The sequence below is a fragment of the Rhinoderma darwinii genome, chromosome 3 (assembly GCF_050947455.1).
Source record: "Rhinoderma darwinii isolate aRhiDar2 chromosome 3, aRhiDar2.hap1, whole genome shotgun sequence".
NCBI lineage: Eukaryota > Metazoa > Chordata > Amphibia > Anura > Rhinodermatidae > Rhinoderma > Rhinoderma darwinii.
Window position 1 is genome coordinate 15,400,094 of NC_134689.1, and position 72,089 is coordinate 15,472,182.

The 72,089-nt window shown below is 43.9% G+C and overlaps 2 protein-coding genes across 3 annotated transcripts in view; one reads left to right on the forward strand and one right to left on the reverse strand.

Annotated features, from left to right (window-relative positions):
- Positions 1 to 252: 252 nt before the first annotated feature.
- Positions 253 to 29,127, reverse strand: LOC142750853 (troponin I, slow skeletal muscle-like). Its single transcript, XM_075859828.1, has 6 exons — positions 29,082 to 29,127; positions 20,699 to 20,830; positions 19,673 to 19,762; positions 14,741 to 14,914; positions 12,157 to 12,272; positions 253 to 737 (listed from the first exon to the last, which is right to left on the reverse strand). Exons 2-5 carry the CDS (start codon positions 20,822 to 20,824, stop codon positions 12,177 to 12,179), a joined length of 486 nt encoding a protein of 161 aa, XP_075715943.1. The 5' UTR covers positions 20,825 to 20,830; positions 29,082 to 29,127; the 3' UTR covers positions 253 to 737; positions 12,157 to 12,176.
- Positions 29,128 to 52,410: 23,283 nt separating this feature from the next.
- Positions 52,411 to 72,089, forward strand: part of CWF19L1 (CWF19 like cell cycle control factor 1) — a 21,036-nt gene continuing 1,357 nt past the window's right edge. The window contains exons 1-14 of one of the 2 annotated variants that reach the window (XM_075856017.1): positions 52,411 to 52,566; positions 53,889 to 53,973; positions 55,415 to 55,499; positions 55,903 to 56,004; positions 57,350 to 57,564; positions 58,214 to 58,332; positions 58,487 to 58,571; positions 59,980 to 60,123; positions 61,440 to 61,545; positions 62,989 to 63,068; positions 65,658 to 65,867; positions 68,958 to 69,077; positions 69,212 to 69,309; positions 71,269 to 72,089. The exon at positions 71,269 to 72,089 is cut by the window's right edge and continues 1,357 nt beyond it. In XM_075856017.1, the coding sequence (XP_075712132.1) occupies positions 52,544 to 52,566; positions 53,889 to 53,973; positions 55,415 to 55,499; positions 55,903 to 56,004; positions 57,350 to 57,564; positions 58,214 to 58,332; positions 58,487 to 58,571; positions 59,980 to 60,123; positions 61,440 to 61,545; positions 62,989 to 63,068; positions 65,658 to 65,867; positions 68,958 to 69,077; positions 69,212 to 69,309; positions 71,269 to 71,413 (1,617 nt within the window). In that variant the 5' untranslated portion in view covers positions 52,411 to 52,543 and the 3' untranslated portion in view covers positions 71,414 to 72,089. Of the gene's footprint in view, positions 52,567 to 52,868; positions 53,010 to 53,888; positions 53,974 to 55,414; positions 55,500 to 55,902; positions 56,005 to 57,349; positions 57,565 to 58,213; positions 58,333 to 58,486; positions 58,572 to 59,979; positions 60,124 to 61,439; positions 61,546 to 62,988; positions 63,069 to 65,657; positions 65,868 to 68,957; positions 69,078 to 69,211; positions 69,310 to 71,268 lie in introns of those variants that run through there. The other variant, XM_075856016.1, reaches the window with a different exon arrangement.

Below are 72,089 nucleotides of genomic sequence, written 5' to 3' on the forward strand. Positions count from 1 at the left end.
CCTTATGAAGAGCGTATACGGGTCTGTATACCCTCCGTGTGCCACCGTACACAGCTTTGCCTTGTGCTTAGTCTGTGATTGGACAGGAGGCGGATTTCAGACTACCAAAGAGTCCAACAGACAATGCAGCTAAGCTGAAGTCACTGATCATAGACGTGTCCTAATGGAGCCGAGCTAAAAATATGAGATTGAAGACAATAAATATCAGGTAAGAAACACAACTGGACATCGTGTGAACAGAATATTTGATATTTTATTTTTTTGCTTGTTTTACGTTGACGATAACACAATAAAGTTCTATTCACACTGTTCCCGGCGCATACGCCTTACGTATAGGGCCCAGTTCAGCTGACCGATACCAAAGTATACGTTGATATACATTTTCTTCAATGTAATGTAGACTACACTTTTCCATTCAGTGGTATCCAGTAAAAAATTTTGTTTACAGTGCAGCATATATTTATTTAACATGGGAGCCTATGGGCGACGTACGCCATTGTATGGTCATACAGTGACATATGTCGGAGGCTCCGGCGTACACTGCAGTGTGAAGACAAAGACAAACACCATGTAAATCATATACACCGCGATGCAAACAGGAGACGGATGGTACTAGAGGATTGTGAAAATGGAGTCGAGTGTTCAGTTGCTGCATGAAGATCACACATTGCGATGGTATGAAGATCGTCCGACATTAACTTTATTAAGATCTTCAAAGACAGGAAATTTGTTTTTGCCTGCAAAATATAAATTGTGATCAGAAAGTTGTATATACTATTCTATTACTGTCCAATAATCCGGAATATTTTATTATCTGCCACTTAATGTCGGATTAAAGAAATTCTACTGTGTATCGAAAATTATACTTCTGGCAATGCTATTAACTTCCCCCTTATATGGCATCTATATATCTAAAAAATAGATACCTACAGTATATACAAGTGAGTGTAGGGGGAATTTACGGCACACAGGTTTATACATCTCCTATTATATACATCTGTATGCAGTGAGCTCCCCCTAGTGGCAGCTGCAGGTAAACAGAATGTTATCATTTTACTCATGATGGTGTGACGGAAATCCCAATTTATCACTAGGGGAAATAGTTATTGAACTGGCTGGATTTTTACTGTTCTAGTACTAGAGAAAAGTGGCACCAGAGATGTCTGGCAGCCACTTATCTCACACCTGCTGTTGACTGATTCCAAGTGGCAGCAGAAAAAATAGTTGTGCAGTATAAGTGATGACGTCACTCAAAATCTGTACAAGATAAGTAACAACATATGGCTCTATGTGAGCTCTGTTTCGCTCTGTGCAGGTATAGTATGTCACTATGTTGGCACTATATGGATCTATGTGGGGAGAGCATGGCACTGTATGACCTTGTGGGCAAAGTATAGCACTCTGGGACCTGTATGGCTTTATGTAAGCACCCTATGGCTCAATGTGGGCATAGTATAGCACTATGTGGGAACGTCATTACTTTATGTGGGCACGTCAAGCAGCTTTGGATGGGACTGGAGTATAAGAGACGATGTAACTCAAAATCGGTACTAGATAATTAAAGCAAAAAATTTGCGCGGCAGCATTATTTATAGAGCGAAACATAATACAGTCCTTGATAATAGTCCAGGATTATCACGTTGAAAGACTGTCTTGCCCTGTCTACACAGACTTACTAGGTCTCCCAGTGTATGCGGAGCACCTCCAGTAGATCTTTTATCCCCGGGTCTGTCTGTTAAATTTATAATAACTATGGGTGTAACTCACCTTTCAAAACTATACAATTGTTGGCCGAGAGTCAAATATTTTATTTGTAGATTATTCTGTAAATTGCGCGCCAAAAACAAGCACCAGGGTGTGACAAATAGAAGAGAGTTTCAGCTGGTTGGTACTCTCAGCAGTGTGTTTACTCAGTCACTGGTCCCTATTTCTCACATATGGCACCCTGGTCCATGCATGGTTGGCAGGGTGGCACATTAGTCAGTGCGCCAACCTGAGTTCACGTCTGACCAGGGCAAAATCAGAGTTATGTTCCCTCCAGATATTGTAGTTTCTCACCATAGTCATCATAGTCCAGGTATAACTGGGTAGGTTCACACTGCCGTTAGAGTCCGTTCCATGTAGTCCATAGGATCCGATAGTATCCCTTACACAAGGGACTCCGGTTGTAAGAAAAGCCATGATGCCAGTGTGAACAGAGTCTAACTCTGACCTGTCATCACCACATCACACATTATCTGATTCTCCAAGAGTCCAGAGTCCAGCGGTAAAGTACCACGTTTCTTAGATCCTGACCACCAAATTCTATAGTTTCCCGTTTTTGTTTTGTTTTTTACATTTATTCAGGGAAAAAAATTTGAAAAAAAAAAAAAAGGGAAAGCACCTGGAGCAAACCCTCAAGGGGGCACTTGTGGCAGAGATATTTAAGGAGGCGGACGGGGGCATTGGCACTAAGGAGGTACTTGGGAAAGAAACACTGAAGGAAGCATCGGTGGCTGGCACATAAAGAGATTGTCCGCTTTGGATAACCCTTATTTGCTAGAAGGGTCCCCCGATGATTAGATACTATTGGGACAGTAAGCTGTTATCTGTGGGGAATGTCCCTGCAGCACCTCCACAGGACAAATTAAGTATTACACACAATGGGCTGTCTATATAATAGATCCTGGGTGCTCCAGAGTGGAAGACATTCTTTTTGGCTACCTTCCCCTCTGGCTAATAGATGAGGGTCCTGACTGAGTGACCTCCTTCTAGAAACTCATTATAGAATGGGTTTTCCTGAGCCGGATAAGACTTTTAAAGGGGCAGAGACTAATGGGGCACTAGTGGCAGAGACACTAAAGGGAGCACCTGTGGCTAAGGATGGCATCTGTGGCTGGCACACACTGTTATGGACGCTTCTGTCAATCAGTAGTGTAGAAGTTATACCTGGTACTACCTAAGTGGTCACTGGAAGATTTTTTGTTCGGCCATGGAGAGGGGGTTACTAGCCTGTGGTTGTTTTTATAGCATGTAGCTACATATAATGCTGAGTAATTTATCAACTACATTGCTCTCCCTTATCTTCTTCTCGAGTTACACCAGGTGTTATATTCCATTCACATCCAAATTTCCATTCAGAATTTTGCTGCCTGCCACTTGGTATCCATCAGTAGGGGTGCTGGCAAACACCCCCCAAAAAGTCTACCTTATGAGGCTAAGTAGTATTAGCTTCTCACCATTATCAAGATATCAGTAGCTGTGTGAGTAGAACAAGGTCAGGAGAAATTCAGCCTCTGAATGTAAACAATGAATGTTTCCATTCACTGACAGCAATCTTAAATCGCATTTATCATCTAAATCTTGAAAATGGTGAAGAATTGAAACCCAAAGTATATTAGAAAGCTGCATAACTTTTCATTATACAACAAACAAGCTTTAGTTGACATAATACTGGACAACACTCTGTTGTAGTGCATTGTGGGAGATGTAGATCATCTACGTTGCTTTGATGAAAACACGAGGGCAATGACCCAGCATGAAGCTCCAGTAAATCAGACCATGCACTGTGCATATGTCAGCACAATATAATGATCAGGCTGATAATCGTACTGTGTATGCAGGACACATGCAATACCACCAGGGGGGGGGGGGGGTGGGGAGATTATAAATCTGGAAATGCTACCCCTTTCTCCTGGCGGACAGCAGGAAGATCTAAGAATAGGAGACCACAGATTTTAAGGACCCTTCAAAAATGTCAAAGATTACTTTAATCGGACATGAATGGGACCTAATGGGTTCTGGATTATCAGACATTCTGGATTATTGGATTGTAATTTAATTAGAAGTATATAATATTTATTTGTAAGGGAGACAGCTAAAAAAACAACTGATATAGAATATTTGTTAGATTAGGTTCTGTTCACATTGAACCTTCCTTCGCAGGTTTACGTCAGGAGGATTTGCGATATATATCTCCGACGGAAGGCTGCGACCTATGCCACTGTATAGTGAAAAAAACATATATTGCACAGTATACATTTTTTACTGTATAGCTCTGCGGGAAATAGTGTAGTCCAATTCGTTATTAAATTCAAGTTTGCGCCGTGTTATCAGAATTTCTGGATTATTGGATGCCGGATTAATGGGATTTTGCTGTATTTTACACCTGATTATTTGGGTCCTCTTGAATATGTATTTGTTTTGAATAGTTTTTTTGGTTTACTTTTAGTTGTGACAGGACACGTGTCGGGCGTATTTCAGTATGAGCTGGACTGTCAAGGTCAATGTCACAGTTAAGTGGCCCTGTGGACACCTGATAAACATAACTGGGAGAGACACTGGCATAACAGCACGGCACTACATACCACCCGAAATCCTGCCAGTGGCATGCAGCAATAAGACGAGGAGGGGGGCAACAGATCTCCCACAGGGGCATATACAATATGAGAACAGGACGTCCAATACATCGGCTATTAATTCTCCCAGGAGTGTCCTCCCAGCTTTCATAGGATCCTGAATGGCAAATCTGCCAGTGATATGGAAGCAGCGGGTAAATCACTAGATAATTATGCACATTTGCCATTCTGGAGTTTGGCAAAGCTGTGTGACAACCCTGTGGTGGCAGTTATGGTGGTCATAGTGGTTGCCACTCAGCTTTTCCAAACACAGTCACTAGTCCCCTCAGTGAACCGTTTCTTAATTATATCTAAGACAATTGGACTAGTGACTGAGGTAATGGGTTTGGTGAAAGAGGCAATGAGACTAGTGATATAGACAGCAGGACTAGTGACTTAAACAATGGGACTAGTGATCTAGGCAATCGGACTAGTGACAAAAGCTATGGGACTAGTAATATAGGCAGGTGGACTAGTTACATAGGCAGAGGGACTAATGATATACGCAGTGGAACTAGTGATTTAGGCAGTGGGACTAGTGACTGAAACAATGGGACTACTGATATAGGCAGTGGAACTAGGCACCGAAACAAGAAAACTAGTAATTTAGACAAGCAGACTAGTGACAGAAGTAAGGGAATAGTTATATAGGCAGTGGGACTAGGGATTGGAACAATTAAACTAGTCATTTAGGCAATCGGACTAGTGACAGAAGCTATGGGACTAGTGATATAGGCAGTGGGACTAGATTTAGGCAGTGGAACTAATGATACAGACAATGGGACTAGTGACTGAAACTATGGGACTAGTGATATAGTTAGTGGGACTAGTAACTAAAGCAATGGGACTAGTGATATAGGCAGTGGGACTAATGACTGAAGGAAAGAGACTAGTGATATAGGCAGTGACTGAGGCAATGGGTTTGGTGACTGAGGCAATAGGTGTAGTAAAAGAGACATATAAGCTGTGGGACTAGTGATTACAGCAATGGGACTAGTGATTAAGGCAATGGGACTAGTGATATAGGTAGTGGGCCTAGTGATTGAAGTAATGGAATTAATAATTAAGTCAGTGGGACTAGGGACAGAAGTAGTTAAACTAGTGACGCAAGCAATGGGACTAGTGATATAGGCATGGGGACTAGTTACATAGGCAGTGGGACTAATGATATAGGCAGTGGGACTAGTGATACAGGCAGTGGGACTAGTGACTGAAACAATTGGACTAGTGATTTAGGCAATGGGACTACTGACTGAAGCAATGGGACTACTGATTTAGGCAGTGGGACTAGGGACCGAAACAATAAAACTAGTAATTTAGACAAGCAGACTAGTGACAGAAGTAAGGGAATTGTTATATAGGCAGTGGGACTAGGGATTGAAACAATGAAACTGTCATTTAGGCAATCGGACTAGTGACAGAAGCTATGGGACTAGTGATATAGGCAGTGGGACTAGTGATATAGGCAGTGGGATTAGTGATTTAGGCAGTGGACCTAGTGATACAGACAATGGGACTAGTGACTGAAACTATGGGACTAGTGATATAGGCAGTGGGACTAGTTACATAGGCAGTGGGACTAGTGATTTAGGCAGTGGGACTGTAATGGCAGGAAGGAGGTGAAGGGAAAGTGAGCCCTAATCTACCCACCGCCCTGTCCCTGCCTACTTGCAACGACCCGCCCTAGGCGACGAGGTACAACTGGGCGGCGGTCCCTACGCTGGCTAAGTGCACAGGAAGACAAACAGGGAACACGCAAGGGAAGGGGCAGTAGCCACGGAACGCCACGAGGAAACGGGGCGGCGAACGAACAGTCAGGACCAGGACGAAGTGAGTACACCCGAGCGGACACGGAGACAGAAGCAAGCCAGGGCAAGCAAAGCAGGTCAAGCAGAACTGCAGCAAGGCAGAAGCACGGCAGAAGCAGGCTGGAGCAAGCAGCAGTGGGGCCAGGAATCCAAAAGAATTACAAGCACTGAGGGAGAGCACAGGGCAGGTAATAAAGGGCAAGGGGCGGAGCTAACTCCGAGAGACCAGGCCGCGATAGGCTCTCCCACTCCTGAGCCTGCCACCCTGGTTGGTGGGAGAAGGTGTCAGTCGAACAGGTCTGGCCTCAGGTGTGGATTGATTAATCCCAGGAGTGTAGCTAGATGAAGTACCTGGCAGATCCCTAACAGTACTCCCCCTTTTATGAGGGGCCACCGGACCCTTACTAAGGGGACCCGGTTTAGTGGGGAAGAGGAGGTGGAACCTCCTGATCAATACCCCAGCGTGAACATCACGGGCAGGTACCCAAGTCCTCTCCTCCGGCCCGTATCCTCTCCAATGGACCAGGTACTGGAGGGAGCCCTGGACCATCCTACTGTCCATAATCTTGGCCACCTCGAATTCCACCCCCTCAGGGGTGAGAACGGGAGCAGGAGGTATCCTCGAGGGGGACCAGGACGGGGAGCAGCGTTTAAGGAGGGAGGCATGGAAGACGTCATGTATGCGAAAGGATGGGGGGAGCTCCAGACGGAAGGATACAGGGTTGAGGACTTCAATGATCTTATAAGGTCCAATAAATCGGGGAGCAAACTTCCTGGACGGGACCTTAAGGCGCAAGTTCCTGGACGACAACCAGACCAAATCCCCGACGACAAACCGGGGGTTAGCAGAACGTCTACTATCCGCCTGAATCTTTTGTGCGCTCTGGGACGCCTCTAGGTTCTTCTGAACCTGGGCCCAGACAGTGCACAGTTCCCGATGAACCTCCTCTACCTCAGGATTATTGGAACAACCAGGGGAGACGGAGGAGAACCTAGGGTTAAACCCGAAATTACAGAAAAACGGGGAGACCCCTGACGAGTTACTGACCCGGTTATTCAGGGAAAATTCAGCAAGGGGAAGGAATGAGACCCAATCGAATTGACAGTCAGAGATGAAACACCTTAAATATTGTTCCAGGGATTGGTTGGTCCTTTCCGTTTGGCCATTGGTTTCGGGATGGAAGGCGGAGGAGAAGGACAGATCAATCTCCAACTTTTTACAAAAAGCTCTCCAAAATAAGGAAACAAATTGTACCCCTCTGTCAGAAACGATATTGACTGGGGCCCCATGGAGACGCAGGATGTGTTTCACAAACAAAGAAGCTAACGTCTTGGCGTTAGGTAGCTTCTTAAGGGGCACAAAGTGGCACATCTTGCTGAAGCGGTCGACTACCACCCACACCACCGACTTGCCCTGAGATGGAGGCAAATCGGTGATAAAATCCATGGAGATATGGGTCCAAGGTCTCTGGGGAATGGGCAAGGAACGTAGTAGGCCCGCAGGTCGGGACCTAGGGGTTTTGGACCTAGCGCAAACCTCACAAGCGGCGACGTAAGCCCTAACATCTTTAGGCAACCCAGGCCACCAATAGTTTCTGGTAATGAGGTGTTTGGTGCCCAAGATGCCAGGATGACCAGATAGAGCGGAGTCATGGTTTTCCCTGAGTACCCTCAGCCGGTATTGCAGGGGAACAAACAGTTTGTCCCCAGGGACGTTCCCGGGAGCTGCACCCTGATCAGCCGCGATATCAGAAGCTAAATCAGAATCCGTGGCAGAGACGATTATACCAGGGGGTAAAATACAAGCGGGATCCTTCTCGGAAGGAGGATTGGCCATGAAACTACGTGACAGAGCGTCAGCCTTAATATTCTTGGACCCAGCCCTATAGGTAACCAAGAAATTAAATCTGGTAAAGAATAGTGCCCACCGAGCTTGTCTAGGATTAAGCCTCCGGGCCGATTCTAGGAAAACCAGATTCTTGTGATCCGTAAGGACCGTTACCTGGTGTCTGGCCCCCTCCAGGAAGTGCCGCCACTCCTCAAAAGCCCATTTAATGGCTAGAAGTTCGCGGTTGCCAATATCATAGTTACTCTCCGTGGGCGAAAACTTCCTAGAGAAGTAAGCACAGGGGCGGAGATGGGTGAGGGAGCTGGTACCCTGGGACAGGACGGCCCCCACTCCCACCTCGGAAGCGTCAACCTCCACAATAAATGGCTCCTCTTGGTTGGGCTGAATCAGCACAGGGGCCGAGATAAAGCACTTCTTGAGAGTCTCAAAGGCCTGGACGGCCTCAGGGGGCCAATGGAGGACATCGGCACCCTTGCGGGTAAGGTCCGTAAGAGGCTTAGCGACGACCGAGAAGTTGGCAATAAATCTCCTGTAATAGTTGGCGAACCCTAAAAAACACTGTAACGCCTTAAGGGAGGCAGGTTGGACCCATTCCGCCACAGCTTGAACCTTGGCAGGGTCCATGCGGAATTCATGAGGAGTGAGGATTTGCCCTAAAAATGGTATCTCCTGTACCCCAAAGACACATTTTTCAGTCTTAGCAAACAGATTATTCTCCCGAAGGACCTGGAGCACCTTCCTGACATGCTCCACGTGGGAGGACCAGTCCTTGGAAAACACCAGTATGTCATCAAGGTACACAACAAGAAAATTACCCAGGTACTCTCTCAGGATTTCATTAATAAAATTCTGGAAGACAGCAGGGGCATTACACAACCCAAAGGGCATGACCAGGTATTCGAAATGACCCTCGGGTGTGTTGAACGCAGTTTTCCACTCATCCCCCTCTTTGATGCGGATAAGGTTATATGCCCCCCGTAGATCGAACTTAGAAAACCATTGGGCTCCCTGAACCTGATTAAAAAGATCCGGAATCAAAGGAAGTGGGTACTGGTTCCTTACGGTGACCTTATTCAGGTTACGATAATCAATGCACGGCCTAAGACCACCATCCTTCTTCCCCACGAAGAAGAAGCCAGCACCTACAGGAGAAGTCGAGGGGCGAATGAAACCCTTGGCCAGGCATTCTTGGATATACACCCTCATCGCTTCACGTTCAGGACATGAAAGATTAAATATCCTACCCTTAGGAAGCTTGGCACCAGGCACCAAATCGATAGCGCAATCGTAATCTCTATGGGGGGGCAACACCTCGGAGGCCTCCTTAGAAAACACATCGGCGAAGTCCTGAACAAACTCAGGAAGTGTGTTTACCTCCTCCCGGGGAGAAATAGAGTTAACAGAAAGACATGACATCAGACATTCATTACCCCATTTGGTGAGATCCCCAGTATTCCAATCAAATGTGGGATTATGCAACTGCAACCAGGGAAGGCCTAAAACCAGATCAGACGATAATCCCTGCATCACCAGTACAGAGCACTGCTCCAAATGCATGGAGCCAACCAGGAGTTCAAAAACAGGAGTATGCTGAGTAAAATAACCATTAGCAAGGGGTGTTGAGTCGATTCCTACTACAGGGATAGGATAAGGTAAATCAATACAAGGCATCTTTAGAGACATAGCAAATTCCACAGACATGATATTAGCAGATGAGCCAGAATCCACGAAAGCACTGCCCGTGGCAGACCGGCCAGCAAACGAGACCTGAAAGGGAAGCAAAATTTTATTGCGTTTCACATTAACGGGAAATACCTGTGCGCCCAAGTGACCTCCCCGATGATCACTTAGGCGCGGAAGTTTTCCGGCTTCTTATTCTTGCGCCTGGGACAGGTGTTCAGTAGATGCTTGTCGTCCCCACAGTAGAAGCAGAGACCATTCATTCTGCGAAACTCCCTACGTTGTCGAGGGGACATGGAGGCCCCGAGTTGCATAGGTACCTCCGAGTCCTCCGTGGAGGGGCGAGGAGACGGGACCTCGGGGGGAATCGCAGAAAAGTCAGAGGGGAGCACACTGAAGCGTTCTAGCTGACGTTCCCTGAGACGTCGGTCAAGTCGTACTGCTAGGGCCATAACCTGGTCAAGGGAGTCAGGCGAGGGGTAGCTAACCAGCAGATCCTTCAGGGTGTCAGATAATCCTAACCTAAACTGGCACCTTAGGGCCGGATCGTTCCACTGAGAAGCTACGCACCACTTCCTAAAATCAGAACAGTATTCCTCAACCGGTCTTCTACCCTGACGTAAGGTCACCAGCTGACTCTCGGCTAAAGCAGTCCTGTCAGTCTCGTCGTAAATGAGTCCGAGGGCAGAGAAAAAACGATCAACAGAGGAAAGTTCAGGGGCGTCAGGAGCCAAGGAGAAGGCCCACTCTTGGGGCCCTTCCTGGAGTCGGGATATGATGATACCCACCCGCTGGTTCTCGGAACCTGAGGAGTGGGGCTTTAGGCGGAAATACAGTCTGCAACTCCCCCGGAAGGAGAGAAACGTCTTACGGTCCCCTGAAAACCGGTCAGGTAACTTGAGGTCGGGTTCTAGAGGTGAGGTGAGGGGTACTACTAAAGCAGCGTCACCCTGATTGACCCTTTGGGCCAGGGCCTGGACCTGTAGGGAGAGGCCCTGCATCTGCTGGGTCAGGGTCTCAAGGGGGTCCATGAAAGCGTCAGCGTAGGAGAAATGGTAGACTAGGTAAGGGCTTGTAATTATGTAATGGCAGGAAGGAGGTGAAGGGAAAGTGAGCCCTAATCTACCCACCGCCCTGTCCCTGCCTACTTGCAACGACCCGCCCTAGGCGACGAGGTACAACTGGGCGGCGGTCCCTACGCTGGCTAAGTGCACAGGAAGACAAACAGGGAACACGCAAGGGAAGGGGCAGTAGCCACGGAACGCCACGAGGAAACGGGGCGGCGAACGAACAGTCAGGACCAGGACGAAGTGAGTACACCCGAGCGGACACGGAGACAGAAGCAAGCCAGGGCAAGCAAAGCAGGTCAAGCAGAACTGCAGCAAGGCAGAAGCACGGCAGAAGCAGGCTGGAGCAAGCAGCAGTGGGGCCAGGAATCCAAAAGAATTACAAGCACTGAGGGAGAGCACAGGGCAGGTAATAAAGGGCAAGGGGCGGAGCTAACTCCGAGAGACCAGGCCGCGATAGGCTCTCCCACTCCTGAGCCTGCCACCCTGGTTGGTGGGAGAAGGTGTCAGTCGAACAGGTCTGGCCTCAGGTGTGGATTGATTAATCCCAGGAGTGTAGCTAGATGAAGTACCTGGCAGATCCCTAACAGGGACTAGTGACTGAAACAATGGGACTAGTGATTTAGGCAATCGGACTACTGACTGAAGCAATGGGAATAGTGATATAGTTAGTGGGACTAGTAACTAAAGCAATGGGACTAGTGATACAGTCAGTGGGACTAATGACTCAAGGAAAGGGCCTAGTGATATAGTCAGTGGGACTAATGACTGAAGGAAAGAGACTAGTGATATAGGCTGTGACTGAGACAGTGAGGCTAGTGACTGAGGCAATGGGTTTGGTGACAGGCAATAGGTGTAGTAAAGGAGACATATAAGCAGTGGGACTAGTGATTACAGCAATGGGACTAGTGATTAAGGCAATGGGACTAGTGATATAGGTAGTGGGCCTAGTGCTTGAAGTAATGGAATTAATAATTAAGTCAGTGGGACTAGGGACAGAAGTAGTTAAACTAGTGACTAAAGCAATGGGACTAGTGATATGGGCAGTGGGACTAGTAAATAAATCAATGGGATTACCGAGTGAAGAAATGGGACAAATTATTTTTGTAATGGGATTAGTGACTAAGTAAATGGGATCAGTAACAGACAATGGGCCCAGTGATTGTGGTAATAGGACTAGTTGATAAAACTATAGAAATAGTGAATGTGACAATGGGATTAATGACAAAGCCAATGAGACTAGTAACTGAGGAAGTGATTAGTTACCGGGACAATAGGACTAGTGATTTAGGCAGTGGGACTAGTGACTGACATCCTGTTTTGTCCTCGCCACATACTTACACCACATTCAGGCTGAGGACGTGGAGGTGTTTTACCTGCAGAGTTTGTTCCTTTTTTATGCGTTACTGGTATCAAACTTCTTCTTTCTGCCCTCCATGCCGGACATGGCTTCAATGTTTTTACGCCAATCAGTAACTTCAGCAGACTTCTCCTGTAAGAGAGCGAACAACAACCAATGTACCACACACAGATGCCAAGGGAGATGAACTGCCAACTAGCGGCCACTGCGTAAAAGATCCGATCAGACGATGAACGAGCATTTGCCCGATCATTGGCCTGTGTGAAAGGGCCTTTAGCCTCAGGTGCCCATCATCATGTGGCACCAACTACCAATATTCACGGTTCCATCGGAAATAAGAAAAATGATAGGACTATGGTGTTGGGTATGTGGGAAAAACTGAGAGCTGTGTAACCACTGTGCCACCTGGATCATAGGACTATACCACAATGTTATCTTAGTCAGGGCATATACCAAAGGGCACTATAACCCTATATCTTAGGGACAGGAGACCTGCATTAGGGCACTATACCACAATGAGCTGCGAGCTGGAGCACTATATCGAAAGAAACTATAAATCGGTGCCACATGGGCTTGGATTTATACTACTGTGTCACCTGGGTAGGAGTTAAAATAAAAAATAAAAAGAAACACGGCGCCACATGGTGCAAATAAAAGCGATAGAGCCAATGGGAGCAAAATTTAGAAATACGCTCACCTTAGATATTGGACACCATATAGATGTCACAAAAGCGAGAAAGCTGCTGCCAGGTCATACACACACAAAACAAGGTTTGTTGTCAAGGTAAAGCTGATTGTAGTAAAACAAAGGGACCAACGGCGCTGCTAATAAGGATGTCCAGGTAGAAGGGACTTGAATTAAAGGTATTTATTGCAAGAGACAGGGCTACGCGTTTCAACGCCGAACTGGCCTGATGAAGACGCCAGTTCGGCGTTGAAACGCGTAGCCCTGTCTCTTGCAATAAATACCTTTAATTCAAGTACCTTCTACTTGTACATCCTTATTAGCAGCGCCGTTGGTCCCTTTGTTTTACTACAATCAGCTTTACCTGGGTAGGAGCACAACATTGGTGAAGGGCCAGGACACTAATTAATTTCTTCCCCATGGCAAGGGCACTACATGACTATGTAAGCTAGGCTAGAGTAATATACCCGTCGCCGCTATATCATTATGTATTCTGGCGCTATGCTCATGGGCACAGTGCCGATTTGTCATAGTGGGACATTGCACTACACCACTGGGCTCTACATGCCTGGCACTGTACAGCGCTGACATCAGGAACTGTATAGAACTATAGCACTGGGTACCTTAGGATACCAAGTATTTGGGCACCATGCCTGGTTTAGTATGGATGGGGTTGAGAATATTACACTAATGAGGACTAAACTGGGTTAAATGCCAGTAGGCTGGAGTAGACATGTTTTATATCAAGTTACCATTGGGACTGGGCACATCCTTAGGCTGGGTTTAGTAAATACCAGTGGGTAGCACACCATGCACCACTAGGTCACCAGGGACTATGTTATGCCACTGGTTGGTACATAAAAAGTGTAATAATAAGTGTAAATAAGCTACATGCAGGGACCATGCCCATTTGACCACATTTGCCCTGGCAGTGATAACACCAAATACAAAGATCAGTATAGGTAGATTATTACAGCTGGCAAGGGATGTCGCCACAGGTACAGGCCACCTTGGTGAAACCAGAATCCCACCTTGTCACTCACACTGCTGACCCGAGGCAAACATCTCATGTAGGAGATTAAGGTGACATGACCTCTGGGCAGGATATCCCTACTTTTTTCTTTGTCTAAAAAGTAATTTTGGAGGTGGTGAACCACTCTAAGGAGGAACCGTCAGCTCCACTGACATGTCTGCTTCAGTAAATACTTGTGGAACATATTTTCTTAGAACGCTGCGTTTTGCCGTTCCTCTGTTGTTCCCCCTGGCACTGTATGAATATATGGGCAACTGGGTATTACCATTTCTCTTGTCAATAGGGTGTTTCCTTACATGGTCTGACATTGTCAGCACTTACTGGACATTGTCAGAATATGTAAGGACACATCCTATTAACAAGGGGAATAATAAAACCAGGTTGTCAATTGATTCATACATTTCTAGGAAGAATAACAGAGGAACAGTACAATGCAGAGTTCTAAAAACATGATGCTCTAGAGTTATTTTATGGTAAATGCAAGTATTTTCTAAAACAGACACGTCAGGAGAGAGGCAGGTCTTCTTTAAGGCGTACCTATCCTTATAATATTTTTTCCATAAACCACTAGTACGTGTGAATATATGAAACTATGTAATATAACTTATTAGAGGGAATCGGCATTCTCCTCCCCTTCCAGCATCTCATAGTTCCCTTTCCTGTTTACAGGTTCTCTGTAAATGTTCAGTAAAAAAAAAAAATCTATCTAGTGTAAAACAGTAAATGGACAACAGGGAGAGGGGAGAGGAAGGAGATGCAGCTGCAGTTTCTATTTTAATGATTCAGAGGAAGAGAATGTAAGGGGAGCAGCGGGGGAGGAGGATATCTGAGCCCTAATGCTTCAGTGACCCCAATGTAATATCTTGATGGCAGACGACGTACCTTCTCATCCTCCTTTTTCACTGACTTCAGGTTGGCCCTCAGATCTAAAGAGACTTTGTGTGTGGAACCCAGCAAGGCTTTAAGCATGGCGTCTGCAGAAATACGGACTCTGCGCAGGTTGGGGCGCTTGAATTTTCCCTTGAGGTCAAAAAATTTCTGATTTAAGCCGTCAATCTATAGAAAAATAATGTAAGAAGCCAAAAAGGGAAGGTTAATATCCAGGAGCAGTAAGGGTATGTTCACACAGGACAGATACTCTGCGTAGGGCTACATGCACATGTTGGGTATTTTGCTGCGGAAAATACGCACCAAAACCGCCGCAATACGCAGGAAATTTGCAGGTAAAAAACGCACCTAATCGTGCCTTTTTACGATGCATTTTTCGGTGCGGTTTATACGTTTTGATGTGTTTTGCGGCGCGTTTTCGTTCTGTGGACTTTGGTGCGATTTTCCTCAGCACTAGGCACATACGATTCGCAAACGGAAACGCAAGATAAATTGACATGCTGAGGATTCTAAAAAACGGACCGCATTTCAATTTCCGTCCCGAAAAATACGCAAATCTGCACGGCAAAACCGCACGTAATACGTGTGCATTGAGCCTAAAGGTACACAGTGTATCCGCCCTGTCTGTCACAGGAAATTCCGGCATGAAAACCGCACCAAATTGTCCGCTGCAGAAAACAGAAGCGAAAGAAGAAACGCCCACACTTACCCTCTCTGACGTCCTGCGGACCGGCCTCCTGGGATGACGTTTCATCCCATGTGACCACTGCAGCCTGTGATTGGCTGCAGCGGTCACATGGGATGAAACGTCATCCTAGGAGGCCAGGCTGGAAGAATAACAGAATTCTGGGTAAGTATAAGGCCCCATGCACACAAACGTATTTTGCGGGTGAATTGCGGCCCCATTCATTTTAATGGGCCCATGCACACGACCGTGTTCTGCGGTCAAGTCTCATAGAAATTAATGCACGCGGCCATGTGCACGGCCCACAATTTGCGGGCGGGCTGCTGGTGACAATCCGCAGCCATCCGACCCGAAAATCACGGCCGTGTACATGGCTACGGTTGTGTACATGAGGCCTAAGATTTATTTTTTTCTCTGCGTTTTTTTTTCCAGCTGTACCGCCGCAAAAGTCACAATGTCTGCTATTTGTTGCGGGCTTTACCTCCCCATTGAGTTCAATAGGGAAAACCCGCAACGGAAAAGCAGGGGTTACGCAAATACAATTGACATGCTGCGGAATAAAAAAACGCACCGCAAGTCAACTTCTGAGCGGTTTTCTCCACTTATCATTTACGCAGCGTGTGGAGGAGATTTGTTCAAATCTCATCCATTTTTATGCTGCAGATTTTCCGTAACTACGTAAGTTGCGGAAAATCCGCAGTATTTACCGCTTGGAAGATCCGGACGCTATGAGTGGACGAGCCTTTACAGGTATTTGGAATTAGGGTTCAGCACTGCAAGGGAGATATAGGATATAAATATATTTAGGAACAAGATGAGTTCCATAAATGCCACCTGACTATGTTGATGGCACCTGAAGGGCAATGGCATTGACTCTGATATATTCAGGGCTCCTGTAGGGGGAGACACCCTGGTAATAGATGTATATTAGGAAATTGCTTACATTACAAATCCCTACTTTAATATTAAGAGCCTCAGTTACAGGGAAACTGTCTCTTACTGAGGACTGGCCTTAGGCCTGGGTCACACCTGCGTCTGGGTTTCCGTTGTACTACTCCGTTAGAGAAGTAGAACAGTGAAAATACTAGAAGCGCCAGTTCCATTGTACGACGGACACCATCGGCGCCCGACGTAACTCATTGACTTTAATGGGTACCGTCATGTTTCTGTCAGGGTGTCCATAGTTTCACCCGGATCTGTGACAGAGGCCCCTAACAAAGCCTCCAACGCAGATGTGTACAGGCCCTTAGCGGTGTAAAACCTGTGGGGTTGCACAGGGTCCATCATCTTCCCCTGCTGAAAGGGGGCGTCTCATATCGCCTGGCACTTAAGGCTTGTGACCACCACAAATTTTTATATTATTTGTATAGCAGTATTATGTAGACACTGTTTTTAGAATACTTTATGTATGGAGATGGTATTTGGTCAATGTTTGTTGGTATTATATAAGCACTGTATGGTGGTATTGTTTGGTCCCTATATGGTGGTGATATTTATATTTGGTCACTGTATGATGATATTATTTGAGTACTGTATGATGATATTATTTGAGTACTGTATGGTGGTATTGTTTGGGCACTGTATGGTGGTATTATTTGTGCACTGTATGTTGGTATTATTTGAACACTGTATGATGGTATTATTTGAGCTCTGTATGTTGGTATAATTTGAGCACTGTATATTGGTATTATTTGAGCACTGTATGGTGGTATTATTTGAGCACTGTATGGTTGTATTATTTGAGCACTGTATGGTGGTATTATTTGTGCACTGTATGGTGGTATTATTTGAGCTCTGTATGGTGGTATTATTTGTGCACTGTATGGTGGTATTATTTGAGCTCTGTATGGTGGTATTATTTGTGCACTGTATGTTGGTATTATTTGTCCACTGTATGGTGGTATTATTTGTGCACTGTATGGTGGTATTATTTGTGCACTGTATGATTGTATTATTTGAGAACTGTATGTTGGTATTATTTGAGCACTGTATGGTGGTATTATTTGTGCACTGTATGGTGGTATTATTTGAGCTCTGTATGGTGGTATTATTTGTGCACTGTATGGTGGTATTTTTTGAGCACTGTATGGTGGTATTATTTGTGCACTGTATGGTGGTATTATTTGTGCACTGTATGGTGGTATTATTTGAGCTCTGTATGGTGGTATTATTTGTGCACTGTATGGTGGTATTATTTGAGCACTGTATGGTGGTATTATTTGTGCACTGTATGTTGGTATTATTTGAGCACTGTATGGTGGTATTATTTGTGCACTGTATGGTGGTATTATTTGAGCTCTGTATGGTGGTATTATTTGTGCACTGTATGTTGGTATTATTTGAGCTCAGTATGTTGGTATTATTTGAGCATTGTATGTTGGTATTATTTGAGCTCTGTATGGCAGTATTATTTGAGCACTGTATGGTGGTATTATTTGAGCACTGTATGGTGGTATTATTTGAGCTCTGTATGGTGGTATTATTTGAGCACTGTATGGTGGTATTATTTGAGCACTGTATGGTGGTATTATTTGAGCACTGTATGGTGGTATTATTTGAGCTCTGTATAGTGGTACTATTTGAGCTCTGTATGGTGGTATTATTTGAGCACTGTATGGTGGCATTATTTGAGCACTGTATGTTGGTATTATTTGAGCTCTGTATGGTGGTATTATTTGAGAACTGTATGTTGGTATTATTTGAGTACTATATAGTTGTATTATTTGAGCTCTGTATGTTGGTATTATTTGAGTACTGTATGGTGGTGTTATTTGAGCACTGTATGGCGGTATTATTTGAGCACTGTATGGTGGTATTATTTGAGCACTGTATGGTTGTATTATTTGAGTACTGTATGATGGTATTGTTTGAGCTCTGTATGGTGGTATTATTTGAGCTCTGTATGTTGGTATTATTTGAGTACTGTATGTTAGTATTATTTGCGCTCTGTATGGTGGTATTATTTGAGCACTGTATGTTGGTATTATTTGAGCACTGTATGGTGGTATTATTTGAGCACTGTATGGTGGTATTATTTGAGCACTGTATGGTGGTATTATTTGAGCGCTGTATGGTGGTATTATTTGAGTACTGTATATAGGTATTATTTGGTCAGTATATGGTGGTATGATTTAAGCACTATATGGAGTGGTATTATTTGAGCACTCTATGGTGGTATTATTTGAGCGCTGTATGTTGGTATGATTTGAGCACTGTATAGTGGTACTATTTGGTCATTGTATGGTGGTATTATTTAAGCACTGTATGGTGATATTAGTTGTGCACTGTATGGTGGTATTATTTAAGCACTGTATGGTGATATTAGTTGTGCACTGTATGGTGGTATTATTTGAGCATTGTATGGTGATATTATTTGAGCACTGTATAGTGGTACTATTTGGTCATTGTATGGTGGTATTATTTAAGCACTGTATGGTGATATTAGTTGTGCACTGTATGGTGGTATTATTTCAGCACTGTATGGTGGTATTATTTGAGCACTGTATGGTGGTATTATTTGAGCACTGTATGGCGGTATTAGTTGAGCACTGTATGACGGTTTAATACATTATTTTTGCAGTGTATTCGACAGCAGCACTGTACAGCATAGTTTACACTGTTTAACAGTACACCATGTTGGGATGGGACCAATAGAAGGTACCGCATATGGCACCATCCAACATAAAGCTGGCCCTACTCATATCATAATATTTCATTTTAAGAACCTATTTAGATCTTGTAAGACCCAGTAGCTCCCTGATTATCATGTGATAAGTCATATGATAACCAGGGAGAAACAGAACGCAACACTCCTAAGCCTATAGCTATGATCACTGACAAGCTGACACTGTCCCTGCGTGAACAATGGTCCTGTATATATACTCAATGTCCCTGTAGGGTGAACCATGAACCAGCCGTATATAGCAGGATTTTAAAGGGGTTCTCCGCTTTGGACAATCTATACTTGTTAGGAGGTCACTTGATAATAAGATCACAAAGTGTCCCCCTGCTGGGACCCCTAGTGATCAGCTATTATCTGTATGGAGTAAGTGTTCAATTTCCCTGTAACGCCACCACAGGGGAAATTAAGTATTACACAGTGCTCATTCATAAAAATTGACATTCTAGATGCAGGACAGGTCCGCCAGACGCTCTTTGTAACTGTTTTACACTCTGGCCAAACTGGACAATGTTATCACAAGCAGACAATAATAATACAATAGTAAAATGAGAACTCTTACTTCCAGAGAATTCTTTTTGACTTTTTCTTCAATATTATAACGCTCTTCATCAACGACGTCAATCTGTTTGTGAAGTTTTGTGCATAATTTCTCAAAAAACAAAAAAGAAGAAGAATATGATGAATGGGTTATGTACATGTGTTCAGCCTCTTGATTTTCTAAACATTCCCATATCATAGGTCCCTATGGCAAATAAGGCCGCAGGTGACCTGGCAACAAAGTCCCAACCAGAAACAATAATACCGCATTTTTCAAGTGAATAAAAGTCACCCTGTAGCCCTGGCCTTAAAGCCCAATAATTGACCTGGATTATGAAATATTCTGGATTATCGGACTGTCAAAGAAAAGAATATAACACACACTTGTAAGGGTAAAGAGCATCAAAAAGAGTTCCCAAAATAAAATTATGACATAAAATCTCCTACCATCGCAAGGTTGTTTAGCCTAGGGTAACAAGGCGAGTTTTGGTCAAGCGTTTGCAGTAAAATTTGTCAGAATTATAAAACCTTACACAGTTTTCATTGAAATCAATGGGCTTTCCATGTAATACAGGGATGTGCCGGACCCTCCAGAGGGAGAGACAACCCTTGTGGCTGCTCTCCACTCTGACTAATGAATGTGGGATCTCCTTTCATTAACTCATATTGACCTAATAAAGTGTTCGAAAATGGGGTTGGCAGTGGTTGTACTACCAAAACTACTTGTAATTTGTCAATTTTCAATATTACTAAATGTCCACTAGCCACATCCCCCCCTGGATCCACAAATGGCAATCAAGATCCAGAAAAATCAAACTTCACTCCCTCCAGATTCTTTTAGCAAAAGGAGTGACTCTAAGGAGTCAAGTCTGCAGATAAGTATGTCACATGATCCCTGTATTCTCGGCTGATTGGCTGTGGCTACAGAGGAGAGACCCAACCTATTCTCCAGCCCCTCTAATTGGCATGGGCCACTTAGTGGGTGCAATAGCGCCCTCTGGTTTAGCATTACAAGGGCGTCTGTAAAATGAATGATACAGATCATTACCTGTAACTCTTGGATGCTGAGCCCATGACACTGTAAGGGAGGAACATTCTCTGAGAGAGTCCTTGCCTTTTCTTCTTCAGTTTCTTTTATCTCTCTTTCCAGATCCTCACTGGCTTTTGCAAGCATAAGAGTCTATCAAAAGAATAAAATCCAGCGAATCAGAGACAAAAATTTAATGGTAGAAGGTCAGAGGCCAGAATTATACTGGAAGCCAGATTAATATGAACTCATGTATGAAATATTGTATGGCAAAAAAAAGTCAGAAATTACAGAGTAAGAAAAAACATTCCACTATCTATCTATCTATCTATCTATCTATTGATCATCTATCTTCTATCTATCCCATATCTATCTATCTATCTATCTATCTATCTATCTATCTATCTATCTATCTATCTATCTATCTATCTATCTATCTATCTATCTATCTATCTATCTATCTATCTATCTATCTATCTATCCCATATCTATCTATCTATCTATCTATCTATCTATCTATCTATCTATCTATCTATCTATCTATCTATCTATCTATCTATTGATCATCTATCTTCTATCAATCCCATATCTATCTATCTATCTATCTATCTATCTATCTATCTATCTATCTATCTATCTATCTATCTATCTATCTATCTATCTATCTATCTATCTATCTATCTATCTATCTATCTATCTATCTATTGATCATCTATCTTCTATCTATCCCATATCTATCTATCTATCTATCTATCTATCTATCTATCTATCTATCTATCTATCTATCTATCTATCTATCTATCTATCTATCTATCTATCTATCTATCTATCTATCTATCTATCCCATATCTATCTATCTATCTATCTATCTATCTATCTATCTATCTATCTATCTATCTATCTATCTATCTATCTATCTATCTATCTATCTATCTATCTATCTATCTATCCATCCATCCATCCATCTATCAATCTCTCTCATATCTATCTATCTATCTATCTATCTATCTATCTATCTATCTATCTATCTATCTATCTATCTATCTATCTATCTATCTATCTATCTATCTATCTATCTATCTATCTATCTATCTATCTATCTATCTATCTATCTATCACACATGGCCCTTCCATTAGAGACTAATTAATTGAACATGCCAGAAGAAGCCTTAAAGAATGTCACAGCTGCTGTAACCTGATCAGTGATGACACATTGACAAATGTAAAAAGAAATATCCATAAAAGAACTTTAGATAATATTTATGATATCATAATGTACAGTGTGTTATATATCATTATGTCACTGGTTAGTATCAGACAATCTTTAAGAGTGTTTCCACCCAAAATCTTAAAGTATCCATATATTAGTAAATCAAAACTTAAAGGGGTTTTCCAACCACTATAAATTGATGGCCTGTCCTCAGGTTAGGCCATCAATAGTTGATAGGTCGGGGTCTGACTTTCGGGACCCCCTCCAATCAGCTGCTTTGAAGGGGCCCATCGCTCATAGGAGCGCCGCGGCCGCTTAATTTCTCATTTCTTCTTGCGTGTCGACGATTCACAGTGAGCAAGAAGAAATGAAGGGGAAGCAGCGCTGGTACGAATGCTGCGGCCCCTTCAAAACAGCTAATTCACAGTGGTCCCGAAATTCAGACCCCGACCTATCAGCTATTGATGGCCTAACCTGAGGATAGGCCATCAATTTTTAGTGTCTGGAAAACCCCTTTAAAGCAGCAGGGACAGTCTAGTTATTATAATTCATTTACTTACAGAGATATTGGCATTTTTTCCTGTTTTGTTGTGGAGGCCATTATGCAAAAGTGAGAACAGGAAGTGCAGCCATATTGGTTGTCACCTTTGAATTAGCTTCCTGGTAATACTTGGTTATCAGTTTTTGAGAAGCCTATTCAAAAGTGACAACCAATATGGCTGCACTTCCTGCTCCCTAATTGTCCTTTTACACGGCCCGATTTAGGCCGTGACAATGAGCGCCGATCAACAAGGCAGCTCGATGATCGGCGCTTGTTTTCTCCATTCACAACGAGCAATGTTTGGTTATCTATGGGGACAAACAATCATTACTACAATCAATCGTCCCCATACATTCCATTATATCTCCCTGGTTACACAGGACGATGTGCCACCGATTAGTGTTTGCTCAGGGCAATGATCGGGATCGAGCGTTTATATGAACGCTCGTTTGCCCAATCATTAGCCTGTTTAAAAGTTCCTTGAGAGTATTTTGGTACTAATTTTGATCCTCAGGTTAGTAACTCTTGACTGCTTACAGTTTATCTATTCTCTTGTGTTTCTTGATTCTGGTTAAAGGTGTTCTCTGATTTGGACAATCCCTACTTGTTAGAAAGGTTTCTTGACAATATAATGATCACAAAGTGTCCCCCTGCTGGTACCCCTAGCGATCAGCTGTGATCTGTGGGGAAACCTGTCAGTAAGTGATCAATTTCCCTGCAGCGCCACCACAGGGGAAATTAAGCATTACACAGTGCCTATTCATATCAATGTGTTGTCTGTGTAATACAAGACTGGACAGGTCCTCCAGAGCGGGAGATTCTCTTTGTAACCGCTCTCCACGATGAGGATCTTGAACAGAGGACCCACCTCTTTTAACTCAGAATTCACTAATAGGGTATATAAAAATGAGTTTTCTTAAGTAGTTAACCCCTTTCAGATCTTTGCCACGTCTTGCACCTGCCTTACCTCCCTTGGATTTATGCCTTTTTATTTAAATTTTTGATATAAACTTTGGCTCTATCCTCTGACTACGTCTCAGATTGTTCCTGTTTTTTCAGTCCCTCTATTACCACCTTCCTGGAAATTCTACTTACCAGCAGCCCCGTTTTTGAGGAAAAGTACCGCAAACTGGAATCTAACGGGGCGGAGTTTATGCTAATTTATATTAATGCAGACTTCCTGGGTGGATCAGACGGGACTTAAATGTCCAACAATTTGATCTGCAAATGTTGAATAGTATGCTGGTATTGACCCTTGGCCAGATTGACCTACACATCTGCCTAACATCCTCAACAGGGCACCTGCCGCCAATTGGTGACTACTTCGGGGGCCACATCCTGGGGATCTGACTGGGAAATTCAGCGCCAAATAGTTTTTTGGCTAAATAGGTTCGACTATCTTGATGAGTTCTGTAACAATTCTCCTGATTATTTTTTATTTATTATTATATTAGATATATTTTATATTATTTATTTATTTATTTAAATTTTTTTGCTATGTAAAAATCACATCTAAAATTGTTATATGATAAGTTATATAAGATGCCAGCGTAGAAGTGAGCGTCCTGATAACGTGTATGTACTGTGCGTAATGTCCGGGGTGACTGTGCGGCTTATTTCTCTGCTTTGTTTGTTTTCGATTTGCTGATTCATGTCTTGTGGCTTTTCTGGGCAGAGAGATAAGGCAGATCTGGCGGTACAAGATATTCCCATAATGCATAACATAAACCATACACACATATTTACATGTGAGCTTTACTATGTGAGATCAGCCTCTTAAAGGAAACGTTTAAAACTCCATCAAGTTATAGTTCAGCTTTCCTAGGGTCCTGAACGAGAGTCTTGCCTCGTACAATAAGGCATCTACTCCCATAGCACTATTCAACCAGGCAGATTTGGTGCTCAGGACCCTGGGTAACGACATCGCCTGTAAGAGCTGTAATGGCAGCCATATTGGTTGTCCAGCACTCAGTATAAAATATTTTGTCTTTATTCGGTCATTTTAAAACAGAAAGATTAAAATAAAAATCCCGGGACCACGCTTACGCGTTTCAGACCACTCAGGTCCTTGGTCATAGTTGGAATGCCCTCATGAAAAGTGGCAGGCAGAATGCCTTCATAAATAATGCCAGCTAGAGTGCCCCCCAAAATAGTGCCAGCTGTAGTGCTCTTATGAAAGTACCTGCTAGAATTCCTTCATGAATGAGCCGTAGTGCCCCCCATTATTGGTGCCAAGGAATGGTGCCCCCTTTTACTAGAAAAACAAGAGATCAGTACTGACTGACATCCCTGTTGGGTAGACTCCTGGCTTTATAGGTGACATGGCCTGCTCTTGTGGGGGTCTGGGAGGTCACTCCTTTTTCAGGGAACTATCAGGAGGGTTGGCAATCATGGCTTTATTAGGGCACCTGTCAACTGCATTAATTTAAAGGGGCCTGTCCCATTATAGGTTCTCTTTAAAGTAAATGTCCATCCTTGAATACAATTTTTCTAAATAGGTTAAAAAAAATTGTAATATACAGATCACTAGAGTAAGATGCGCCTCTTAATGAATTAGGCGAATCTCTGGCCGTTCATGCACCAGAGAGTCAAATCTAGCTGGTGTAGAAAGTGGCATAAATTATAGTAAATTTGACAGGCCGTCTGTGGCCCCGCCTCTTACACAAAGCTCCACCCACTTTTAAAAATGTGCTGTGGGCGGTGCAAACGGCGGCACAGAAGTCACTATTTTGTAAGCAAATTGCGACTTTTTTGCCATTTGCGACAGAAAACTGGCGAAGAAAAGTTAATATATTCCCCCCAAATGTTCTGGCTTCCTGAAGCCACCACTAGAGGGAGCTCAGGAGCTTACTTCAGCTCCTGCTGGTGGTGGCTGCAGAAACTCAGAATTTGTGTTTTACCTATGTCTATGCAAGGGATTTGGCGCTCTTTATCAGAAAAATACAGCTCCAACCGCTATAAAGATATATTAAGAAATTAATCAGCAGAGAATTTTGGCCCTAAAAACTACACGGCGATAAAATGTGGACATGCACTTTAAGGATTGTGATTAATTCTACATGGCGTACCGCTTTATGTCAGGTGCACCTGGTAGCCTTATAAAGAAAATATTATTTTCTGTACAGAGCGAGACTCTGAGTAGAAGTGACGGGGTGTTGTAAGCCGCCCTCAGGCTGCTGTTCACATCTGTCACTCAGGACAAAGCTGCATGATGAAAATCCCTTTTTCTCTCAGACGTTGAGGACATTTTGGAATTCTCTATGTGTGCCAACCATAGAGATAACCTCCGGCAAAGGTATCTCTCCTCCAGCGCATTTTCTAGAATTTTATTCTTGTAGGCAATGTTGTTCATCAAAAATAATTGTAATAATGAGGTGCTGACAAGATTATCTGAAGATGTGATAACTCTAAGGAGATGATAATTACGTAGGAGTGGCCAAGAGGGCCTCTTTTTTTTTTCATCTAATTGCATAAAAGGCCCATTACACATTTCGGGTTGCACAACCCAATAGGGATCTCACAAAGTCCCTACTTGTTAGAAAGGTCCCTTGACAATAAACTGATCACGAAGTTTCCAACTGCTGGGACCTAAGCGATCATCTGTAATCTATGGAGAAACCTGGCATTAAGTGTTTAGTTTCTCTGCAGCACCACCACAGGGGAAATTAAGTATTACACAGTGTCCATTCATATCAATGGGTTTTCTATGTAATACAGGACAGGACAGATCCTCCAGAGAGAGACATGCTCTTTATAACCGCTCTCCACGCTGGCCAAGAGATGAGGATACAGAACAGAGGACCCCCCCTCTATTAACCCTTAAAAAGACCAAGACATTCAGATGCCTGAATGCCCAATGCAAAATTTCACCTTTTGAAATGAGTGAATATTTATTTATTTTTTTATAATTTGCAAGATTTTATTTTTATTTTTTGGGTTACAGATGGATATTTAATATGGTGTCAAACAACAAAGAAGATCTTTTAATTTTTTAAGTTTTACATAATGGAAAATGGCAAAAATTGGTCAAAAATGCAAATTTTGCTCTTTTTTACTTTTGTAATTTAATGTTATTAGTTGAACCAGACATATTTAGTCCACCAAAAAACTCCTGCCCTCTCCCATGTATAATGATACCAAATACACGTACTTTGCCCAACATACATCATCGATATAACATCTGAGAGCAAATGTATCCATGTTTTTCTAGCACGTCTCCTGCCTTAGACCCCATGCACACGGCCATAGCTGTAATCCTAGTTCGTGATTACGGCTACGGCCGGCCGTGGACAGTAGTCCGCATTTGCGGGCCGTGCTTCCATTATAAAGTATGGGAGCACGGTCCGTAAAATAAAAAAATAGGACATGTCCTATTTTTTCACAGAAACTTTCTATGGCCCAGACACCTTTCCATAAATATACGGGTAGGTGTCCGTCGGCCATAGAAATGAATGAGTCCGTAATTACGGATAAAATCTACGGTCGTGTACCTGGGGCCTTAAGGTCATACGTGGGATTTTTAAATGGGCATAAAGCACCTGTGTACAGAAAATTTTATTGTAGGCATAAGAGCAGATAGAAGAGGGGCTATGGAGACAAAAGAAGTGAGAGGTAATCATTTGTGTGGATTTTATTTAGCATACAGTATATTCTGTGATATGGACACATTATTAAAGGGGTTAATGACCTCTCTATAAAATGCATCCATGTCACAGAGGATGATTCCTGGTGGTCCGGTGGATGTGACAGGGAGCTGCGTGATCTGCCATTGAAGACAAATATATATATATTTACGTTCTAGCTGCACGGGGCATTGGTAACTTGATCTATCTATCTATCTATCTATCTATCTATCTATCTATCTATCTATCTATCTATCTATCTATCTATCTATCTATCTATCTATCTATCTATCTATCTATCTATCTCATAAATATCTATCTCATATCTATCTATCTATCTATCTATCTATCTATCTATCTATCTATCTATCTATCTATCTATCTATCTATCTATCTATCTATCTATCTATCTATCTATCTATCTATCTCATAAATATCTATCTCATATCTATCTATCTATCTATCTATCTATCTATCTATCTATCTATCTATCTATCTATCTATCTATCTATCTATCTCATAAATATCTATCTCATATCTATCTATCTATCTATCTATCTATCTATCTATCTATCTATCTATCTATCTATCTATCTATCTATCTATCTATCTATCTATCTATCTATCTATCTATCTCATAAATATCTATCTCATATCTATCTATCTATCTATCTATCTATCTATCTATCTATCTATCTATCTATCTATCTATCTATCTATCTATCTATCTATCTATCTATCTATCTATCTATCTATCTATCTACCTTAACATCTCTCTCTCTCTCTCTCTCTCTCTCTCTCTCTCTCTCTCTCTCTCCCTCTCTCTCTCTCTCTCTCTCTCTCTATCTATCTAGGGGTTAACTCGAAATTCCCTAAAAAAGTATGAGAAAGTAGGTTTTCTAAACTGGACAACCCCTTTAATGGATTTAATGTGTCATTGCTTTGAAGGTGTAAAAGGCAGACCTAATGTGTACATGAGATGACTATTGTAGTCAGAGAGAATAAAGTTTGCCCGGTATTCCTTCCTGTAGGGGGTGTGGTGAGCGCTTTTGCCGATTCCTCATAGAAAAAGATCAGAGTCATAGCTAGGCTTTCTTTCACTGAGAGCAAAGATGAGGTTTGCTGACCTAGCTCTGTATCTAATTACCCTGGCCAAGACCACGTGGATCGTTGGCGCCCCTCTAGGCACATGTTCTGCCAACCCCTCTCTCCAGCTACAACCCTGGGATCATCACTTTGTCATGCTGCCGGTACCAGTGGCACAATAGCGATTCAGGGGTTGGTCATATGTGACCTGCTTTGAATTATCCATATAGCTTAGATGCCTGTGTTCGATCGACAGCTCCCTCCACCATCGTCCCTATACACATGCAATATGGAAATGGCCGAGCATGCATGTTTACTGCCATAGTAAGAGGGCATAAGCACCTGCCAATAAATAGCCCCCTCCAATCCACTATATAGATTAACCCACCTGGCTTATGGGCTGAATGGGTGAAGGTGAATGGGGAACATCTCATTCAGATGGGGCTGTATTTTTTTATTTGACTGGCCCGCTTTCGGTAGGTCGACCTTCGCAACTAATTTTTTTATTGATCTACTGCATCTAAAATGAGAAAAGAAACAACTTTCTTAAATTACAAATCTCCTATTGTTTAGTGTTTACAGCTTCTACGCAGCCACTTTGTGTTTCCACGGTAACAGACTACAAGCAAACACCGTGTAGTCATAATCACTTCTATCTGTCCCCTTATTCTTAATGACCTACAGTTGGTAGCCCAGCAAGAAGTAGGGGAAGAATGGATGGCAATATGATTGCAGGATTAGACTACACAAGGTTTGTTTGTAGTCAGTAACCACGGAGACACATAGGCCTACATAGGAGCTGTAGACACACAACGACAGGAGATTTTGTAATAAAGACTATTTGCAAAGTTGCTTCATTTCTCATTTTAGATGCATGAACGTAGCCTTTAAATGGGGGATATGCTGCAAGTTATTATAATCACATAATATGTTTTATACTTTTACCTTGAGAAGCAGCTTCCTGGAAGCTGGGATTTTAGATTTCCTCTGAAATAAATAAAAAAATAAGTGTTATTTGTAGGACATGGGGGTAGTCAATTATTAACCAAAAATGAATATTTAACTTACCTCATTGCTGTGGAAAACACATTAAAATGGCCAAAAGAAAGAAAACAAAGGTTAATTTAGTATATAGATGATGCATGGAAATATGTCACAACTGTGTTTTATTATGAATGTTTTTGTTTTGTTTTTATAATGTGACCTCCCATTTGCCTCCATTTCCCTCCTCCTAGTATGACTCTAATCTGTGGACAGGTCACTGACTCCAACAAAATCAACATACTCTCCTTTTGCTGCTGTCGTTATTCTCGAAGATCTAAACATCTTAAGGGGCAGTGGTCAGAAGTGGACCCACTTGTAATTGACAGTGGATCCTATTGGTTTTTATCCCTGCTAGAACATATTTTAGTAGACCACAGGAGATTGAGCACCAGTAATAACACTATTTACTTAGGATGGATAATAACAGACCACTGTAAAGAGAGAATGACCAAACCACTGACCACCAGGGACTGTCACTGAATGAATCATTGACCACCAGACACGTCGCTGAATATACCACCGAGCACCAGACACGTCACTGAATGTATCATTGACCACCAGACACGTGACTGAATATACCACTGACCACCAGGGACTGTCACTGAATGTATCAATGACAACCAGACACGTCACTGAATATACCACTGACCACCAGGGTCTGTCACTGAATGTATCACTGACCACCAGGGATTAATCTCTGAATATACCTCTGACCACCAGGGATTAATCCCTGAATGTACCTGTAAATGATCTGCCAGGCACTTCTGTGTATACGCCCATGGGTAATCAGTCTGCACCTGGTTCTATGTCTGTGAGACTGACTCCATCTTCCACCACTCAGGATGGCAGGCTTAGGAGTGGGAGAGCCTATCGCAGCCTGGCCAGACGGAGCTAGTTCCACCCTCTGTCTATTTATACCTGCCTTTCCTGTTCCTCCTTTGCTTGTGATTCTTCTCGTGTGGTTTCCTGGCCTTGCTGCAGCTCCTAGCTATTTCACCTTGCTTCATACTGACCCCGGCTTTCTGACTACTCTCCTGCTCTGCGTTTGGTACCTCGTACATTCCTGGTTTGACTCGGCTCGTTCACCTCTCTTGTTGCTCATGGTGTTTCCGTGGGCAACTGCCCCATTTCCCTTTGCTTGTGTCCCCTTGTCCGTTTGTCTGTCGTGCACCTACTGAGCGTAGGGACCGTCGCCCAGTTGTACCCCGTCGCCTAGGACGGGTCGTTGCAAGTAGGCAGGGACTGAGTGGTGGGTAGATTAGGGCTCACTGTCTGTTTCCCTACCCCCCTGTCATTACAGTACCTCTGACCACCACGCATTAATCCCTGAATGTACTTCTGACCATCAGGGTCCGATCTCTGAATATACCATTGACCATCAGGGACCAATCTCTGAATATACCATTGACTATCAGGTACTAATCTCTAAATGTACCACTGACCACCAGGGATTATTCTCTGAATGTACCACTGACTCCCATAAATCAATCTATGAATGTGCTACTGATCACCGGACCAATCTCTGAATATACTCCAGACCACCAGGGCCAGTTGCAATGCATTTTTTGAACATGCCAAATACGGAGAATATAAATGTGGCGTACCTCTCAGACATGATTGAAATTTCACAGCTGTTGAAAGAAATAAAAAACAGTAAATAGCTAAAATTCTAGCGACATAAAAATGTTTGAGTCTAAATATTTGAGAAGAAAAGCAGAGGGAAGGCGCCGTTATTCATTCTGCCTATGAGGAATTTTCATTTTCACAGCAGTCAACTCAGTACGTGTGGACGGCTCCCACAGCTACACGGGGCAATTCATCATATAAGGGAATTACTACTAACCAGAATTCCAGGAAAAAATGGCATTGATTTACTAGAGAATATATTCAGCCAATTAGCACACATCTTTTATACAGATCCACTGCTTGATATTTTGACTTTCGAAAAGCCAACCGGCGCCAAATAATCCATACAAGAGGGTTATTTAAAGGAGTTGCATTAGAAAAAAAAAAAGAGAGTAGGATCTGAGTTTTTTTTTGTTTTACACAAACAGCGCCCCTCTTGTCTATGGGCTGTGTCTGGTATTGCAGCCCTGGCCCATTCAAGTAAATGACTGAATTTTGATGCAAGTGTGATAGATAAATATGATTTATTATTTAAGCCATAAATATGTCAAAGCATAAAACCCAAGGGTGCAACTACAAGGGTAGAGGGCAGAGCAGCAGTAGTGGGGCCAAGTAGCTGAAGGGGCCAAAGACCAATGGTAAACGAATATGGTGGAGTCCTGTAACATTTCTCCCATTCCCATAGAATAGCACATAAATAATAAACCCTTCAAATTAAAATAGAAGGAAAGAATATGAAAATTAACTTTCTACTTCTCATGAAGCAAAGCATTAATTGTTTTATAATTATTTACAAAAATGGAAAAAAAAATTGATTATGAATGCCCAGGATAGATAGATAGATAGATAGATAGATAGATAGATAGATAGATAGATAGATAGATAGATAGATAGATAGATAGATAGATAGGAGATAGATAGATAGATAGATAGATAGATAGATAGATAGATAGATAGATAGATAGATAGATAGATAGATAGATAGATAGATAGATAGATAGATAGATAGATAGATAGATAGATAGATAGATAGATATGAGATAGATAGATAGATAGATAGATAGATAGATAGATAGATAGATAGATAGATAGATAGATAGATAGATAGATAGATAGATAGATAGATAGATAGATAGATAGATAGATAGATAGATAGATATGAGATAGATAGATAGATAGATAGATAGATAGATAGATAGATAGATAGATAGATAGATAGATAGATAGATAGATAGATATTTCTAATGATAGATAAATATACTTTTGATTATGTATAGTTGCAGTTTCTTTACAAAGAATACAAGGTAGTGAAGAATTACATTCTATCTGGATTATGGTGTCTAGCACCACCTAGAGGGTAAAAATTTACATTACAATCTTGAAATGAAATGTGAATTAATCATTGTAGTCTACTTTTTCAGTTATCAGCCATTCACTGGGCTTGTTCTTTTTTTATGTAAATGACTAATAACTGACAATCTGTCCAAACCTTGATCTGCCATGTTGGCGTTCTAGAGATAAGCAGTGGTGCCGCTTATCTCTGTATAATTGCTAGGTTTCCATTGACATGCATTATAAAAGAATACATAAATATATAAATATTTTTTTAACTATTACAATGACTATTTAATAGAATTCTACGTTAGATAATGATTATGATGGGTTTACCTTGTATATTCTTTCCACTGGTCAGTAGAGAATGCGCAGAGTGACTGAACTGTTCCAGGTTCCTTCTTCTTCTATTGCCTCCGCCTTATGAATGGTTTATTAAAATAGCATCTTTCTTGACCATGGCCTTGTCTGCTGGAAATATGATCCTGGCAGCATTGTGGGCAGATCTGCTGCCTGCTGCCCATCCTTTAGCCTATAACTGCTTCCCTCTATATGGAGCTTGACTACAAGGTGCCCTTTGTAATGGAAAGAGCCTCGGCCGTTTTACACATTCATTGTACCTAAAATATCTCACATCGGGGACATGTGTTGGGGTGAAGTTACAGCCTCATTCCAATTTGCAGCTCACGCATTGAGTATTGCTCGGCCTGGATGCCAGTCAGTCCCTCGAATTACTTTCTAAACCTTTGCTTATCTAGGTCTTAGGCAAAAGAATAACAAAAATTACACGTAAGCCAGGGTGGATTTATGGCATAATGTAGGAAGGTGCCAATGTGAGCCAGAATGCCAGGCAATATTGTACCAACCAACACATGTATGGGGCCCAGAAGACCTCGGGTAGATAGGGAGGATGTAGATGCCATCAGACATTGGCTTTATTCACATATATGCATTCGTTCTTGCATGTCGGGCAAAATTATTCACTGGATCAAATTATTAAAGGGACCACTGAAGATCTAGCAAACCTAGAGTGAGCGGCTGTTTCTAAATGTACAGGTCGCTTTAATGGAAAACTGGAAACGTGTCCGGGCACCCGCGGGGATCAGTAAGGGTCCAACAGGGGTTCCCTTAAAGTGTAGCTAAACGTTTGACAAACTTCTGACATGTCATAGTGACATGTCAGAAGTCTTGATTGGTGGGGGTCCGAGCACTGAGACCCCCACCAATCGCTAGAACGAAGCAGCTGAAGCGCACGTGTGAGCGCTCAGCCTCTTCGTTTCTGTTCGCCTTTTTCTGGAAACCCGATGTATCGGAGTACGGGCTCATAGACTTTCTATTGAGTCCGTACACCGATACATTTATTTCCGGAAAAATCCGAACAGACACGAAGCGGCTGAACGGTCACACGAGAATTCAGCTGCTTCGTTCTAGCGATTGGTGGGGGTCTCAGTGATCGGACCCCCACCAATCCAAACTTCTGACATGTCACTATGACATGTCAGAAGTTTGTCAAACGTTCAGCTACACTTTAAGTTGGATGCTGCCCTATGCGGTAACTTCTTGTCACAAGGCCAACAGAGGATAGCGTGAACCCGTGTTACCAATGGATTTGGCGTGGGGCTGATTCAGGGAGCAGAGTCTAAGGCCAGGTTCACACGTAGAGTAAATACTGCGGCAAATTGGCAGCATAAAACAGTAGCAGCAGAGTGGATGAGACTTGAACAAATCCCATCCACGCGCTGCGTAAATGTTAAGCGGAAAAAACGCTCAGAAATTGACCTGCGGTGCGATCTTTTAATCCGCAGCATGGAAATTGTATTTGCGGAATCGCTGCTTTTTGTTGAATTCAATGGGGGTAAAACCGGCAAGAAATAGCAGACGTTGCAATTCCACCGCAAATATCGCAACTCACAAAAAAACTAAATCTTATACTTACTCAGAATTCTGTGCTACTTCGTCCTGGGATGACGTTTCATCCCATGTGACCGCTGCAGCCAATCACAGGCTGCAACAAAAATTAAGTGTGGGAAAAAAAAGTGAAAGAAAAATATATACAATAAGGCCTTAGGCTAGGGCCACACAGCAACATTGGTTCAACGACAGTCGCAGATCTGCTGGATTTTTAATTGGAGAACGTAAATCGTATGCAACTTGTCCAGCACAGAGTTTAATGTAAGTCGTGTTTGACTGCGACTCCTTTGCGACATGTCCGCAATCTTTTTTGGGTGTATTTGGATGTAACAAATCCTAAATCGAATGCGAATCGCAACCAAATCGCACACGTTCTTCGGTAATGTAACTTGTACACGAAATATTGTCGGCGACCAAATTCACCACAAAGCCCTAGCCTAAATGTAATTTTTATAAAAATATTTCAGAATAGGAATTAATATAAATTAAATGGTCGTGGGGTGCCTCTGGGTTGCAATGGGTCCTTTTACAACGGCCAATTTTTGCCGTAACAACACGCGCCGATCAACGGCTCATTGATCGGCACTGGATTGCTCCTTGATCCTAAGGACCTTTCGTCTCCAGCCATCAAACCCGTCCAATTTGTCAAATTCTTTATAAAAGTTATTGCTCTAAACGGGGGAATATTGAGTATATCCCACCATTCCCACCAGTATTTTGGCCTTATCACATACCTTGTATATCATAGCCAGCGTAGGGAAACCCGATCCCAACTCGCCCATCCGACCGGATTCCAGAGCCATAAATAACCACTTCTCACCAGTCACTAGACTCTTCCCCACCGCAGTGGATGGTGTTTCCGCTCCCCATCCTCTAAGATGTTGAAGCTGAGCCGCAATAAACCAGGACCTCCAGACCCCCATCCTCTTTTGGGCTTGGCAAGGTCTCCATACGGATCCGTGAAGTACCTTTTCTCCAAATTAAATCTCGAAATGTACCCGTGAATTTATGGAAAATTCTAAGGGGAAGCCAGACTGGGGCATTTTGCAGCATATAGAGTATCTGTGGCATAAATATCATCTTAGTGATGTTAGCTCTGCCCACCACACTGAGTGGAAGTTTACGACCATGCCGTCGTCTTACCCTGTAACCTTGCCAAAAGCAAATCTACGTTTAAAGACTCGAAGTCCAGGATTTTGCCCAATTAATAGTTAGGCCAGACAGAAAACCAAAATGATCAATAATGTTCATTACATGTCTTAGGGGGACAGACCACCGGCTTAAAAATAGGAGCATGTCGTCAGCACATAGAGCGATTTTTTAATGTACCTCTCCATAGCAAAATCCCTCAACCTCCCATGCCTGACAAATGGCTGCAGCCAGTGGCTCTGTGGTCAATGCAAATAACAGGGGTGATAAAGGACATCCCTGCCTCGTTCCCTGAAATAACGCAAATGGATCTGAGAGTAGGCCGCTAGCACGGACACGGGCCCGTGGTGCAGAGTATAATAGTTTCACCCAGGCGATAAATCCTTCACCAAAACCCAGATATCTCAAAGCGAACCATAGATAGTTCCACTCCATCTTTCGAAGGCTTTCGCTGCATCTAAAGAGGCCACTGCTCTGGCTCCCCCTTCACCCTGTGGCATCTGAAGATTTACAAACTGTCTGCGCAAATTTACAGCCATCGACATATTGGGCATAAAGCCCGCTTGATCCTGATGCACCACCGTTGTGGCCACATAAGAAAGCCTATTAGCTAAAATTTTGGCAAGTATTTTTACATCAACTGTCAGACGTGAAATGCGTCTATATGTCTCGTAATCTTTATCGGATGTGACTTTCACTTTGTTGACTTCCCTAATGAGAGTCCCCCACCAGAATGCTTTCATGGTGTCCCAAACTACCAGTGGCTTAGCCGAACCTTCATTGGTATCAAAAAACTCACTTAGCTGATCAGAGATTGGCATCCTAGGCGATAACAGCTGAAGCCAATACAGATTAAAACGCCACAATCCCTGGAATCCACAAAGTGTAAGGGCAAAAGCTAGAGCGAGTCTAAGCGGAGAGTGATCAGAGAGACCACGTATCATATATTGCGAATCCTCCAAAAGATTTAACATATGTGTGTTACCCAACGCCAGGTCTATGCGGCAAAGTCTCCCATGAGTACCTGAGTGACACGAGAATTGTCTGATTGTGAGGTATTTGGTGCGCCAGAGATCAAGCAATGCTACTTCTTGCAAAATTTTACCAAACGTGGTCCAACCCCAAACTAACCACCATTGCCCTCCTAACAGACGATCAAGTGAGTTATCTATTGTATTGTTCTAATCTCCTATCGGGAGCCAGGGTATATGTGGACCATGTTTGGTGAATTGGAGAACTCTCTGTAGGACCTCTCCAGAATACGGCGGAGGAACATACACTGCCACCAAAATGCAAAGGGTTTGAAACAACTTCCCATATAGACACATATATCGGCCGTCAGAATCAACTTCTGAGGCAAGACGTTCGAACGGGACATTTTTATGGAAAATAATACTCACTCCTCTAGAATATGCAGTGTGAGTTGCATGAAATTTCTGTCCCATCCATGGTCTATCCAGAAGGGAAAGTCTATCAGGAGTCATATGTGTTTCTTGCATACAGAGAATTCATATATCGCTCCTCTTTTAGTGGCATCTTCTGGTCCCCTCACATTCCAGAAGATTATATTAACTGAGGTAGCCGTGATATATACGGGGAAACATGTAATACAGGCGCAAACTTCCATATCCACATGAGGAGGCCCCTACAGCAAACAGACCCAAAATCCACATAACTATCATTTGAGCAGCCCAGACTAACCCCGCACCTCATCAGCTAACCCCCAAACCCACCCAACAAACAGGCCTCTCAACAAGAAGAACAAGCCCCAGGTGGCAATCAGGGACAAGGGCCACCACGTATACGTTGTACAGTACCTCTCCTACCTTTTCTCGCACAGGGTAGAAGGGTAGACGTTCCCTCTGAGGGACTGATCCGCATATAAGATCAATAGAAATACTGGCACTAAAGTATTAGAACAACAATATATTCACGCTCCCAACTATAAAACTATAACTTTTACCTTGTGCCAACAGGATATTAATACAGGCATACCCGGGTACATATAATGAGAAAGATATATAGAAATAAATCTGAGTGTCAAATAAGGTACAATCAACAAGTTAACCATACAGCCATCTTGGCAGTCATACTCACGCCACCCATAACTAAGGCGAATGTCGACCCAATGTCCACGGGTCAAAAAACAGGTAAGACGATGGTCTGCAGCTGCATCAGGAAAATCTAATAAATCTCCAGGGGTGTGTAGCTGTTCCTCGTGCTGATCTAGCCATCTCAATGCATCTTTCGGTTGTTCGAAGACGTGCGTACTGCCGAATGCCACCACACAATGTTTTGCCGGATAGAGGATGGAGATTCCTTCGGCGCCTCCTGATATAAAAAAAACTGTGCTCAACGTTTCTGCACATCCATGGAGTAGTCCGGAAACCATGAAATCTTCTAACCATTTATCTCCACATTCTGGTGATACCGTGCTTTGTGAAGTAAAATGTCTCTGTCTCGATAATGATTTTAGCTAGTAGAGTGCGTGGAGGGCTCCCTGGTGGTAGCGGGCGCATTGGCACTCGGTGGGCTCGTTCCTCAGCAAATAGTGGAAGTAATTTTCTTAATGTCCTGTCTAAGGATAGATACGCCAACTTGAAAGGTCAAGGATGTATGGCATTGGGTAATGGCCTTCATCAGGTTAGCGAGCGTGGGCTCTGCCTCTGCCACAAGATCCACAGTCCCCTCCTCAGTTTGCTTGGACTGTAACTCTGGGGCAGAGCTACCGCTATGTCCTTCCTCCATCCATACAGGGTTCTCAGTGCCTCCCATACTGGGGTCTGCAAAGGCATTGATAGCAAACCTGTTTAGGTGAGCCGCCGCATCCTTCGGAGTCTTTGCAGCATGTCCAGATTTAGCGGGAGTGAGTAGACCAGCGCCATCTTGGGTCTTTCTTGTCGCTCCTTAACCATGGCAGTAAATTATTCCACAGTGACAGAAGCAGAGTGTTCCCCGGCTGACCGGGGAAGTATGGCCGCAGAATAAGCCCGGTTCAAGGAGATTATAAAGGCTCAGCAGGATAAATGTCACGGATCAGGTCAGGAGCTGTAGTAAATGCGTCTGCTCACATTGCGCGCCGGCCATGCCCCCAGCACATTTCCCTCATTCATCGGCTGATCGTTTTACCGATCATTGGCCCATGTAAAAGGGCCTAATGGCCTGTCTAACCTATAGGGCTCTTAGGTTCTAAGATTACCTGTCAGTGTAACAATGACAGACATAGTACATTAGTATTGCAATGAATTATAGAAGCGCTCACAGGTTCAAATCCCCTAGTGGGACCAAAAAAACCTGAAATAAACTTAAAAAAAGAATCCAAAGTGAAAACAAAAACTTCTGGTATTGCCGTAATTCTAACGACCCGTAGAATAAAAATAACATGTTATGTATATGCACAGTCAGTAGCGTAAAAAAATTGACAAAAAACAATGGCGGAATAGTAGTTAATTTTTAATCCCCCCCTACATAAATAAAAGTAAAAAAATTATATGTACCCAAAATGGTAGCATTAAAAAATACCACTTATCCCGCAAAAAACATCTCATCATACAGTTACACTGACAAAAAAAAGATATGCCTCCCGAAATGGGGTTACACAAAGTAGGTCCTCAAGGCACAAAATGGGCTGCGTCCCTAAGCGGTTAATAGGGTCTCTCTCCTCATCCATTCCTATAGGATTGTGTGAATTAAGACTTGGTCACTGTTTTGTTTGTCCAGAAATAATGGGGTGATGGATTACACTCAGGCATGTGTGAGGGAACTTTTTAGGAGTGCAGCGGTCTATATGTAGAACAAAGCAGACGCTTCTATTGTTACTCATTCTCCTGACCTTATGATCGAGTTCCTAATAAATGAAAACTACATAACTGACCTAAAAATAAACCAAGGAATCTCCGGGTATAAAGCAAGAAACAGAGGGCACTGGCCCAGAACGAATGACACCAGCCCGGGGAGAATGCATGTGTCCTGGCAGCTGTGGGTAATATAAATAAGTGGATCTGTCATTCTTACAAAGGGCATTTCCCCCTAAAATCAAAAGTTGCTAAAAAAATTTAGTTAGTGTTTTTTGTTTATATTCAGCTTTTACAGTCTGCAGGATTCAGAATTTGAATACTATTGTTGGGACCCGCATAATGCTGTTATTTTGGACCTATATGGCAGCATTACTAAGGCCATGTATAGACTATTACTTGGGCCCTGTATAGACTTATTTGGATCCTGTATGGTAGCATTACTTAGGCCCTGTATAGCGCTGTTATTTGGGTCCTGTATGCAGTATTATTTGGTTTTGTGTACACCTATTTGCACCCTGTATGGCAGCTTGGGCCCTGTATAGCACTGTTATTTTGGCCCTGTATAGCACTGTTATTTGGGCCCTGTATAGCACTGTTATTTGGGCCCTGTATAGCACTGTTATTTAGGCCCTTTATAGTACTGTTATTTGGGCCCTGTATAGTACTGTTATTTGGGCACTGTATGGCAATATTATTTGAGACCTGTATAGTACTGTTATTTGGGCCCTGTATAGCACTGTTATTTGGGCCCTATATAGTACTGTTATTTGGGCACTGTATGGCAATATTATTTGGGCCCTGTATAGCACTGTTATTTGGGCCCTGTATAGTTCTGTTATTTGGGCCCTGTATAGTTCTGTTATTTGGGCCCTGTATAGTTCTGTTATGTGGGCCCTGTATAGTTCTGTTATTTGGGCCCTGTATAGTACTGTTATTTGGGCCCTGTATAGCACTGTTATTTGGGCCCTGTATAGCACTTTTATTTGGGCCCTGTATAGCACTGTTATTTTGGCCCTGTATAGTACTGTTATTTGGGCCCTGTATAGCACTGTTATTTTGGCCCTGTATAGCACTTTTATTTGGGCCCTGTATAACACTGTTATTTGGGCCCTATATGGAAGAATTATTTGGGTACTTTATAGCAGTGTTATTTGGGTCCTGTATGTTGGTATTATTTGGGTACTGTATATAATTATTTGGATCCTATATGGCAGCATTACTTGGGCCCTGTATAGCACTGTTATTTGGTCCTGTACGGCAGTATTTTTGGGGTACTGTATAGACCTCTTTGCATCCTGTATGGCAGAATTACTTGGCCACTTTATAGCAGTGTTATTTGGGTCCTGTATGTTGGGATTATTTGGGTACTGTATAGAATTAGTTGGATCCTATATGGAAGCATTACTTGGGCCCTGTATAGCACTGTTATTTGGTCCTGTACGACAGTATTTTTGGGGTTCTGTATAGTCTTATTTGGATACTGTATGGCAGCATTACTTTGGCACTTTATAGAACTGTTATTTGGGTCCTGTATGGTGGAATTATTTGGGCACAGTATACCATAGTTATTTATGTCCTATAAGGTGGTATTGTTTGGGTACAGTGTAGCGCTATTATTTTTATCCTGATTGGTGGTATTATTTGGGCACAATATATGAATATTATTTGTGTTATTTGAGTTTTGTATGACAGTATTATTTATGACATTGTATTGATTTTTAGAAGCCATTGTCTAATTCCCTTTTTTTCAGAAAAGGAGAGAAGACTCTCACAATGTTTTTTTTCCCAGAGCCCCCATGGACTAATATCTGTTTCTTTTTTGTCCCACAACAGCTGGAGACGCCGGTCTAACTTGAAAATCCCAATGAAAAATCTTTTCCCCTCTAATGTTTTTGCATGTGGTAGATAGGACCAGGGGCCCTATGTGATTGCAATTTATAGTTGTGCCACTACCTGGTAAAGACTTCATATGGCCACCTTAGGCAAACAACGTGCCTATGAATGGCATATTAAAAAAAGTGACATTTCTAGTAACAGATGCATTTTGCAGGCCACTTCCACACTGATATTGTACATATGTAATGTACCCAACGTGCATTGCTGAGATGTTTACACATTGGGAAGAAAACTTAATGGGACTCTGGAACTGAAAAGTAACAACTGTGACCTTGACGACTAATTAACCATATTAATTATGACCGTAAAGCTATATGCTGAATGTCACATACCTAGAAACTCACGGCTAAAAATAAAATCAATATTTTTTTATAATTTTCCCATTGAAAGACCACAAAGTCAAAAGGGGAAGTCCAGTTTATAAAAAAATGCGCTCCAAAAAATTCATCCTATAGGGCATTTAATTAAAGATAATTTTTTTTATAGGGACAAAAAAGGGTCATGAATAAGCTGGACAAGGGACTCACATTAGTTTAGAGTCCGCTTACAGAGCAGCTAGGTACAGTTTCCAACTATCTTACCTTATGCACATAAATCAAAGAAGCTGAGATCTATGCTGCTGTTTATGGAGTCCTTCCTCTTTCGGGGTTGTCCCCATCTGGACAAATCAGTATCCGCTAGCGATCAGGGGATCGTTACAGGTCCAACAGCTGACGCCGTACAAACCGATACGGCAGGGGTTGCACTAAATTGAGCTGTATTTGTTCTGGTGTTGTATATATGTACTGAGCTTTGTTCTGGGGCTGTACATATGTACTGAGCTTTGTTATGATGCTGTATATATGTACTGATCTTGGTTCTGATGCTGTATTTAAGTACTGAGCTTTGTTCTGGTGCTGTATATATGTACTGAGCTTGGTTCTGGTGCTGTATTTATGTACTGATCTTTGTTCTGATGCTGTATTTAAGTACTGAGCTTTGTTCTGGTGCTGTATATATGTACTGAGCTTTGTTCTGGGGATTTATATATGTGCTGAGCTTGGTTCTGGTATTGTATTCATGTACTGTGCTTTGTTCTACTGCTGTATTTATGTACTGAGGTTTGTTCTGGTGCTGTATATATGTATGAGCTTTGTTCTGGTGCCGTATATATGTATGAGCTTGGTTCTAGTGCTGTATTTATGTACTGAGCTTTGTTCTGGTGCTGTATATATGTACTGAGCTTGGTGCTGGTGTTGTATATATGTATGAGCTTTGTTCTAGTGCTGTATTTATGTACTGAGCTTGATTGTGGTACTGAGTGTGTGTGTGTGTGTGTGTATATATATATATATATATATATATATATATTCTGAGCTTTGCTCTGGTGCTATACATATGTCAGAACTTGGTTCTAGTGTTGTATATATATGTACTGAGCTTAGTTCTGGTGTTGTATATATGGACTGAGCTTGGTTCTGGAGCTGTATATATGTATGAGCTTGGTTCTGGTGCTGTATATATGTATGAGCTTGGTTCTTGTACTGTATATATGTATGAGCTTGGTTCTGAAAATGTATATATGTCAGAGCTTGGTTCTAGTGTTGTATTTATGTACTGAGCTTGGTTCTGGAGTTGTATATATGTATGAGCTTGGTTCTAGTGCTGTATTTATGTACTGAGCTTGGTTCTGGGGACGTATATATGTACTGAGCTTGGTTCTGGTGCTATATTTATGTACTGAGCTTGGTTCTGGTATTGTATTCATGTACTGAGCTTGGTTCTAGTGCTGTATTTATGTACTGACTTTGGTTCTGGGGCTGTATATATGTATTGGTTCTGGGGCTGTATATATGTATTGAGCTTGGCTCTCGTGCCGTATATATGTATGAGCATGGTTCTGGTGCTGTATATATGCTGTATATATGTATGAGCTTGTTCTGGTGCCGTATATATGTATGAGCTTAGTTCTAGTGCTGTATTTATGTACTGAGCTTGATTGTGGTACTGTATATATGTACTGAGCTTGGTTCTCATGCCGTATATACATCAGAGCTTGGTTCTAGTGTTGTATTTATGTACTGAGCTTGGTTCTCGGGCTGTATATATGTACTGAGATTTGTTCTGGTGTTGTATATATGTACTGAGCTTGGTTCTGGTGCTGTATATATGTATGAGCTTTGTTCTGGTGCTGTATATATGTACTGAGCTCGGTTCTGGAGCTGTATATATGTCAGAGCTTGGTTCTAGTGTTGTATTTATGTACTGAGTTTGGTTCTGGTACTGTATATATGTATGAGTTTTGTTCTAGTGCTGTATATATGTACTGAGCTTTGTTCTGGTGTTGTATTTATGTACTGAGCTTGGTTGTGGTACTGTATATATGTATGAGCTTGGTTCGTGAGCTGTAATTATAGAGGATATATTTATAATAACAAAATTGCAGGGCAGATTCAATTGTTTTCAATTCATTGTATATATCATGGGAACCTGTCTGGTAGTTTTAACCCCTGCAGCAATCAATACTATTACTATCTGCTGGGGCCCTGTGAATCGCACTTCACAGTGTGAGCAATTTACTGGATTGAAGGGGAAGCAGCGCTCGTACGAGCACTGCACCCCCTTGAGAACAGCTGATTGGCGGGGGTATCGGCAGTCGCACCCTGACCCTCTCATGAGGAGGATAGGCCATCAATTTTTAGGGACTGGACAACCCCTTTAAGCTTACCATGTGGTAGGCTTGGATACAGGGCCCAGCAGACAAGATCACACATTGTATGATCCTGTCTGCTGGGCACTGTATCTAAGTAAACCACATGGTAGGCTTAGATACAGGGCCCATGTGTCATCCCTTCTGATGGGCCCTGTATCTAAGCCGAACACATGGTAGGCTTAGATACAGGGCTGCAGCAGACAGTAATCTTATACTGTATATGATTACTATCTGCTGGACCCTGAATCTAAGCCTACCTCGTGGTAGGCTTAGATACAGGGTCCAATAGACAGTATCACACATGGGTCCTGTATCTAAGCCTACCACATGTGTTACTAATGTTTTCTTTGTTTGTGTTTCTTTACAGGTTCAGTTGGACTACGTCAGATTCGAGGACTACTTCAATGACGGCTTTTTTTATTCTCAATAAAATGGTTAATGAGGGTTGTGTGTTTTTTTTATTTCAATAAAATATTTTCTCTATATATTGCTATTTTTTTTAAATTAATTAATACCGCCTTAGTAATGGCCGCTGGCTGATTGACAACGCCCATTACTAAGGCGAGGTTTAGTGTTAGCCGGTGCAGAGGCTAACACTAATCCCCATTACTACCCTGGTGCCCACCGCTATCAGGGGTGTCGGGAAGAGCTCAGTACGATCCAGTACCTGACCATCTGTAGGGATGGATGGGTACTGGGGCGGACGCAGGCTGGTATTATTAGGCTAGGAAAGGCCAGAAACAGTGGCCCTTCCCACCCTGGTAATACTAGACTGCTGCTGCTGTGTTGTATCTGGCTGGTTATGAAAAATTTGGGGGACCCCACGTCATTTAAAAAAATAAATAATAATAATTGGAAAAAAACTGTGGGGTTCCCCCATTTTTCATAACCAGCCAGATGGAACACAGCAGCAGCAGCCTAGCATTACCAGGGTGGGAAGGGCCACTGTCTCTGGCCTTTCCTAACCTGATAATACCAGCCTGCGGCCGCCCCAGTAACCAACCATCACTACAGATGGTCGGGTACTGGATCGTACCCAGCTCTTCCAGGTACCCCTGGTGTCGGTGGGTACCGGGCTAATATTGGGTGGTTAGTGTTAGCTTCTGCAACGGCATGACATTAAGCCCCGACTTAGTAATGGACACTGTCAGCCAGTTTTAAGACCTGACGCTGTTTTAAGACCTTAGTGACGCCCCTGGCTGCTGGTGCTGCATCATTGAGTCACTTAGGAGCTGTTAGCTGCGTGCTGTCGGCCATGAGAAGAAGTTTGGGGGGCCCAAGAAGAACTTATCAAACAGCGGCATTCTGACTGGGGTCTGTGACGGCCAGGAAGTGGACCAGTCCAGTCACCTGAACTGGTCCACTCCCGTGCTGCACCCTCCCAGCATGTAGATAGCGCCACTGGGCTCTGCCTCTACTCTGTGCTGTGCTGTTACACACATGGAGTAAATAACAGCTGAAAAGCAGAGGAGGAAGCTCCGCCAACAGCCCGTCTTGCAAGAAACCTGTGATCCTGTCAGCAAGGATACATGGTGAGTGTCTGTTGTCTCTGTGTGTATACAGTATGTGTCTGTGTGTATACAGTATGTGTCTCTGTGTTTGTATGTGTATATGTTACAGTGTGTGTGTGTGTGTGTGTGTGTGTGTGTGTGTGTGTGTGTGTGTGTATGTCTCTGCATGTGTTTTTCTCTTTGTAAAAGTGTGTATTCAATATTAAAGTAGACCAGATAAAATGCAGGTATCTGTGCTGCCTCCTATATACCCTGCTGCCCCTATATACTGTGTTGCCCCCTATATACCCTTCTTCCCCTATATATTTCTGTCCCCTATATATCCTGCTGCCCCTTTATATACCCTGCTGCCCCTATATACCCTGCTGCCCCTTATATACCTAGCTGCCCCTTATATACTCTGCTGCCCCCTATATACCCTGCTGACCCCTATATACCATGCTGACCCCCATATACCCTGCTGCCCCTTATATACTCTGCTGTCCTTATATATATGCCTATGTGTGTGTTTATATGTGACTGTGGGTATAGTTATGATCTACTACATTATCTGTACTCAGAGAGTTATCACTGTGTTATCTGTGGTGTTACATAGGACTGCAGGTAACCTCTACTACATTATATGTATTCAATTATTACTGTGTGTTATCTGTGGTGTTACATAGGGCTGCACGTGAAATATACTACATTATCTGTACTGGGTATATATAGGTCTGTTTGTGAATGTGCGTTTTATGTATTTGTATATGTTCCTGTCTGTGTATTTATCTGCCGGTGTGTGTGCGTATATGTGTCTGTACGTCTATATATTTACCTGTATGTATATATTCCAGATGTGTGTATGTATATTTGCTTGTATGTCTAAATATCTGTCTTTATGTATGTACAGTATATATGTTCCATTATGTGCGTGTCTATATATGTGGTTAATTTTTTCTTTGTGTAGGGGGTGGCAATAGAGAGTCCCACACAGAGCACCATCCCACCTAAGGCCGGCCCTTAGGGGTGGAGTGTGCCGCTATCTACAAGGGGGGAAGCGGGCTGTGTGTGGCGCTATTTACAAGGGGGGCTATGTGTGGCGCTATCTACAAGGGGGGATGTGTGTGGCGCTATCTACAAGAGAGGGGCTGTGTGTCGCACTATCTACAAGGGGCTGTGTGTGGCGCTATCTACAAGGGGGATGTGTGTGGCGCTATCTACAAGAGAGGGGCTATGTGTGGCACTATCTACAAGGGGGGCTGTGTGTGGCACTATCTACAAGAGAGGGGCTGTGTGTGGCACTATCTACAAGGGGGGGAGTGTGCCGCTATTTACAAGGGGTGGAGTGTGCCGCTATCTACAAGGGGGGAAGCGGGCTGTGTGTGGCGCTATTTACAAGGGGGGCTGTGTGTGGCACTATCTACAAGGGGGGATGTGTGTGGCACTATCTACAAGAGACGGGCTGTGTGTGGCGCTATCTACAAGGGGCTGTGTGTGGCGCTATCTACAAGGGGCTGTGTGTGGCGCTATCTACAAGGGGGGCTGTGTGTGGCACTATCTACAAGAGAGGGGCTGTGTGTGGCGCTATCTACAAGGGGCTGTGTGTGGCGCTATCTACAAGGGGCTGTGTGTGGCGCTATATACAAGGGGGCTGTGTGTGGCACTATCTACAAGAGAGGGGCTGTGTGTGGCACTATATACAAGGGGGGCTGTGTGTGGCACTATCTACAAGGGGCTGTGTGTGGCGCTATCTACAAGGGGCTGTGTGTGGCGCTATCTACAAGGGGGGCTGTGTGTGGCACTATCTACAAGAGAGGGGCTGTGTGTGGCGCTATCTACAAGGGGCCGTGTGTGGCGCTATCTACAAGGGGCTGTGTGTGGCGCTATATACAAGGGGGGCTGTGTGTGGCACTATCTACAAGAGAGGGGCTGTGTGTGGCACTATATACAAGGGGGGCTGTGTGTGGCGCTATCTACAAGGGGGGCTGTGGTGCTATCTACAACAGGGGGGCTGTGTGGCGTTAACTACAAGGGGGGGCTATGTGTGATGCTATCTACAGGGGGCTGTGTGTGGTGCAATCTACAGGGGGCTGTGTGTGGTGCAATCTACAGGGGGCTGTGTGTGGCCCCTTTAATTTATTTTCTATTAATTTATTTTTATGTTAACACCCTTATATAACTATATCGCTTGTAAAATGTAGAAATGCTTTTATGCTCCTTGAGTTACATTAAAAAAATTGTGAAAAAAAAAAATGGCACCTCATTGATTGGTAAAGAAAGCAAACATGGCGAGGGGGAAGGAGATGTCGGGAAATAAGTTGGGGGGGGGGGGGGGCGCCAATCTGCATCTTTGCCCCGGGTGCAGGAGAACCGAGCTACGCCTCTGGCAGAGCGATCGACTAACGTAATAAATGGAATGGGTGTACTATGATACCAAGAAAGATCATCAAAATTGGGGTTATTTAGTTTAGAAAAAATACAACTGAGTGGTAACCTCTAATAACTATGTATAAATATATAAAAGGGCAGTACAGAGATCTCTCTCATGATCTATTTATACCCAGGACTGTACCTATAAGGGTATGTTCACACGCAGTAGCAAAATACGTCTGAAAATACGGGGCTGTTTTCAGGCGTAAACAGCTCTTGAATTTCAGACGTTTCTGTAACTACTCGCGTTTTTCGCGGCGTATTTTACGGACGTTATTGGAGCTGTTTTTCAATGGAGTCAATGAAAAACGGCTCCAAAAATGTCCCAAGAAGTTACATGCACTTCTTTTTCGCGGGCGTCTTTTTTTCGCGTCGTATTTTGACAGCGACGCGTAAAATTACACCTCGTGGGAACAGAACATCGTAAAACCCATTGAAAGCAATGGGCAGATGTTTGTAGGCGTAATGGAGCCGTTTTCTCAGGCGTAATTCGAGGCGTAAAACGCCCAAATTACGTCTGAAAACAGTGCGTGTGTACATACCTTAACAAAGGGCATCCCCAACGTATAGACGAGAAGGTTTCACAAACATAGAAGAGGATTCTTTACTGTAAGAGCAGTCAGACTATGTAGATCTCTGCCAAAAGAAGTTTTTATGGAGAATTCACTAAAAGAGTTTCACAGGGGCCTGGATGCCCTTCCGGAGTGTAATCAGAGTCGTAACTACCGCCGTAGCAGCCGTAGCGGCTGCTATGGGGCCCGCAGCATGAGGGGGCCCATGTCGCCCGCCGGCACGGGCCCCCACCATGACCGGAGGCTCCGCTAGCAGCCGCTATGGCTGCTACAGCGCGACGCCACTGAACACTACGGCAGAGCAGGTATCTCCACGCTCTGCCATTAAACAAAAGACATGTATCCCCTATCCACAGGATCTCCACAGGACAGGGGATACCTGTGTGATCGCTGGCATTGATAGGGAGAACAGGGGACTGAAAGTCCCCTGAAGTTCTCCATCACAAACCAGGGGGTTACCTACAGGGGGGCTGTATAGCGTTACCTACAGGGGGGCTGTATGGCGTTATCTACAGGGGGGGCTGTATGGCGTTATCTACAGGGGGGCTGTATGGCGTTATCTACAGGGGGGCTGTATGGCGTTATCTACAGAGGGGGCTGTATGGCGTTCTCTACAGAGGGGGCTGTATGGCGTTCTCTACAGGGGGGGCTGTATGGCGTTCTCTACAGGGGGGGCTGTATGGCGTTCTCTACAGTGGGGGCTGTATGGCGTTCTCTATAGTGGGGGCTGTATAGCGTTACCTACAGGGGGGGCTGTATAGCGTTACCTACAGGGGGGCTGTATGGCGTTCTCTACAGGGGGGCTGTATGGCGTTATCTACAGAGGGGGCTGTATGGAGTTCTCTACAGAGGGGGCTGTATGGCGTTATCTACAGAGGGGGCTGTATGGCGTTCTCTACAGGGGGGGCTGTATGGCGTTCTCTACAGTGGGGGCTGTATGGCGTTCTCTACAGTGGGGGCTGTATAGCGTTACCTACAGGGGGGGCTGTATAGCGTTACCTACAGGGGGGCTGTATGGCGTTCTCTACAGTGGGGGCTGTATAGCGTTCTCTACAGTGGGGGCTGTATGGCGTTATCTACAGGGGGGCTGTATGGCGTTATCTACAGAGGGGGCTGTATGGCGTTCTCTACAGAGGGGGCTGTATGGCGTTCTCTACAGGGGGGGCTGTATGGCGTTCTCTACAGGGGGGGCTGTATGGCGTTCTCTACAGTGGGGGCTGTATGGCGTTCTCTACAGTGGGGGCTGTATAGCGTTACCTACAGGGGGGGCTGTATAGCGTTACCTACAGGGGGGCTGTATGGCGTTCTCTACAGGGGGGCTGTATGGCGTTATCTACAGAGGGGGCTGTATGGAGTTCTCTACAGAGGGGGCTGTATGGCGTTATCTACAGAGGGGGCTGTATGGCGTTCTCTACAGTGGGGGCTGTATGGCGTTCTCTACAGGGGGGGCTGTATGGCGTTCTCTACAGTGGGGGCTGTATGGCGTTCTCTACAGTGGGGGCTGTATAGCGTTACCTACAGGGGGGGCTGTATAGCGTTACCTACAGGGGGGCTGTATGGCGTTCTCTACAGTGGGGGCTGTATAGCGTTCTCTACAGTGGGGGCTGTATGGCGTTAGCGCCATACAGCCCCCTCTGTAGATAATGCCATACAGCCCCCACTGTAGAGAACGCCACACAGCCCCCCCCTGTAGGTAATGCTATACAGCCCCCCCTGTAGAGAACAAGTTATAGTTACTAGATTACTGGAGATGGGAAGTTGATCCAGTGATTTATTCTGATTTATCCTGCTTGCCATATTGGTGTCGGGATACACATGGCAGAATATTAGGCTGAACTGGATGGCTGTATTTCCTTTTTTCCGGCCTTACAAACGATGTAATTCCAGTGAAATTAGGGAAAACTCTGGACTATGACAGGTTGGCGACCTCAGCAGGGACTAAATAGGTCAGCAGCCGATTTAATCGCTCATCTGGGAGAGATTTGGTGCCGTTTATTTCAAGATCCCGTTGCGTTTCCCGCTGACATCCCACATTGTGCGGCATGAGCGGAATTTATTGTCTTTCCAGTCGCTGGGCTCACCTACAGCGGATCCTCATGTTTTTTTTCCATGGCTATTTTGGAGGCTGCTGACGGCTGGTGATATATGACAGGGAGAGCACGCCACCCCGACACTTCACTCACATAGCAGGCCATTACAATTCAAGGTCAGCAGTGATACATCTTGCACTTCAACACTTGATATCAGGCTATGTTCACACGCTTACTAAAAAACGTCTGAAAATACGGAGCTGTTTTCAAGGGAAACAAGCTCCTGATTTTCAGCCGTTTTTTTTAAGCAACTCGCATTTTTTGCTGCGTTTTTTACGGCCGAGCTTTGGAGTCAATGAAAAACGGCTCAAGAAGTGACATGCTCTTCTTTTTCGTGGGCGTTTCTTGTTTACGCGTAAAAAAAACGCCCCTTCAGAACAGAACGCCGTTTTTCCCATTGAAATCAATAGGTAGATGTTTGAAGGCGTTCTGCTTCCGATTTTTCGGCCGTTTTTCAGCTGTTTGCGGCCCGAAAAACGGCCGAAAATAAGCCGTGTGATCATACCCTAAAACATTTCCTTGTCATATTCACAATTTTACATTAGTATTACATTTTGTTTCTACTACAGATTCCCTGGGCCTGTAAGCTTACAATCTAATTTTTGTTGTATGGTATTCTGCATATAAGCCTGCTGAGACTCTGCTGCTGTGTGCCGCTATTCCTGGCGTTAAACTCTGCTATGTCACTGCGAGGCCTGGAATGCCTGGCTGTCATTTAACAAACGCGGCTCTGCTGTTCCTGAACTGCAACCCGGCTCTACTGTATGTCCGCTGCTAAACCCTGAGTGGCCTCGCTGATCTCCTAGCTGTGGTGTCCGTGCTGTGGACTTAGCTCAGTTGTTCCTGCTGCAAACTCAGCTCTGCATACCTACTGCTACTTGGCTCTGCTGTTATTGTTGCAAACTCAACTCTACTGTTCCAGTCCCTAATGTGCTGTGTCCGTGCTGCCGATGCTGGATTGTAGGGCGGCTATGCTCCAGTTTTGCGGATTCAGCTCTGCTGTTCCTGTTGAAGTTTTACTTGAACTTCTGTTTCATGTTCTTAACTCTGCTACATTGGTTAACCCTATAATGTTTTTATTTTGTTAATTGAATCTTTAAACTTTATTTCCGTCCCCTGTATGCAGTTGTTTACTCTCCAACCCTCCTGTGGTCTGGATATGTAGCGAGCCGGACTGTTACAACTGCCGTATATGTTCTCCAAAATGGTGCGAAAGAGGCTACAACTCGTCCCGCAAATAACGCGGCCTCGCACTAAAAAATTATTTACATCCTGAAGATCAAAATTGGTTGCGTCTTTAAGGGGTTAATAAATTTGGCGCATAGTATGACTTGTCTTAGTTACGACACCGCTATCACTTTTGGACCGCCATAAACTTTTTTTGCCGCAATTTGCAATAAAATTCAGATATTTTTTTACCAAATCGCCTTTAGTATTTCTGCCACACAAGAGGGTTTGGAATTTACGTGAAGGGGTCCGCAGGTCAGGTCCCTCCCCCTGTTTACTTGGAAAATTGCTAACGCTACACTATAAGGGCATGTTCACACGGGCTACTTTCGGCCGTTATTCAAAACGGCCGCGTAAAAAAACGCCCTGTCGGAACAGAACGCCGTTTTTCCTATTGAAATCAATGGGCAGATGTTTGGAGGCGTTCCGTTTCCGATTTTTCGGCCCAAAAACCGGTTGAAAATAAGCCGTGTCAACATGCCCTAACGCTTTGATGCGGCCACAACATGGACACATTTTTGCGTCCGTATTATGGCCACGTGGATCACGTGATTCATCTGGACAGGACTTAGATCACACGTGTTGCGGCCATCACATGGTTGGAGAAATGCATCTGCACAACGCACACCCGTTATTTACATTTTAGTTATTTCTGTTGGTTTCCTGCCTGGAATTCTATAGTGAAGCAGCCAATTACCTACTAAAATACCCTGTATTTCCTACACGTCAAAATCAAAACCACGCCCATAGAATGACGGCCACGCCCTCCGCGAATAAACCCTTCCCGTACTCATAAACTCCTCCCACATTTCGCGTGTCTATATTTTTCTCCTATTTATGTTTTCGCCGAATATTGTCCTGAAATAAACTACAATTTTACGTTAGTAAAATGTATAAATTCACTGCTTTAAGAAAAAACAATCTTGCAAGACTCTATGATGTATTATGGGAATCGTAGTTTTCTTCCTGTTTCTTCCGTAATACCGCGATATAAATGAAACTACAAATCCCAACCGTAGTTGAGCGCGATGATTGATCACATGATTCCGGCTGGCCTATCAGGTAGGAGCCTGGCCGGAAGTTGTCTTGTGGGTATTCCATGCTGTATTAGTGGGGTTTTCGGACTGCTGAAGCTGAGGTGAGCCGGAGACATGTCGGAGAAGGCGCTGCGGGTGTGAGTATGGACAGGAAGAGGGTAGTGAGAGACGAGCAGGGTTGTATTAGCTGCTCCTCAAACCTGCTTGTTTGAAACCTATAGAATATGGCGCACACATTTCCGGGGAAGTAAAAGTGGAGCAGTTGCTCATGGCAGCCAATCAGAATCCACCTTTCATTTTTCAGAGTACTTTTGAAAAATGAAAGCTGCAGCTTGGTTGGTTGCTATGGGCAACTGCTCCACTTTTTACTTGCACCAGTATCTTACCAATGGTTGGCAAGCAGTAACTCTATAGGGTGCTGACCGTGGCACTTGCTGCCTGTAAATGACATTTTGTCAGTGTTGGGCCTCGTACACACGACCGTAGCTGTGTCCATGGTCCGTGATTATGTCTGCCGTTTACGGACCGTCCACGCAAGATGTGCATTGACTTTAAGGAGCCCTAACCGCAAATGTGGACGGTAAAATGATACTTCCTGTTTGATTTCGGGCTCCTAGACAACGCACAGACCGTGGAAACCATGGTCGTGTGCGTTCGCCAATAGGATAGAAAGTGTTCTGCCATTGCCTATAGTATGCAGCTGCAAAACTATGGTCGTGTGCATGACGCCTTAAAGGGGTATTCCGGTTACAACAAGTTACCCCCTATCCGTAGTGTAAGGGCTAGCTCGCTGATCGGTGGGTGTCCGGCAGCTGGGACCCCCAGTTCACGAGAACTGGGAGCCTGAAGTTGCCTGAACCCCCAAATCTGAACCGAGCGGCGGGTCGCTCATGTGCATTGCCGCTCCATTCGTTCTCTATGGCAGCGTCGGAGATGGGCGAGTGCAGTGTTCGGCTTTTTCCGGCGCTGCCATAGAGGATGAATAGAGCAGCAGTGCGCATGAGCGACCTGCTGCTCGGATCAAACTTGGGGCTCGGGCAAATTTGGGCTCCCCGTTCTCGTAAACAGTGGTGGGTCCGAACTGTTGGAAACCGAGCTAGCCCTTACCCTACGGATAGGGGGTAACTTGTTGTAACCGGAATACCCCTTTAAAGGTGTAGCCTGGAGGAAAATACCTTCACAATACACGAACGTGTAAAGAAATCGATTGGAACAAATGCCAAGGTTCAACATGTGGCCCGTTTTGCCCACTTTTGATGCCAACTGTTCTTCCAGGAACCACATTGGTCAGACGATCTATCGAACGCTGTTTCAAACTACAAAAGAATATCTTTTTGCTAAGAACACCCAATGCATTGTGGAAGTCTGCCCTGTAATATTCCAATGACTCCCTGTAGGGGGCGTCTTACTCCATTACTCTTGTAAGTGCTGGTTCTGACGGTTTGTCTTCTCTTTACAGATTGGCCTCCGGTGATGTTTATGGAAAGTTTGATGTTCTGTTTAACAGGGTTCGTCAAATTCAGAAGAAGAGCGGACAGTTTGACGTAAGTAAATTTAATGTTAGACTTTCAATATACCAAATAATGTCAAGCCTGGAGGAACCTTCTCTAGGGGACTGTTCACATCTGTGTCGGCGTCTCTGTTAGGGGAATTAGTCACAAATTTGGTTGGCTTTGCCGGACAAAATGGTGAAGTATACTGTGCTATTATGTGTAGCAAAATGACCGGAACCGTGACGAAGACTCGACGGAACCGATTAAAATCAATGGGTTCCATCATGCAACGGATCCTGAGCTTGCAGTGATTTCGCTGTTCTGCTCCTACGATCTATGGGGCCGACGGAAATAGCAGAGCGATTTACTTTGCTGTTTCTGTTGACCACCGCCAAGAGGCCACCATTGTAGTGAATGGTGGGGGTCCCAGCAGTCGGCCATTTATCACCTACCCTGTGGATCGGTGATGAATGTCTATCTTGGCACAACCCCTTTAAGCCAGGATCCCGCGAACGGTTTTGATGCAGTTTTTGGCTCCGTTTTTTTTTTTTTTTTGGTTTTTGCTTTTTTTGGTTTTAGCCAATCCCCGGAATGGACATAAAAGAAAGGCGATGCATCAGTCTTTTCTTCATACCTTTCCTTTCTTTTGGATCCACTTCTGCCATTGGCTCAAAAAACTGTGTGCGATTCTGGCCTAAAATGACCTTTGCGCTTTGCTAAGGGTTATGTTAGGACTACGTGGCGACGGCGGTGCCGCAAGCTCTTCCCTATGGCCATCCAGGTCACGGACGACTTTTCGACAATCGCAAGAAAATTCAACCAGGTCGAACTCTTTGTAAGGATTGTCCTCGCTCTTGTCGTCTATAAGGAGACATTCGGTTGCAGTGATGCGGTTGTGGTAAAATCATGGGTGATCGTCTGACGACCTCGTGGTAAAACTTCCAACCATCGCAATAACTCAAACCATATTGGAGTTCTTGTGTTTGTCCCGTGACTTTCTCCTTATAGGTAAACATTGGTGACGGACAATTTTACAGCAAAAGTTGCCGCGATGCCTTAGCCCTAATGGGTATTTGTCACAATGCAGATCCTTGTACTGTTGGGGCATCTATTGACGTTCGCCTCCCTCAGGGCATCTATTTGGCCTTGAGAGATTAGTCTGATAAAGGGAATCTGTCAGCAGTTTTGATGGGAGTGGGAGGGCATCGTAACAATACTTATTATTCAGATGTTCAGTTCTCGCGGTGCGACGGTCGCAAGTGCTGCCGATGGCCAATCGGGAGAGGCCGCTAGAGCCGTCACTGCGCATAGGGATGTGGATGTCCGCGTGTAGTGCAGGGGCACAAGCACATGAAGTGCCGGCCTTAGTGGCAGTCGCGATGCCAGGGGAATGCTCTGTACCGGGAAACCAATACCTCTTGGTCACCCTGTGCTGTCTTGTCTGGATACTTCCATATCTATTTGTTATTGATTTTTCTTTTCGTTTTTGCAGTTGTTGTTGTGCGTTGGAAGTTTCTTTGGAACTGGCCCGGAAAGTGAAGCCCTTTGGCAGGAATATAAGTCTGGAGCAAAGCAGGGTATGTCATATTATACATAATGGAAGCGGAAAACCCGTTCAAAGACGTGTCCTAGGGGGACCCTTTGCATGTGCCCTCTTGGGGCATACGGATATAATCGTATGGGTTTCCTTACTCGGGACGTCCTCCATCAGGTCAAGCAAAGAGCTGCTATAAACATTCAAGCGTAAAGGTTTTCTTTATTTTACACGTAGTAATGTTGGTTTTTAATTTGGCTACCAAACCTGTTTATTTGGTTTCTATATATTTGGATTTTTTTTTTTAAAGTCCTGAACCCTGGCAAATCCTTAGGATAGACGACATGACTGTTGTTCTCTTGTAACGCCCCTATAGTAAACCCCATGATGAATAGTTATTGATGTGAAATATTTTATAATCCTCAAATTTCTACTTTTCCCTTCAGCTCCTATTCAGACCTATGTTCTTGGGGCAAATAATCAAGAGACGGTGAAATATTTTGAAGATGTTGATGGCTGTGAGTTGGCTACCAATATAACCTATTTGGGTAAGTCGTTCTCTATACATGGGAGACGTTCTACAGCTTTTCCATGAACACCCGAAGATTTGGTGGCACTTACAAGCAGTAAGGGACAAGGGAGCAGAACTGAATCTAACTGTATAGCAAATGAAAGATATTATTCAGGGTCTATAGAAAGCGGAATGGATCCCTATGGGCACCGGCATTGGGGCGTCAGTATAGTCATAAAACTTTGAGGGGACCTTGAGACACCCTATTAAAGAACAATGGACTCCTCCTTTCTTTGTTTTTCTAGCTTTTAAAGAAAATGTGTTTCTAGAATTTTTTTTTTAGTTAAACCGTTATTGTATACATGATTAGACATTGTTATAATTTTTTCACAAGTCAGGAAATATTATAAATTAGATTCTAATTTATAACATTTCCCTGTGGTGGCCACTAGAGGGAGCAATTCCAAAAATTGCAGCATTGGCATGTGGTAAAGAACCTCATTGCTTTATGCTTTAAAATTGGAGAAGACACACTCGCTCTATTGTCCTCACACAATCCCCCCTCCCTTATCCTGGCTAGTGCCAGGAGAAAGGAGGGGATTGAATGTTCAAACCTCCTACACTGTGTGCCGCCATTTTTTGAGCGAATGCACAGTGTAGTAGGCTTACATACAGTGGTAATCGGACAGTAAAACACGAACAAACACAGACATAACTTACCTGCTCCTGCCGCCTCCGCTCCTAGTGCTTCTAATCACATGTCCGGAAGCCGCGACCGGAAGTAGTCATCTTACTGTCCGGCCGCGGCTTCCGGTCCACAAGAAAATGGCGCCGGATGTCGCTCGGCCGAAGACCTTCCATTTGGACTGTGTGGGAGCGGCGCATGCGCCGTTCCCACACAGACGGCGTACACCATAGTGAATGGAACGGCTCCCGTTCACATTCTCTATGGGGCTGTATGTGCTGTATTCCATCTCAGTATGTGTCGTTAATCGACACATACAGAGATGAAAAAAAAATGGCAGCCCCCATAGTGAAGAAAAAGTTAGAAAAACAAAAAGTAAAACACAAACCCACAAAAATAAAATGTATTTTAATAAAACACTAAAAGCAAATTGATATATAAAAATATTTTTTTTTCGCTACACCCTTCCTTTAACTGCCCAGTTTGCCAAATATTTTTTACTATATTGAATTCGGTGTAGAGGGGAAGAATCGGCTACTGTGCATTTCTATGAAGCCCGGGTGACTCTGTGACTAAATGGTTGCTCCATAACTTCTAACATGGCGGCTGTCACTCATTCCAGGTTTCTGCTGCAAAAAAAAAAGAGTTCTTAGCATATCCTAAGCTTTTTTTGAGCAAAGATTTCGTTAATTTTCAGGTCGTAAAGGAGTATTTACTGGTGCGTCCGGCCTCCAGATCGCCTATCTAAGTGGCATCGAGTCTTCCAGCGAGCCAGCTCCTGCCTACTGCTTTGTTGCAAAGGATGTCATGTCCCTGAGAACGTCCCTGACGTCAAACTCCAAATTCAAAGGTGTGGATATATTGCTGACGTCTCCATGGCCCAAAGATGTCTGGAATTATGGCAATGCTCCGGTGTGTAGGTTTTATTTTTTTTTCATTTACTTTTTCTGTTGCTCCAGGCACAATTTATACTCACATTATTAGTACAGTAAACATTCATCACTTACATTGCAGACTTTATACATAAACTGCTGGGATTCTCTCTCTCTCATCAGGATTATCCTGGGGGACGATGCAGGCATTTTCCTGGCAGCGAGATGAATGGCCTTACTTGTAATACATGGATGGGCCATGTCCGCCAGAATGAGAGATGTTCTTTTGCAGTGCCTCATAAAAGGGGCGCCTGAGTTTGGGAACCTAAAAGGCATATGTATAGGGAGGGATTAAACACTACACTAAATGTTTTCTCCTCAAACACTAACTATTAGAATACTGCCCCCTATGGACAACTGAAGGACTAGGAGAATACTTATATTTGACTGCTATAGGGATTATTTAGAGGGACACTTAATCTGGATCTTGAGTTATATCGGATACAATTAGACCAGATAGACCGTAACAGCGCCAAATATAGCGCACTCCGTATAATAGATTTGGCACAAAACTATCTAAAACGCAATCAATTTGCACTTTTTTTTTTTTGTGGTGCCGTTTGTCCGGATTCCGGCATGTTTTGCTTAGTAATTCTCCCTCAATGAGTTAGTTTTTCTTTTTCCCTCAGACTGATGTAAACGTGAAAACTTGTGGATCTGCGTCCGTCGCCAGTCTCGCTGCCAGCTTAAAGCCTCGATATCACTTCTCTGCACTACAAGGAGAAAACTACGAGCGGCTTCCATACAGGTCGGTAAGGACTCTTTAAACATCATTCGTTGTTTCGTGTGGCGTCATCCGTCTGTCCGGTTCTTTGTTGATTGAGATCTTTTCACTTGTTTTTTTTTTTTTTTGCCACTTTCCGGCATTAGAACTTATTTGTGACATTTCCTTTTTAATATAGAAACCATGTCGTCTTGCAAGAAAATGCCCAGCATGTCAGTCGGTTCATAGCATTGGCAAGTGTCGGCAATCCTGGTAAGAAAAAGGTAAAGTAGGCCACCGGCATCTACATTAAAAACACACCTGATAGCGACGCCCTGGATCACAGTAACACAATTTAACTATTCAAGCAGGATGCATAGATGATATACCTGGTGCCCTCCTTTTCAATGTTGCAGCCAAGGTTTGTCTCATTCCTAGTCCCTTCTTAATGTATGGCCACCAGCTCCTCAGAGTACCCTATACACCGTGTGCTTCAGTAGTCTAAAGGTCCTCTTACACGGCCTGTCCTGTGGCGTCTAAACGAGCGCCAATCAGCGAGGCAGCTGGTTGATCGGCGCTACTTTTCACAAGGTGCTATGGATGGGGGCGAGCGCTCGTCACTCCGATCTTGTCCCCATACATTTCTATAATGTCGGCAGCGCGTCTCCCTATTGACACAGGGAGATGTCCTTCCGAAAACGATACGATCAGCAGATGATTGAGCGTTTGCTCGTTTATCTTCTGATCGCTGCCCTGTTTACACAGGGCAATTGTCGGCAACTAGTGTTCTATGAACAGTCGTTTGCCCGACAATTGACCCGTGTAAATGGGACCTAAGACACTTTCCCTGCTCTCGGATGGATCAGCGCTGATTGTAGTCAAAAACGGGGGAGGGGGGGGGGATGCTACTACTAAAGCACACTGTAGGGTAGTCTGAGAAGCTGGTGGCCTTTTTGCATACATGAAGAGGGGACTGGGAGGCAGCACATCAATCACACTGAAAAGGAGGGCACTTGGTATGAAATCTCTACATTCTACACGTACAATGACACGCTTACTGGGAACCAGAGGGTCGCCATAACATTTTTGCTGACGGGACAATTTTAACACTTGTTTAATTTAAAATTCTGTACTAAATGGTGCCGTTCAAACCTCGTGACTTGTTCCCGGAGGTCCTGAAGCTTTTCTAATAATGACGAGCCGCACGGCCCCATGGCACTCAGGGCTTGCGGTGTTCGTGTCAGCGAATTATCAAGAACACGATAGCAAGGGGAACTCATTACATTGCCTATTGCTTGAGTCCCCGAGCAGAGCATCAGCTAGCACTTCAAACAAGTGCTGCGCGCTGTATATTGCACCTAGAGCTTTGAAAACGATGGTTTTATGCCTTATATTCCAGTTGGGGCAAGTGTATAAAATAAGAAATCAACTTACTTTGCGTCTTTTTAAAAAGGGAAAAAAAAACTGAGTTGGTTTATGCTGCCCTGTGTCTCCATGGTAACAGACTACAAACAAACCCTGTGTAGTCTGATCCTGCAGTAATTCTCTCTTCCATCTGACTCTTCTTGAATACCTTCAGAATTTTAAAGTAATATTCCGGGTAAGAAAAGTAGCGTGTGATGCACGTGTGTACAACATTGCTGACCAGTTTTGGTTCTGTAAGGCTTAACCCTCCATTGTTTCACGTTGCAGTGCATCTATGCGTTTAGCATTGTGCCAGTTAGTCTGATGGATTCAGCGGAGCTGGTGAAGCAGCCACTAGATGTCACCGAAAACCCATATAGGAAATCTGGAAAAGATGCGAAGACGACTGCTGGGGCTAAAGCCTTAGAGGAGGTAAAATGATGTGGTGTTGTGTGACAATAAACATATGCCCCCAACCCCCAAGTAAAAAGCATATAGAAACTTGTGATCATGGATGAGACTTTTTTTTTTTTTTTTTGGGAGAGGGTGTGCAGAAGTAAAACACTTCTCATGTTTGCATGCTGTGAGATGCTAATACATGGCTGAAGTAACTGGTCCACTGTCTCCTAAGGCTGTAGTGACACGTGGCCACTCAGAATCTGTTCCATACATGTGACTGGGGTTGTTTCTGCAGCACACACTGTTAGTCCCATTCATACGAGTAGGACCGTCTCAGATATTTCTGCAACAAATCCCCCGAATGTGGATATACCCTAATACACTCCTATTCAGCTGGAGGTGGGTTTTGAGGGCTTGGCACTCTTTGGAGAGTGCGCTGCATTAGAAGTTTCTAGCCAGAAATAGATAGGGGGAGACCAAATGGATGCCTCCTGGGACACATGAAGCGGTGATACTACAGCACTCTGCTTGCCTGGGGAGCGAGCCACCGGCTGCAAAGCTGTGTGCATTTAGGTACGCCATTATCCAATATTTCTAGATGTCTGGGTAAAGCAGGACTTTAGGCACATGGCCTAAAGTCTTGTCACACACTCGCACACCGGAAATGGCCTGCCGATCTGGCTGAAATCCATGCAAATTTGGAACCAAAACTACCTGACCAAAGCACAGCTGTATATTAGGAACTGCTTGATAAACTGTAATCCAGGATATTTTATAATCTTGCACCAAGCAGGTCCCATTAATGGCCATTGAAGGAATTCCTTTTAACCTATGTGCAAATTTTAAAGCGGTCTATCGTTCTGTTCCTGCCTTGGATCTTGAAAGGAAAGCAGATGGGGAACACATGGGGCCCCTGGGCTATGTCTGAGGGTTGGAGCAGTGTGTGTCGTTCATGGCCGTCGTAGCTATATATATATATATATGTGTGTGTGTGTGTGTTGTCTCTCCTGCTTCACAATAGGTGCAGTGTTCCAGATTTATACTCTGTTCCACCACTAGATGGCAGGACTACGGCTTTCAGCATGTTGATCACACGAATCTCCCAGCCTCTTCATGACTGAGTTTTCATTAATCTTCTCGTTTATCAATCCGTTCTAATAGCTTCTCCCCGGCATCAACTTCCCAGAAGGTCCTCGCTGGTAGTGACACGGCATCCGGTTATTCACAAGGCTTCCCTCTTGACCTTATGGATTTAATGTTGTTCAGACTTTTTCCTAATTACAACTTTCATTTGGATTATTCTTTGTTAGACGCCGACTAATTTTGATTCATGTCTCAAATCTCCACAGGAAGAACCAGCTCAGCAGTTTTTCTTTGACTTGAAAAGGCAGCAAGGAAAGAAACGTCATTCGGATGGGAGGGGCGGGCACCAGGCAAAACAGCCAAGGAAACACCGTGAGTGACAAGTTTCCCGGTTTGGGGTGATGTTTCCCTGGATATAACGTTACACGACATGAAATAGCCGAACTCTGTCTGTCAATGCTCTTTAGTTAACCTGTTAGGGACCTGGGCTCTAAATCTGCACTATTTAAATGTACAGAGCGGGTTCAAAGCTCCTGCAATATAGCAGGAATAGGTTGTGTGCCCGGCTGACAGCCAGACGCCGATAGTGATTTATTACCAGTGGCGGATTAGGTAGACCATAGGCCCACCATCTCCACTGCCGTGCCACGCTGCCCCCTGTAGCTGGTGCCACGCTGCCCCCTGTAGCTGGTGCCACGCTGCCCTGTCCTCTCTTCCAGTGATGCAGGCTTGGTCTTTTCTGACATTCCTCCTCCAGCACAGCGATGCAGGCAGTGAGATCACCTCACAAAAAAAGTATCGAATGGTGGATCAGGGACCGATGATTTTCTTGCCCCACCAGCGCTGTCAATTGTCTGCGACCAAAGGATGCAGATACAATTGATTCTTATTGTGTTTGTTTTGTTTTCTTTGGGCGACCTCGGACCCAACATGGCCGCCCCAAACTGACCTATGGGGATCTGCTATAGTTTATTAGCATTTCTGTCTACTCCAATTCCGCTTCCACAGTTCTCAATCAGCGCTGTGTAGTGAATAGTGTCAACGGCAGTCCGATAATGGCGGGGCTGCTAAAGCTGATCATACGCATTAGATGTGCGTCGGCCAATATCAGCGGGACCTGCTGACCATCTAATGTATATGGGGGTGTCCTGGTTCTCCCCTGACGGGACCGAAGGATCGGGCATGTTAAATTTGAATACGCATGATCCTTTTGTAAAGAGAGAAGCCGATGCCAGAGGAGTCTGACATCGGCCTTCTCACTATTGAATCCGCCTGCACGCTCCACCGAGGACTCTGTATGGGGGAGTTTTGCTACACACAATTTAAAAAAAAAAAAAAAAAAAAAGTTTTTAAGTGTTGTACAAAAGTAGTAAAACACAAACTATATTCAGTATTGCTGTAATCGTATCCGCCTCGCAGAATAAAGTGAACACTTCATTTTATAACGCACCATGAACGGATTAACAATTAAATCCCCAAAAAACAATGGCGGAATTGCTTTTTTTTTTTTTTTGTATATTATATTCCCCCCCCCCCCCTGAAAAATAAATTTTTAAAAAGTCAATATTTTTCAATACACTAATGTACCCCAAAATGGTGCTTTTGATGAAACACAACGCTCCTTGCAAAAACGTATACTTACTACATCAGCCGAAAAATTTATAAGTTATGGCTCCTGGAACACCGTAATAAGAAAACGATAAAATTTGTCCTCAAGGCCAAAAAATTGCTGGGCCCTTCAGGGGTTAGGCTACTGAGTGTTCAATGAGCTTCAGGCAGAGAAACCTTCTATTAACCAGCGTTCTCTTCTTACAGCTCAGCCAACAGGACCCTGCTGGTTTTGTCTTGCCAGTCCTGAAGTGGAGAAGCATCTGGTGGTCAGTATTGGGGAACACGTAAGTATTAAGGTTAAAAAGAATTATACTAATAAGTGACCTTTTAGGTTTAATGTAAATAATACATCATCTCTGTATAAGGGCCCATTCACACGAGCAGGAATAACGTCCGTGTGCTGCGCATGGAAATCGCGCACAGACCTATTGATTTCACACGTGCGTTTTCACGCAGCGAGAGTCGCTGCATAACCTATACTGGTGCGTTATCGCGCACCAAGCGCCCATTAAAGTCAATGCGTGTGTGAACCGCGGACAGCACGCGGATGCACACACGTGTGCGGTGCATGTTTTGTGAATCCATTTGATTTAAAATAAATAAAAGATGTGCGTGACAAACCCAGCCCCTCGCAAAGCACACTGATGCATAACGCTACACACACGGACCAGATTCACGCTCATGAATCTGATACGCTCGTGTGAATGTAGCCTTAAAGTGGAGCTAAACGTTTGACAAACTTCTGACATGTCATAGTGACATGTCAGTTTGGATTGGTGGGGGTCCGAGCACTGAGACCCCCACCAATCGCTAGAACTAAGCAGCTGAAGTGCTTGTGTGAAGTGCAGAGAAGTGTCAGGATTCTGAATAGACATCACGTACTGGCTGGAGGTAATGTATATTCATTGTCAGGACACTTGAGTAACATTAATGTGTGTGTGGCTGCACATAGTGATCTAGTAAGAACACGATGCTGCTGTGTAAATGAATGAGAAGTGTATGACGCTGATTGGTCAGCGTCATACACTTCTCTCCACAGCGCCCACTTGGTCAAAAAGTAAAACACGCCCAGTTGGTCATTAAACGAATTAGCATAAAGCTAAAATAGGTCATAACTCCATCAAAAATGATCGTTTTTCTAAATAAAAAACACTGCTGTAATCTACAGCGCCGATCACATCATGTACAAGATAGGCCACTTATAATGTGGTGACAGACTCTTTAACACGAGTAAAAATAAAAAGTCCTGTATCGCCCCCCCCCCCCCCCCCCTCGGGCAATCTGGCTTAATAGGCAAGATCTCTTTAAAATAAAATAGCTTGAACCTTGTACGTAGGATCCCTTGACAATAAGCAGATCAGTGTTTTCTCTGCTGTGACCCCCAACAAGCCGAGGTAATCTGGGGAAACCTGGCAGAAAGTGTTCAACTTCTCTGCAGCGCCACCACAGGGGAATAAAAGCATTACACAGTGCCCAATCATATTAATGGGTTGTCTGTGTAATACAGGACAGGTCCTCTGGAGCAAGGGACGCTCTTTGTAGATACTCTCCATTCTGGTCAAGAGATGAGGATCCTGAACGTAGAAACCCCACCCACCCCCTCTATTAACCCAGAATTCCCTAATCGGGGGTGTGTTTTCTAAAAGAGACAACCCCTATAAATGTGGAGGTAAATGTTGGAGAAGGTGGATATCCCCTTGTGTATATGCTGTGCTGCTGTTCTCACTCTTCCTGCACTGATCTCATGATAATTGTATCTGCAGTAACCTCGTCCTGGCACGTTTCCCATGACTACCTGACGTCACACTTGTTTATTGCAGAGTTCAGCTATAAAGTTGTGGTTTTTGTTCTCCGAGTAGATTTAAAGTGGACTTGTCACTTGTACGTAGTACAAAACACTGGTGTATGGCAGAAGTGAAGCGGAATCTAAAAGGCTCAAACAATATTTTTTTTGCGCCGGCGCAATTGTATTTAAAGGTGCAGGCGCAATGAACAGGCTTTTAATGCGCATGCGCAGAATATTGTAAACAAACAGTCAGGACAATAATAGAACAAGACAGAAAAATTGCAATGACTTAAAAAGAAAAAAAAAAAAAGTTGTGCAAAAACCCTTTAATACAATTCTGGTATGCTGCAGTCACCACTAGGGGGCGCATAGGAGCTCAGCGTATAAATGTCAAACTCCGTAATAAAGCCGTTCGCAGCCATTTGGCATGAATCCCCCAGTGATAAGATTTTGTCTTCCTGCAGCTAACGGGATTTGGAGTTCCATTGCGAGAAAATTGAGCTCCAACTACCCCCTCCGGTTCCAATGGGTGGCCTATCCTAGTGCTAGGCCATCAGTGCTGTTTCCTGGAACACCTATTTTAAAGTGCATGTCCACCTTCTAACATAGTGTTTTAGGTCAAACATCTTGTGTGGATTCATTTTTTAATTAGCTCTTTATAGCGGTCGGAGTCCCTTTTTCCTGACACCGAACTCCAAATCCCGGGCACACAGATGTAAAGATTTTGTCTACCTGCAGCCACCACAAGAGGGAGCTAACCGCATACTGTGTTATGAGTCCTGTGTATAAACATTATGTAACAAGCGCCCTCTGGGGGTGGTTGCAGGCAGCCAGAACTTTATCACTTTACGGTCTAAGAAGGACATTTGGACCTCTGTATGAGAAATCTGGAGTATCCATGCTACTGTAAAGATATATTAAGAATCTTATCGGCCCAGAATTAAAAAACAAAAAACGACGGTGTTCACAGTGGGCTATGGCCATCTCTATTTTAGTAATTAACCCTTTTGCATTTACGGGTCCTGCAGAGATTGCAGTGACCACTTTACTTCCCCTTTTACATGAAGCTGCTTGATTTTGGTTCCAGTGTTACATCGCTCTTGCTAAGGGCGGCCTGACGTCGGACCACGTTCTCATTCTGCCCATCGGGCACTACCAGGCCATGGTGGACCTCTCTTCCGAGGTGGTTGAAGAGTGTGAGAAATATAAAGCTTCCCTGAAGAAGTTTTACAAGTCGAAGGGGAAGAGATACGTGATGTTTGAGAGGAACTACAGGAGTCAGCACCTTCAGCTGCAAGTAAGAGCCGTGTTTCGTGTGTGTGTGTGTTTTGTATTTTAGGTTTTCTATGGTGGTTCACCACAGGAAGGAATCAAAAATGTCTTTGAAAGCTAATTTTAAATGTGGGCAGTACCAAGCGATGACTGAGCTAGTGGGCGCAGTCAGCCCATCTGACCATTGTATGACCTTGGTGTTTGGTGCATGAAATGGAAATGTGTTCATAACCCTGGTCAGTGACAGAGGTCATAGCCTAATTGAATAGAGCGCGCCTTATTTTCACACGCTTGCCTTAAAGGGGTTGTCCTCCATAATGTTTTCGGACCTATCGATTGGGCTAGATCCTAAGGCGTTGGTTAGTAGGGGCCTGACCATTTGGAATCAATGGGAGTTGCTGAGCCATATTCATTGGCCACAAAAGTTTAAATAGTGAGTGATAGAATCTCCCAGAAACAGTCTGGGGGGGGGGGGGGGGGCTGTGTACTTTTTTTGGGCATTCGGTACACTCTGCGCTCTGGGGGGTCTTCGTTGTATAGAGTAGGTAAAAATCGAGAGGCATATTGTCCACTCTCCTGACATGTCTGTTTTAGGAATTACTTGTATTCCCCATGAGAGAACAATTCTGGAGCATCTTTTCTTAGATTTCGGTGTTGTTCCTCTGTTGTTCCTCCTAGAAATGTATGAGTAAATTTAACTTGTGATTTCATGGGGTATACAAGTGTTTACTAAAACAGACCTGCCAGGAGATGGGACAGATTCTCTTTAAGACTCTGCCAAACGTTACCCCTTTTTTTTAAATTTTTTTTCTTTTTCTTTTTCTGTCAATTCAATTACCAATTTGCTTTGCGCGGAGGGATGTCGGGCAGACTGGTTGCTATAGATAAAGTTCTGTATGTTCAGTCACCAGAATTGACACACGAGTCAGGTGTTCAGCTCAGAGCTGGATGGGCACAGTGCTGGCAGCAAAGAGGGGGAACAGCCCGGCAGCCATGGATTAGTCATGCCGTTCTCCATCTCGGGGTACATTATTAATCCGATTTTTCTTAGCAATACAATTTATAGGGAAAGCCCTTGTACGTAATGTTTTTCAACTATAATGTAAGTGAAATTGTGACGTTATTGCGGAGGCTCATCCGTTTACATTGCGGGTAAGTCAGAAAACGTGACATAGATAATAAGAGTGGCCGGTGCCTGAGGTCATTTCCAGATCTGTGCCCTCCGGTGCCGCATCGACTCGAACAGATCATTACATTTCATTAGTTTAAGTCTGGAAAGTCAGGTTTTCCTGTCTTACATGATGACGTGACTGGTCTGAGGGACGAACTGTCCCAGTGATGACTTACCTCTTAAAGAAACAGTAACCTACGTTTCTATATTCTCTGCAATCATTTTTTGCGATGTGTTAAATGTCCTTGTATAGTCCCTCCAGTTGTGTAGATATGCCTGTCCTTACCGTCGTCAAGTCAGAAAATGAAATCGGGCCTAGTTGATTTAGTACTGGTACGTCTGTTTTAAAAGTTGTAGGCCACGCCCACTTCACATAAACCACACCCACTTTTCTTAAACTGGCAAGCGTCCTGAAAAGTAGCACGTTTACACCAAGATGTCCGTCATTTGAGACTTTATTGGGCTCGGTTTACGCCGACAACTGGCAGGATCACCTTTTTATTAATCAGTTTCTGAGTTTTGTCTAGTGAGGGGGGCGAGGCCTGACCGATTCATTGACCGCCCTCTCTCCAGCCCTGCTCGCTGCATAATACATCAGTTTTGGAGATTTCCTTTAAGGCACGGTTCCCAGGGGATGGATACGCTGCGTAAAAATGCAGCGTATCCGACCTGGAACCCGCAGTACGTTCCGTCTGACAACCGCACCATAATTTCTGATGTGGTAAAAAACACGAATACTTACATAAGCCGTTGTTATGACGACGCTGCCCTCCTTTGCTGTCCGGTCCGGCTTCCTTGGATGACACTGCAGCCTGTGATTGGCTGCAGCGGTGGTCATATGGGATGTAACGTCATCCCAGGAGGCCGGACTGCATGAAGGAGGAGGGCGTTTTGGGTAAGTATGATTTTTATTTTCCCGAGTTGCGACTTTTGCAGAGTATTCACAGCAATTACGCGGCAAAAATCACAACACTTGGCTTTCTGTTGCAGGTTTTTCATCCCCATTGAATTCAATAGGGAAAACCCGCAATAGAAAATAATCATAAATTGACAGGCTGCGGAATTGAATTCTGCACCGCAGATCAATTTATCAACTTTTACGTTTTTTGTTTTGGTTTTTTTTCTGCAGCGTGGGCCTGAGATTTTCTAAATCTCATTAACATTCTGCAGAATCTCCACACAGAATTCAATTGCGGAAATTCCGCAGCGTTTACGCTACGTGGGAACCCGGCCTAGGGCTGAGTTCACACGTGTCAGATTTCAATGCAGATTTTACCCTTTGCAATGCAAAGGGTCGAATCCGCGAAATGTGAACCCCGCCTTAAGGAGCATAAGCGATGCTTGACCTGTTCTGACTACAGATTCCTCCACTGTAAACAGAACTGTCCTTTTTTTTTAAAATCCAGGGGCTGCGGTGCCATTTTAATTATATAGTCATTCAGATTGCCCAATGTGTTTGCCAACATCCGCAGTAAACTTCCTGTGGGCATCGACTTCATCATTTTACTGTCGGAGCTGCAAGGTCTGTCTGCACTTAACAATCTTCAGAAATGTGGCCTCTCCGGTATCTGGGAGAAGAGATTGGAGTCCTTTCTGGTCCATGTCCCTCTTGATAAATCCTCGTATCGCTGCATGGAGCAGAGTTGGATTGTCACCCAGCTTTCCCCGAAAAGTATAACCAGCACTATTACCTATATCTATCTAGGATACATTGAAGCATCGGTAAAGCACGATCTACCACCAGCAGCTGCGCAGGGAGATCCGGTGTAGTCACCCACTCACTGCAGGGCCTGTTGCTTGGCAACCGCGTCATATGTGGGTGCTGCCTAGAAAACACATGACATGAGGGCACTCTTTATTAGAAGGCTGACACTCCATAGTAAACACGTAATATATATCTAGATCACATATTAACCCCTTGGCATATCTGAATTTCTCTACCAGGTGGTTCCTCTGCCATTAAGCTGTTGTGCCACGGATGACATTAAAGAGTCCTTTATTGTCCAAGCTCAGGAACAGAACATAGAACTGCTGGAAATCCCGCAGCACACGGACATCAAGCAGGTATGTGTTCCCTCCTCCACCCGCGTGTGTCTATTTGCCAGCCTTGCGTTGTGGTGGGATAAGCTGTTTCATTATAACATTCTCTGCTACTCCATCTGTTTTGTTTTTTTGTTTTTTTTTTTTGCTTTTTTTAGATTGTACAGCCTGGGACGCCCTATTTTTATGTCGAACTGGATAACGGAGAAAAACTCTTTCATAGGATAAAGAAAAACTTTCCACTGCAGTTTGGGAGGTAGGATATTACTGTAAGATGGAATGTGGACAGGTGCTTGAATATAACCTGTTCTGTTATCAGCCATTCCAGGCCTGGGAGAGGCTGCAATATTTTTCGAGTGGACGACTGACAGGAAGTTGAGAAATTCCTATCCCATTCATCACCACTTTATCTCACATATCTCCCATTCTAAGACTGGAAACACTTAAGGCCCTTTTACATGGGCCAGTTATCGGGCAAATGAGTGTTCATATGAACTTGCATTCCCGATCATTGTCCTGTCTGCACAGAGCAATGATCACCCGATGAACAAGCGATCAGGTGATCAGATCATTTATGCAGCAGAAAATATTATTGTTGGCAGCACATCTCCCTGTAAATGGGGAGACGCGCTGCCGACGTGATAGAAATGTCTGGGGACGAGCGATCAGAGTAACGAGCGCTCGTCCTCCAACATAGCTCCTTATGACAGGAGCAAACGAGCGCCGATCAACGAGCTGTCTCGTTGATCGGCGCTCGTTTACACGGCCCATGTCGGACCTTATAGGAGGACCCTTACATACCTGTGCAGATATGAGCAGCTAGTCTGAGAAAGACCTGTTTACATGGGCCGACAATCGGGCGAATAAGCGTTTGTAAGATCAGTTGTCTCCATACACTTCATCGGCCTGTGTAAACGTGCCTTTAACCCCTTGACACCTCACATACATTTATGCAATAAGTGTCAGGGAAGTATGGAGGGCGCTCACGGGCTGAGCATGCTCTGTACTCAGCGGGTGTCTGCGGTGTATTACAGCTGACACCCTGGACTAACTGCCAGGAACAGCGATCGCGCTGTTCATGGCCTTTTGACTCCTCAAATGCGGCAGTCAATCGCGACCGCAGCATCTGAGATGTTGAATAGAGGGGGCATCCCTTTCAACTGCTCATCGCGACCCCCCTACCCCCCCCCCCCCCCCCCCTCTGCAATGTGATCGGGGGTGACTATGGTTGTCATGGCAGCAAAAGGGCCCAATGAAGGCCCCGCTGGACTGCCTTCACTCTGCCTCTGTTTTACAGAAGCCTGTAAAAATAACAATATACTGCAATACATTAGTGTTGCAGTGTATTGTACCAGCAATCCAACGATCCAACAATAAATTTAAACCACCCAAATCGTTTGTTTCGTTTCTTTGGTCACCTTTTCAAAAAATAAATTGAATAGAAAGTTGTATGTGCCAAGAAATGGTACCAATAAAAACTACAGCTCGTCCCGCAAAAAATAAGCCCTCCCACCGCTCAATCCACGTAAAAATATAAGTTCTGACTCTCCATGTTTTTTTTTTTTTTTTTTTAACAAATGGTTTTCTTTGTAAAAGTAGTAAATTATAAAAAAAAACCTATATATTTTTACTGTACGGGGAAAGCTGTAAAAAAACGAAAGACCAGAAACAATGGAGGAAACAGTTATTTTTTTTTTTCCAATTTCAGCCCACAAAATTGTTTTTCAGTTTCCCAGTACATTATATGGTACTTTTAAATGGTGCCGATAGTAACTACGACTCCTCCCGCAAAAAATAAGCCCTCACGCCACTCCATTGACTTAAAAATAAAAACTGTTATGGCTCTTGGAAGGTGGGGAGTGAAAAACAAAAATGGAAAAATGTCTCCGTTCTTAATGAGTTAAACAAGTACTGATCGACTTGAGATCGGCGATTGTTATGGTCAGAATTCTTCCTGTGTAGAGGGTCCTTTTAACTCCTTGAGATTGCAGCCAATTTTGGCATTGAGGATTCAATTTTTTTTTTTTTTTTGGGATTGGCTTTATATAATCGCACCATTTTGGGGTACTCTTGTTTTGTGCTGGTCAGTAAGATATTCTAGGCTGTGGCTCCTTTAAATGGGTAACACGAGTGTGCAATTTCTCAACTGACCGGTGATATGGTGGATGTTGAGTGTCGGTTTCTCTCATCGTTCTATGTTTTTCTTCAATTACAGGGAAGTGTTGGCCAGCGAAGCCATATTGAATATACCAACCAGGGCCGACTGGAAGGCTTGTAAGCTCAGCCAGGACGAGGAGGAGAGCCAGGCCAAGTCCTTCAGAAGAGACTTTGAGCCATTTGACTTTTCGTTAGAAGACTGAAACGTGGGACGGTTTATAAATACAGGACATTGTAGTTTTCCGCGACCTGTTTTTACGACGTGGAAATACAATGCAAGTACGCCATGTGTGGTCGCATCCTTGAAGGAGCAGTCCACGCAAAACTGATATCTACTGCAGGGTCTGAACGGGCGAGGCATGATACAGGGACTCAAAGAACGCCAATGTTTTATGGGCCTCAAGGCCACACCTTCTCAGAGACTGTTTTGATACTTAAACCCCATAGTACCAAGCACATAGACACATATGGCAGCTTATAATGTGATATGGACGGTCTACAGCTCTAATTTACGTGTATTCCTGCCATTTTGAATGCTGATATTGGAGACCTTGATACACGAGATGCAAAATATTACACCAGAACAATGGGGGGGGATAAGGAAACCCCCCCCCCCCCCCTTTCATGTAATGCATGTAGGAGATGGTTCGTCAGAGGTCAGGCTACTAATCACAGCCGTGCCTGTCTAATCGATAGGGGGTCCCTAGCAGGAAACTGCCCTCCATGACATCCATATACCCTAATATGTACAGGGGCGATACAAACTGTACTGTACCATTTGAACAAAACCGAAAATGTTGATACTTGTTGCTGTTCACGTCCTCCCTTTAGGATCCACAAGTCTGCAGTCTCAGTATGTTTCCTTTCTGTATAGCTCCG

Excerpts from the sequence above, each read along its gene's own strand:
- LOC142750853 (XM_075859828.1), bottom strand. The coding sequence starts at position 20,824 with ATGCTTGCAAAAGCCAGTGAGGATCTGGAAAGAGAGATAAAAGAAACT. Across the intron at positions 19,763-20,698 it reads TCAGCATCCAAGAGTTACAG|AAATTATGCACAAAACTTCA; the intron begins GTAATGATCTGT and ends TTGTTTTTTGAG. Across the intron at positions 14,915-19,672 it reads TCAAAAAGAATTCTCTGGAA|ATTGACGGCTTAAATCAGAA; the intron begins GTAAGAGTTCTC and ends ATTTTTCTATAG.